This window comes from Neltuma alba, unplaced genomic scaffold (genome assembly GCF_004799145.2).
Source record: "Neltuma alba isolate B1F8T4 unplaced genomic scaffold, ASM479914v2 tig00001633_pilon, whole genome shotgun sequence".
Taxonomy (NCBI): domain Eukaryota; kingdom Viridiplantae; phylum Streptophyta; class Magnoliopsida; order Fabales; family Fabaceae; genus Neltuma; species Neltuma alba.
Window position 1 is genome coordinate 453,947 of NW_021632543.1, and position 72,089 is coordinate 526,035.

The 72,089-nt window shown below is 33.2% G+C and overlaps 2 protein-coding genes and 1 long non-coding RNA gene across 3 annotated transcripts; 1 reads left to right on the plus strand and 2 right to left on the minus strand.

Annotated features, from left to right (window-relative positions):
• The first annotated feature begins 13,030 nt into the window (after window positions 1-13,030).
• LOC114760117 (L10-interacting MYB domain-containing protein-like) lies at window positions 13,031-14,054 on the plus strand. Its single transcript, XM_028949380.1, has 2 exons — window positions 13,031-13,354; window positions 13,623-14,054. Exons 1-2 carry the CDS (start codon window positions 13,031-13,033, stop codon window positions 14,052-14,054), a joined length of 756 nt encoding a protein of 251 aa, XP_028805213.1.
• A 7,112-nt stretch (window positions 14,055-21,166) lies between these two features.
• Window positions 21,167-22,483, minus strand: LOC114760128 (UPF0481 protein At3g47200-like). The gene has a single exon (XM_028949392.1). The coding sequence runs from the start codon at window positions 22,481-22,483 to the stop codon at window positions 21,167-21,169; it is 1,317 nt and encodes a 438-aa protein (XP_028805225.1).
• A 14,032-nt stretch (window positions 22,484-36,515) lies between these two features.
• LOC114759987 (uncharacterized) lies at window positions 36,516-38,011 on the minus strand. Its single transcript, XR_003741998.1, has 3 exons — window positions 37,904-38,011; window positions 37,647-37,730; window positions 36,516-36,907 (listed from the first exon to the last, which is right to left on the minus strand). It is a non-coding gene; the product is annotated as an uncharacterized LOC114759987 (long non-coding RNA).
• Between the last annotated feature and the right edge of the window lie 34,078 nt (window positions 38,012-72,089).

Consider the following 72,089-nt stretch of genomic DNA (forward strand, 5'->3'; position numbering starts at 1 on the left):
GTTTTGTGTAAAAAGTTATGCTTATCCAAAATTAGGCATAAATTCTAAAAAATTAAAAAAATGATCAAACGAACAGTACACTTTTGCATGAAAACTAGGCACACATGAGATGGACTCATAATCTAAAATTTTTTCTTGAAGATCTCTCTTAAATCTTTAAATAGAACTTCAAATCACTTTATTTCGATTTTTCTAAAATTAGTTATGATGTTTCAAATTTGGTCAAATTTTAGGGTTATATGAATAATGACTCGAGAAAAAATGTGTTGAAATGTAAAATTTACCAACTTAAAGGCTTAACGAATGATTCCATTTGCTTATATTTGATATGAAAATGGTTTTGAGACCAAGGTGTTACAAGGGTTCCATATATACATATAAATCTTGGCAGGATTTCATGTTTGTTTATGACTCATGTGGTTTTGCTTATTTCTTACTGATTGACTATTTATTTAATATACGTCTTTCTATGCGATGATAGTTATAATCATCTGCTTTGTTTCGGTCACTTGTATCAAATAAAAGGAGGCAGTGGGACTCTGACGCTCACTGCAACATATCGTATGTGTTTTGTTGTATACATAGCATTGTCTCTAAAGTTTATGAGGAAAAATATTACCTCTTGTGCTTTGTGTTATCATTGGTGTATGTGTTTGGATTACTCCATCTCATCCTTATTATAAAAATATTCTAACTAATTCAAACGTATAAATAAAAACAGTTGAAATATTTAATTTGTCATAAAATTTAAGTGATTTTTAATATGACCTTTATTAATTAAACTAAAATTTGACATCATATTAATTTTTTTCTCTTACTATTCTCATTAAATATGAACATATATGAAACAAATTTAACGTTCATTGAAACTATCAAAGAGTCTTATAAAAAGAATAAAAACATTCCTTCTAAAAAAGACACACTACTATAAAAAAGAGTTTTCACGACATTAATTTACTGCAGTTATTAGAAAAAACATTGTAAAAAATATGACGGTAACATTTCTGTAATTATAGGCGTACTTTTAAAGGCGGTTATTTAAAAAATCGCTGTAAAAAATACTTTTAACAGCGGTTTTTTAAATAAACGCCGTAAAAAGTCTATTAAAATTTTAAAATTCATCGCGCGATAGTTTTCACTTTTCAGAGTCAAAGCTCATAATCCCCCATACCATCCTCACTCGATTTTCTCCCTCCTCTTACATTTGTTAGTGTTTATCTATTGCCTCTATCATTTCTGCCATGTTCTTCCATCACCATTGCTATCGTTGTTGCCGTCACCCTCGCCTCATCCTCTTAATTCTTATTTGTGAGTTTTTCACCTCCATTCTTTCTGTGGATTTCATAGTTTTTGTAGTTTTATATGATTATTTTCTTTGGTTAAAAATATGATGTTTAATTTGAGTGTAAAGAGGTCTGATTTTGAACAAATCTAAGTTTTTGATTTTATCAGATCTGAGTCTTTGATTTTATCTTTATTAAATCTCAGTAGCTTTGATCTGATGGCTGAAGGTGAAGCTAAGTGATGCTATTACAGCAGGAAAGAATCTATGGAGCTATGTTTGCTCCATCAGAATGCTTTTAACTGGTGAGAGACTTCCTTTGAGGCTTTGTTCTCCTGTTCCATCCTGATCAGTAGGGTGAAATGTAGACTAAATTTTTTTTTTCACAACGGTTATTTATATAACCGCCGTGAAAAGTCACATACCATGGTTGTTCTTAAACCGCCATGAAATCCTCTACGTTTTACATCGATGGCATAGACGTCGGTCTCAAAATTGTCGTAAAAAGCTCATTTTAACTGCCGTTAAATTTTTTTTTTTGTAGTAGTGACACCTATAATAAGGGTAAGAGGAAGTACTCCTCTAATTTTAAATATAAAACCTATTTTATAGTGTAAATATCTATTTAAAACCGCAAGGAGTATCGTTTTTTTTTTTTCAGGCTCTTGTCATAAGCTAAGCATTTGAAAGTACCATCAGCATGTAAGAGAGATATCTATGAAAAAGCTTGAAAATTAATTCAATAATAAACCCAGATTTCTAATTTCTCTGCCTTTAATAGTCACTGAAAAATGTTAATCCTTTTGAACTTTGATATTTCAGTTTCATTTCCAGATCTATGGTATCTCTGAAAGGAATGAGCATATAATTAATAATATTCCGATTTTTTTTTGGATTGAAAATAATAGCCCAAATTTACCCTAGTTACATCTTCTCCCATTGATGCACACAAATTGTGAATAACACAAGTGCCTGTGTCGATCAAGTAATAAAAAGTAAGTAAAGAGTATCATTCCCACAGAGAATTAGACAAAATAGTATTTAGACATTAAAGTTTCTATTTTTAATTAAGTTAAGCAAGTTGAATTATGAATGATAGGATAAAAAGAATAAAGACAGAAAGAATTCAATATTAAAGGCAACCTAGAGTTACTAATCCCTTACTAATTTTATAGACTTATGCTTTTATTTAACTAATTAGTCTCAATGTTAATTTAGTTAATTTAGAATATTTATAGCTAAAAGTGTTTTTCGATCCATTTATAACCATCTCCTAAGTAATAAGGTTATGTCTGACTCAAATACTTAAGAGGATAAATTAATTTCACTCTTCATCAATTATATGGGGCTCCTAGGTATATTTCTATCCTACTTGCAAATCAGATAAAAATCTAATCCCATATTATCCAATCCTAGAGCATAATTAAGATTTCCTTCTTCAAGGCTAACCTTAATACTTAAACTTGTATTTAATGGTGGCCAAACATTAAATAGATATATTAAACCAGGATTAAGTAACCAAAATTAACCTCAAGCATAATTAATTAAATGAAAACAAAGTCTAATTCATAAGTAAGTTCATACCTACTCTAGATTAAAGAAAAGAAATAGCCACACATGGCCAAAATAAAATCCATAACGTGAAAATAAAATTCCAAACCGAAAAGAACTAGAAAGAAAACAAATCTGTCGAGACTCCTCGCTGCTATTTCTGGAACCGATTTCTCGGCCTCTCATTGTCGCAACTCCAAGAGAAACAATCTCACTGCTCTCGCATGAAGATTCAGAAGTTAAGAGATCCACATTGCTCTCTACTCGCTGCTTTTCCCCTTTCGCTGTATCCTCCGTTCCTATTTATAATGGTTGTGCCTCCCTTAAATCCACCGCCTCTTATCCATATCCATATATCTTCAATATAATATAATATATTGGATGATTTGTCTTGGGTTACTGTTGCCACGGTTATCCTTTTATCTCCTTCCTTGGATTCAATCAATGTAATGTAATATAATATATTATATTATTGCAATTGCAATTGCAATTGAGTCGTTCCTTGAATCTGTATGCCTCACGCCTCATCATCCCTTTATATCCTTCATTATAATATATTATATTATATCATAATTGATTATCAGCTCCTTCAGTGAACTTCATGCCTCTTAGCAAATGTTGCTCTCCTTTTCTTTTATTTTTTATTTGTGATATTTCCTTCTCTTAATAATTTTATCTCTTGCATTAAAAATAATAAAAGATTTGAGTAGATTTTATACAACATCATCTTTTATTCTATAATTGATTTAAAAGAAGAAAATCTATAAAAGATAATTAAATAGGTATAAATTATCCACAGATTTTACTAAATATATTCAAAATCTATACCTATTTAGTTATAAAAATAATCATTATCACCCATCTTATTCAATACAAGCCGAGGCCGGCTGCAACGTAAGTTCCTTGTTCCTCCCCCCCCCCCTTCCATATGTAGGAAGACGAAAGAAAAGCGGGAAAAAAAAACACACACAACGTAAGTTCCTTTACGCTCTTAGAGAAGTTTATAAAATCATAAATACTTATTTTTGGGTTAAAGCAAATCCTATTAACTAACACTAATATTTAGAATGGGTAGAGTATTAATTAAATTACTCTGTCCAATCTTATAGTGTATAATACACAAATAAATATTAAAAAGTTGGTTAAAATTTATTGAAGGAAATAAATATGTAAAAAATATATTTTATTTTCCAAATATCCTATTTGTGGAGAGAGCGACCGAATCAGCAGAAAAAAGGGACGTAAGAAATGTAATTAATAGGGATTAAAATTTCCAAAATTCTCTAACTAGGTCATTTCAAAAATTATATATTACTAATCTGGTACTTCATGTAAGATGTGGTTGATTAATTTAGAAAGATTAAGGAAACAAGAAAATTACTTTAAAATACTTATATTTATTATTTTTCTTCAAACTAAATTGCCTAAGTTATTAACTAATATATAATTTAATGGTACCCATAAGTATTTCAAAAATTAAGATCATGTAATATATGCTATAACTAAGATATTTTTAACTTTTTTAATATTCTCAAATTAGGTAATTGGATCTTATATTAAGAACTGAGTTGGAGTGGTATAAGGATTGGGGGAAACATTGTATAGACAATGGCAACGTGGGATTGTAGATGTGGCAATGTGAGGCTATAGGCAGCAATGTGAGGTTTAGGGAAATTAAAAGAAAGAGGAAAAATGGGAGATTTTCTTGATCAATGATTTTTGAGCTACAAATGTATTTGACGTTAAAAACACGGTGGGTTGATTTTAGATTAGAAGTTTGGTTCTGAGTAATCAGTTAAGGAAACACAAGTTTCAATTTCGCAGTCAAAACATGGATTCAAAGTTTCGGTCACACACGAAATATTTCGTTTCATCAAACTAACACGGTTTTGTGTTAAACATTTTGAAAATAATAAATAAATTTGAAATTGTGTAGCCTTTTACCTAAAGGAAAATGCTCATATTATGTGTTTCACATAGTGGTTACGTATTAGTAACGCTAACTTAATTAATGAGGGTAAGACACAATATTTTCAATCAATGCACGGGACAATAGCCAGTTTTAAATATTTAAGCCAAAAAAAGATACACTGTTATATATCTCTTATGCAAAGAGGTCCTGATTCCCTGACATAGGAAACAGTATTTAAAAATAGGGTGCAAATATAGGGCGGGGTTGATCATGATGTGACCAATTCATGTGAATAATTGTACTGTTAATCAATTTTTTTTCTCATGGCTGAACTAATTAATTAACTAGAGAAAGGGGTATTTGGAGCTCATTATTACAGAGTTCATATTATAATTATGGTAGCTCTTCATTCTGGTTGATAAACCCCGCAAGAAATTAATACTGATTGAGTAATAAAATGATTCACCTAGAAAATGATGGTTCATAAAGATTATATTTATATATATTGGTCAATCTCAAACCTCATATTTTCAAGCTGGCCGCATCATGTGAGAAGACAATATTTATATTGAAGGTATATATAAAATTGTGACGCCCGCACAAAATATTAATTTATTAATTGAAAATGTAGATCGAGTTTATATATAGACTCAGATTTCAAGTATATCTATCCCTCAAGTTTTGTCAATGTTATAACCGAGGTGGTTGTTAAATGTTAACTATGAAAAAAAAAAAAAAACTAATCCTTTATTGAAATTTATAAACCATGCTACAAATGTCAACATTTAAATTCAAATATGGAGGCACAAGCAAAGCATGCATACCTACAAAGGACCACTATAAATAAGCTTCTTCATATTCATATATTCTTATCATCTTCTTCGATTTGAAAGAGAAGAGGCCAAAAAAAAAAATTGAACATTTTATACATTCTGCTTATTATTGTTATCTATAAGCAATGGGAAGCAGTTCTTGGAGGTGTTCTTTGTTGACTCTTTTCCAATTTGCTATAATGTTGGCTCCAACTTTGCCCTGTGCAGCTCAAATTCCAGAGCCCCCAGGTAACAAACCAATGTAGCTCACCTCCTTGATTAATTAATGTAATATATATAATAATATTCTCTGCTAATAATCATCCATATAATTCAATCTATCATGTTCTCTGTGAATCTTTTATATAACTTGGGGTGTATAACTTATCCTTATTTTGTTAAAGCTCATTTTGATAGACTGAATATTTTTTCGGGGCCAAATTAGTTCGCTTAAAACAAGATTGTGATTGATCTTCTTATTTGTTTGTGATATACAATAATCAAACTAAAGAATAATTATTTATTTCCATGGTTTACATTCAATTTTCAATTTTTGTTCGTGAACTAGTCTAAAGATTTATATTTATGCTGGTATGGATTACATTTTTCACTTAATTCTTCTTACTGCTAATCTTTTGCAAGTATACATTCTGTTAAATTCTACTAACTTAGTTCACTAATCATAAAGCATAATGCTTGTTCCATCTGTATCAATCATAAATAAAGAGTTCTGTCGCCTTTTGTGGTCTTATATATCCATTTCAATCCAAATTAAGCAGTTTGTAAAACTCCAGTTGTAGATAGGCAAGCTTAGAATAATTCAGGTGGTCCAGTGAAAAAAAAAAAAAAATTTAACCATATATACTACAGTAAATTAAAAATAAATCTATTACTAGGATTAAGAAAAGTAACTTAGCATTAAATTATAGGGAGAATTACAATAAGGTCCCAAGCAAGAAAGACAATTGACAAAAAGTCCCAGAGGTTGTGATTCTCACTATAGGACTTGTCATTATAGACTGTTGAAGTTGTTATTTTGACCTTTCAGTAATTATTTCTCTTCTGTGAAACTTGATTGTAATTCCTCCTAAATTATACATATAAGTGAATTGCTGAGTTATGATTGCGAATTAACTGTGGTGCAGGTACTAATGCAGGTGGGCCCTTTTGTCCTGCGTGTGTGTGTTGTGCTCCTCCTCCATCTCCAGGCGAATGCTGCCCTTGCTTTCCCCCCCCCCCGGGGGTTAGCCGCCCACTTACTAAGTTTTCAATGCGCGCGCACACACACATGATTATCATGTTTCATCTCATGTTATAGGTATATAATTAAATGTGTGTTCGACGTATAAGAATAAGGATGCCCATTAAATCATAAAAGAACATGCATGTGTGATGTCAAGGTTTATATAGTATGTACACAGATATAAATCTTGGCAGGATTAATTTCATGTTTATTTATGACTAATGTGGTTTATGCTTATGTATTGAATTTATTTAATATTTGTCTTTATATATCATGATAATAATAATCAGCTGCTTTGTTTCAGTCACTTGTATTCGATGAAAGGGGGCCGCGGGGGTCTGACTCCTAATTAACGTATCTTGGGTCACTTTGATCTCACTGGAGGCCCGACTTCAATAACAATAATAGTAATGAGCAGCATGTGGGACCCAGCCCGTGTTGCGGGCCAAAAAAAAAAGGACCCACGCAACGTGCTTTTGTTTTTTTCCCATTTGTTTTGTTTTTGATAACGAGGGCTAAGCCCAATACATAATAAAGTTCCAAATGGGCCACGCAGCGGTTCGAATAAACTTGAAGTGCAACCCTCCTACAAGCATACGTGCATGACAGCGAAATGCTTGTGCCAGTTAATATGAACTCTGACCAATCAAAATGTTACAACTCAAATAATTTTAATTGACATGTCAATTTAATCATTTTCATTAATTTTTTATTTCTTAAAATAAAAGTATCCCGAGTCTGATGATTTCTCTCCTTACCCTCTCTTCCCTTTTCCTTAATTCCTCCCACCTCCCCTCTCTCCCTTCATCTCCCCGCTTTCTTATCATTAGGCAGCGGCGGTGGAATCCCTATAGGCTAGATGTGAACCTATGGATAGGCTTTTTTCTTTCTCCTTCCTCGTTCATTTTTCAACACTGAATTTGAGCCTTTGTTTTCGACGTTTTCAAGGGTTTCCACCTGCAATTTCTAACACCAAACTCCGGGGAAATCCCAACTATTTTAGATGATGACGATGTAGAAGAGTCTGTTTCTTTCAGACTTTAATGATATAGAGGGTGGAAAATAAGGTCGAGAATGTCGACAGGAATAGTAAGAAAGAGGATGAAGAGGAAGATGAGAGCGGCGGCGGCGTTATATAGGGTCGAGGACGCAAGGTTGACTTGAGAAATTGAGGAAGGATGAGGAGGGAGCGCGTGTTGCTGTCGCCAGTGGGCAGACGTCTTGGCATTCTGGGAACGAATTCATTTTCAAAACTTATAATAATTTCTTACATATTATTCTCAATTTTTTTTTCTAATTGTCTGAGGCCTTCTTGTATTTTAAATAACTCAAAATCAGCTAATATTCATAATTAGTCAAAATCCTGATAATTTCATCACCTTAGTCCAGCAGTATTTTTATCACTTTTAGTCATATGGGCCTCAAAATCTCATTTCCAATGTTTCTGAAACTTTATAAAAGTTTTCTAAAATTTTCAGGTATATTTTCCATCGCTATTTTTTCTAACCTGAAACCTTTCAAAATTACAATTAGATCTCTGCTGTGGTTTAGCCTCAATAATCACTCTTTTATGGTTTCTAACATGACCTCTGGCCTATATTCATCCCCATTCCTCTTACTCTATCCTGAGACTCTATTGGAGTCTCTAATTTGTCTGTCTCATGGTATTAGAAAACTTTTACTTTGTGATTTAGTCCCTAGGGATCTCCTCTTCTTTTCAGGAAACTTATGGAATTCCTACCAAAAGTACCAAAAAAGGTCTAGTAGCCTGTCAATTTCAGGTTAGTTTTGGTACTTCTAGGTCCAAAATCTGAGATGTTACATCTTCATCTTTTTTATCTCAAGAAACTAACTCCCTTGAAAGGAAAAGAAGTTCTCTCTCCCCCCTTGTTTTCCCCCATAGGAAGCTTCTGCTTATCTTTTCTAATTCATTCATCAATTTCTTCAGGAGGAGATTTGTTTGCATGCAATACGAAGGAAGGCTCGTTAGCACTACTTTGATCAAAGTTGTATGTCCCGCCATGTTTAAGATTTTCTTCTTCCAACCTGATAATCTTTTCGGGACCTTATTGAATATAGGAGCAAAGGTATTGTAAAAGACATAGTCATGGAATAGGGTATTTCCAAATACTTTCCCAAATCTCTAGTTCGCCTGACGGCCATTCTATTCTATTACTCAAATCCATAGCTCTTGAAGAATGAATATTTCTTGAGAAGAAAATCTTTGTTTTACTTTTATTCACCCTCTGTCCTGAAGCTTCACAAAAAAATTCAAGCACTTTAACATGGTATCCACCTGTATCATGCTTCTCCAAATAAAATCAAGTCATCCGCACATAAGAGATAGGAGATCTTAGATCCTCTGGTGATCAATTTAGTTGGGGTCTATTACCTGCGTTTATTGTATCTTTAACTAATTGATTCAACCTTTCCATGCATGCATAGTGTGAATATGTATGGGGACATGGGGTTATCTTGGCAAATTCCCCTAGAAGACTCAAAGGTATATGTTCTATCTCCATTCTAAAAGATCTGGAAGGAAGAAGTACTAAGGCAAGCCACAATGTGATCACACATTTTCTTGTCAAAGCCCATATATCTAATTGTATCTTTAAAAAAATTCCATTCCAGTCTACCATAGAAATGTCCTTTTACTGCTAACCATCCTTCCATCCCTTTTTTTTTTCCCCCCATAGAGTGAATTACCCCTTACGCTATGTTGATATTATCATAGCTCTGATGCCCCGTAATGAAAGCTACATTGACGATTACCCACCATATATCCCATCATCACTTCTTTGAGACGCCTGCTAATTACTTTGTAAACAACTTCTGATAGTAATTTTTAGCTAGTAACTTGAGATCTTGTTGGTGATAAACCCATTTCCCTTTTGAATTCTGGAGACACCTATTCCTCCACCTATGTAACAACATAACTTCCAAACCTTTGAATTAATCAACATTAAAAAAGTTAATCATGATAGAAAAGAAACTTGGTAAAACCTTTGAAAGTGCTACCATAGTTATTAACAAAACCTAGATTACAAGAAAGGTCAACCATGACAGAAAAGAGCCAGTTTAGTTAATGAAGATATCTATCATAATTAAAAGAGCTCTTCTAAATTGACTATATGCAAATCAAGATTTACAAATATTTCACAGCATGGGCATTCTAAATCTCAGAATATCACATTCAACCGTAAGCTCAGAGCACCACATTCAATAATAATATGGACAATCACATGCAAAATCAACAGTATCTCAAAAGTCAATATGGATCCACAATTCACAATAACAAATCACATGCAAATACCTAGAGGCCTTCGGCTTTCTACCAGCACATAATATACTAAATTATTTATGTGACAGAATTTTCTCAAAATTCTCAAATTCTCAAGTCTGAAATTATTATATTTAAAATTCAAAAAAAATCTTATTTCAAGTTTAAATCTAAAAAATAAATCATTAAAAATTCAATAGTACCTCAAATATAGATAGATAAATAATTTAATCAAAAGTTTCATGGTATGAATATCATATCTTTCACAAATAAATAGTTGTTTCCTAAAGATAATTATTTTAAAATTTCAAGTCAACCTGATAGAAATGATCTACTAAGAATAGCTCTACAATATTATGGTCATCTATCGTTAAAACTCAACACTTGTTCCAAGTCTAAATCTAATTTTTTTTTCTAATTAGCATGAAATTACCACTATTAGATATAGTTAGATGAGTAAAATAAATTTCATGAAGAAATTTTATTTTTTAATTTTACTTATCAAAATGATCTGTAAAGTTTTGAAATCTCATAATGGAAAAAAAATGTAGAGCGATGCTAAAGAAAGAGGAGAAGATGCCAAAATTCTCTTACCCAATGGTAAAAAGAAAATTTTGAGTAAATTCAAGTTAAAGTTCCATATTAAAATAAGTAAAAATGACAGTTTAAACCCAATCTTTTTCAATTTTTATTATTTTCTTTCTTTTCTCCTCTTTTTTTTTATATTTGGTTTTATTATTATTATTATTATTATTATTTAAGAATTTCCTTTACTTTTAATTTCTTTTATTCTCATAAAGCCCATTTTAAGTACATTTTCTTTAGTTAATTAATTAGAAAATAAATCTCATTTAGCAAGCATTAATTTCTTCCTTAGACTATTTAAATACTAGGAATATAAACTATGATGTTATGGTCCACATATGATAGCAGAATTATGGAAAAAAGCACTTGTTTTTATCTCTCCATTTTAGCTAACTACATCGAGGTTTTTGATACCGCAAGAGTTCTTCCTAAGCCAAAACTTTATTGTAATCTTGCCACAATCTCTTCTGAGTCGAGCTTTTTCAACTCCTTCCAATCTTCTTAGTAGCTTTTTTTTTTTTTTTTTAGCGAATGTTCCTTACCCTGTTGGTATTCCATTCTTGGACAGTATTGGTGAAAGAGGCTACTTATCTTCCCAGGTCTCCTCCTTCCAACTTTTTTCCATAATTTCAGGGAACTCTTCTTCTAGGAACCAGCCCCTTATCATTTCCCGCTTCGTTTCAACGAAAAGAGGATGATGGTCAGACCTAAACTTTGCTCGATGATGAACTTTGGATAGTGGGGACAAATCAAACCACTTTAGGTTGGCGAGCCCCTGGTCAATTTTCTCTTTGATTGTATATTTCTTTCCCAGGCAAATGGATGCTCCAAGCCCTCTGCTCCTAACAATTGAGTAGTTTCTAAACAATCATTGAAGTCCCTCATCAATCTAATGTTCGGCTGGGAACCCCCTCTTATGTTTAATAGATAAGTACGAATTAAAATCACCAATCACAGCCAGGGCCCCTTAAATTGTTTTTGATATTTATTAAGTCCTCCCAAAGATTTTTTTTTCCTCAAGATATAATTTTGTTCAGCATAGACACAGGTAAGCCAGAAAGGTAGACCCTCTTTGATAGGATTATATTGAGCAGGGATAAATTAAGCTGAAGAAAATACATACCGGATTGCCACTTCATCATCTTGCCATAGAATCCATATACCACCCGCATACCCTGTTGCTTCTAAACGTAACCAACTGTTAAAACCCAGTCTTCTTACCATTCGATCTGCCTTGTTTCCACAGACTCTGGTTGCAACAAGAATTAGACAGCTTAGAGCCTGTTTGGTTAAGCAGTGGGATCTCAAATAAACCCGTTTAAATTCAAATAAGTGCTTATGAAGCATGGTTAGGGTGTTTGGATAATTTTTATAGAATCCCGATAAATCGTGATTTTAACCTCCCACAGCACTTTTAAGATAAGCAACAAAAGATAGCTTATGCGTTTGAAAAATCCCTATGAATCTTCAGTAGCTAAATTTTCTCCAATCTACCCCTCATTCTAATGGTAATTATTTTAATTTTTTTAAAAAAAAACATACAATATGAAACTGTTTTTCTTTTAATTTTATCTAAAAGACATTTTTAAAAAAAAAAGATACTGGATGACATATGATTGAAACAACGCAATCAAATATTCAGGTAATATTCTGATTCTAGGAGCATTGTTAAATTAAGAAAATAATGATGACAAATAATTTTTCAGCTTATTTTATATTTATTATTGTTATTTTATCTAAAATGATATCTCTCCATTTTCTCTTCCAAAAATCTCTCTTCAAATATTATCTCCACATATTTTGCCTACAATTTTTCAACCTAAACGGCTAAACCACTTCAAATTTTTTCTTAAAAGGCCGTCATCTCGTCTTCTTGGATCAATCAAGCAATCAAAAGGTATGTTTCTTCTTTATTTGTTCACTATCTTTATGCAGATCGGAATTCACTCATCTTATTCTCACAAATTTACAATCTCCAATCCTCACAATGCCTCTTCTGAATGACCGCCTTGAATACTTGTGATTGTTTCTTGATTCCTTTTTATTGCTTTTTCTTGAATAAGCGTGATTGTCTGTTTTGGTGTGTGTAAATATATATATATATATATATATATAGATATATTAGTTTGAACTGTGGCCGGAGACCATACCCATTTAATATATACCATCTTATTTCTTGATTCCTTTTGATTCCTTTTTATTGAATAATCGTGATTATATTTCTTCTTTTAAAATATATATTAGTTTGAACTATGACCAGATACCATACCCATTTTATTCTTCCCTTTTCTAATGTCTGATTTTAAATTTGGCACCAATTAGCTAAAGTCAATTTACCTATCTCAACACTACTTCAACTTGCAATATGAGCGGTGAATCCCAAAAGACCAAGGCTACGTGTGATCTTAAAACAACTGAATATTTTATCCAAGCATGTCTTACTCGAATTTACAAAGGGGAACGAAGTGGCACAACTCTTACAAAAAGAGGATGGAAAGCTGTAATTGCAGAATTTAATTGTCAAAGTGGCAGCAACTATGACAGGAGCCGATTGAAGAATAAGTGGGACTGCTTAAAAAAAGAATGGCAAGCATGGGATAAATTGTTTGCAAAAGAGACAGGGCTAGGGTGGGATAGTGAAAATAATACTGTGGATGCACCGAATGAATGGTGGGAGAGAAAAATATTGGTATGTGATTCATTAATGTGCATGGATATATTTTCCTGTAATTTGACTACGCACAAGCTAATTTCTTTTTTTTGTTATAAATATATAGGAAAATCCACAATATGCAAAGTTTAGGAGCAAAGGACTTCCATTTGTCCACCAATTAACAGTACTTTTCAAAGATGTGGCGGCAACTGGACAATATGGTTAGTCATCATCGTCAAGAATATTGCCGAGTCAGGCAAATGAACATGAGAATGTGGGAGATGACTTAGGTGTTTCTACACAGGAAGGATCTGGGGACAGTGAGAATGCAAGTGGTGAAGCCGCTGAAAAAATAGCAAACATTAATTTAAATGCATCCCAAGGATCCTCAAGCAAAGTATGTGGGGGGAAGAGAAATAATGATGTTGCGAGTGGGAAAACAAAGAAGGTCAAAGGCCTTGCCTCATCAAGAATAGCTGATGCTATAACTCTTATTGCAGAATCATGCCGTGCACGTGTTGATGGAGTTCCCGGTACTTCTATTGGTGAGGTGATGGCTGAGCTGCTCACTATTGAAGATGTTGCTAATGATCCTGAATTTCATGCAAAATGCTGTCAGCTAATGATGCTTAAGCCAGCCAGGGAGATGTTTATTGCCTTACGCGATGTAGCGGATAAAAGGTTAAATTGGCTGCAACATGCAGCATATAACCCATTGCCTTACGAGGACATATAATTGGGAAGGCTAACGGAAGGAAGATTTTTAGAAGTTTGCTGGTTGATTGAATAATGATGCTACATGTGTTTTTTAAGCTTATTTAACAATTTCCTTTTGTTTGGGTGCAATAATTTGCTGATGTATATGCTATTTATGCATATCCTTTATTTTTCATTCTTTGAATAATTAATGGAACAATATTTTTCATAATATTTTATCATTAATTATTTTTTAATTGGCGTGTTAAAGAACATGGAGCATTGGAATAATGACTTAGATAATAACTATGACGAAGACAATGTTTTAGATGAAGCGGTCATCGTGAGTGCATTGGTTAGTGAGTATGCAGTAGCATATTTATGTAAAGAGCCATGCAGAACAAGTTACCAAACTGGTCATGCATGGGTACAAGAAATATTGCGAGGCAATCCCACTCGGTGCCATGAGATGTTTCGAATGGAAAAACGTGTATTCCATTATCTTTGTGCTGAATTGTCTGAATATGGTCTAAAGGTCACTAAACATATGGGGGTCGAAGAAATGGTTGCAATGTTTTTAAATATGGTAGGTCATGGAATAGGTAATAGAATGATACAAGAAAGATTTCAACATTCAGAAGAGACTGTTAGTAGACGTTTTCATAAGGTTTTATGTGCTTGCTTGCAATTGTCCTTCAATTATATCAAGCCACAAGATCCTACCTTTCGTGAGTTCCCATCAAAAATTCAAAATGACCCACGATATCGGCCATTTTTTAAGAATGCTATAGGAGCAATAGATGGAACCCATGTTCGTTGTGTGGTTAGCTTGTTTGAACAACCAAAATTTATTGGAAGAAAAGGATATCCTACACAAAACATAATGGCTGCATGTGATTGGGACATGTGTTTTACTTTTACTTTAGCTAGATGGGAAGGCACTGCACATGATGCTCGTGATTTTTATAATGCTCTTACAACTTCTAGTATGAACTTCCTGCATCTGCCTCGAGGTTTGTTTTCTTCTTATATCTTGAAATTGATATGCTTGATACGAATTATATATATATTTATTAACATTATGATTCTTTATTAGGTAAGTATTATTTGGTGGATGCTGGTTACCCTGCACCAGCTGGGTACATTGGTCCGTATAAATGTGAACGTTATCATCTACCAGATTTCAGGCGTTCATCAGGATTTCAAAATGAGAATGAGATATTCAATTATTATCATTCAAGCTTGAGGTGTACTATAGAAAGGACTTTTGGGGTATGGAAGAATAGATTTGCAATTCTAGATCACATGCCTCTGTACAAAATCCAAACACAAGTTCAAATAGTCATTGCAACCATGGCTATCCACAATTTTATTAGAAGGCATACTGACACTGATTTTAAATTTAGTCAGTATGAAAATGAAAATATCCTCGAAGGTAATTATGATGATCATGTTGTTTCATATCCATCACCAAGTGCCAACATAGTTTCCTCATCAGAAATGGATCGTCTTCGAGACTCAATTCGAGATCAAATTCTGCAATGCAGGGAAAATAACTAGCTATCATTTTTATTAATTAGTTTTGTTATTTCAATTTTATTTCTTAGTTATAATTTTGATTGAACATTCAATTTCCTTATCTATGTTACTAAAATTGCTAATCAAATTTTTTTTTTATATTTTCGTTCATCTCTTATTTATATGGGGTCTTTTATTTAATATTTGTACTACACATAAATTTTGTAAGTGATTTTAAATAATAATAATTTTAAAATAAAAATAATATTTAAATATTCATGTCATTTATTAAATTATATTTAATAAAATTTATTATTAAATATAATAATTATGAAAATGTAAACAACTTTATTAACTTCATGTCCTTTTTAGTAATTATACACCCATAAGTGATTTTAATAAATAAAAACCAAACATAATCACAATTCTTAAAATCACTTATAAAAAAAATATCCAAACAGAAATCACGATTAACTAGTATCACTTATAGCCAGTATCACTTATAAAATTCACGATTATCTAAAATCACAGTTGTTCACCGCTAATCCAAATGGGCAATTACTTCATGTTCTTTTAGTAAATCTCGAATTCTACCTCGGAAAATTTTTGATGCCGCCCCACGGCAATTCTGACGAATGAAATTTATCATGGAAAAACGATAAGACTAACCAAAGGGGTTTAAAAAATATATAAACATCAAATAAGTAGATCAACAAGTTGGTTAAAAATAATAAATATGTTAAAGAAAAAAACAACTAACACCCTTATTTATGGAAAGGGTGACCAGAAAAAAGAATGATTGGAAAAAAATGAGAGTGAATAAATAAAAAAAGAAATAAGAGAGACATATAATTAATTAGGAGTAAAAATGAAAAAAAATGTATCAAATAATAAGACAAATCAATCCTAGACCATTTTAAAAAGATTAGAACTTATATTGTGAACCACAACAAGCTTTGGATATCATTTGTGTTGGGACGGTTCATCAATTCTTATTAATTCACACAAACCAATTAAAATAATTTAAAATGTTAACTTTATTATAAAATTCATGTAATTACCGATATTAACATTATTAATCATACTACAATCCAACATCATATTAATTAATACTCTTTCATTACCCTTATTAAGTATTTAACATATAAGAAAAAATAATCATCATTGAAAAATAGTGCGCTTTGAGTAAGATACCCTTTAAAAAAAGAAAATGATCAGAAAATAACTGTTGAAATTTGAAATGACAAAATGAACATGCAAATAACTAAAATCACCAAATGGGCCTGAGATATCAGTATGGAATTTTGATAATTCAGTAGAAAGACTAAAATGCCCCTGAACCTCTCTAAAGACATGAACTGAAAGAAAAACAGAAGAGAGAGAGTTGAGAAGACGAAGCTGGAGCAAGAGTTGAAATCTAGAAAGAGGAAAAAGGTAAGTAATTTTTCTGTTAAAATGCTAGTATCGTACTCCTCCAACTATCACTGTTCTGTAAACCTGATTTCTTAACTCGCTTTGTTGCTGCATGCTCGAATGGGGATGGATTTGTGAGTGTAGAGGGTTTAGATGAAGAATTTGACCAAGATGGATTGAGTTTTAAAGTTTGAAATGTTGAAGTTGGACTTAGAGTTTTGAACTTAGGTCGTGGGTTGTGATAAGATAATGTGGGAATTAACTTATAATTTAAAAGGGTATTTTAAAAAAAAATCAACACATATTTTTGGTAAATAATTAATTTAATTAATTTTCTTAATTCATTGAAATTAATTAAATAGATCTTATACAAAGACGTGCATAGTAATGCAACAAATAGATGAAAAATAAAAGATGGATGATACTCTTTATATGACTACATATATCTACATACATATAAAGTGTTTACTTACATATACAATGACATGAATGAGACAATGCGCATGTGGAGATTGAGGGTCAAAATCTTCCAGCTATATCATATAACAAAGACTTATATGTTGAGAATCGCATGAAAAATTTGAAGGGAAAAAACAAAGAAAGCAAGCTAGCTTGGCAACTTGCGATCGAGCTAATCTGTGGTGGAGCGGACCCAAAGGCGTACTTGCTGAATTAGCTCACACCTTGGCAGATTGGCATTTTGCTCGCTAAGTCCACGGGCCCAGCTCATATGACCAACTCTATCAACAAAATTTGATTAACCACAACATTGCTTTTAATCTCCTCTTGATTTCTCTTTTTCCCCTTTCCTTTTCATTGATAGAATAAAAAGTACTGAATGTCTATTTTGAGTTATATAAGTAATATAAGCTAAGAATATTAGAAGCACTAATTACTGCATGTATTTCTGCTTAAGAGCAATCATCTTCTCTAGCATATAATAATATATCTTATTCTTAATATAATACCTACTTAGCCAATTTGAGAAAATTATTTTAAAAATTTAGTTAAGTTTGTTATTTATAGATATGTATTGTTTTTCCTAAACTATAGCAAGAAACACGAATAATGTGATATGCCTTTTGATTCATCCAAAAGATCGGTCCATAATCTGTAGTTTTACTTTTTATTATATAATCCTTTCAAAATTAATCTTATAAATCTAAGGAGTTGCACCTTTTTATGAGTCATAAATAATGCTACTTAATTTCTTGGACACTCAACTATAAATGGGACCACGCTAGTTTTGACTAATTGAGCTCGAATACAAATTTAAAAATTAACTTTGAAACTGGTTAAGTTTGAAACTGGTTAAGTTTGGACTTATGCTCAAAAGCCACGCATTTCATTTTTAGCAATTTATATTCTACATATAATATAAAAAAGAAATTCTAAGAAGACATCATTTACAAGTCATGAACAAAGATACAACTCATGTCTCAGATTTCATGAAACTACATAAGTTTTGACCAATTAAACTCTACATCTAAATTCGAAAATGATCACACCGATTAGACTTGGCCCTGAAAGTTATATGTTTCTATTTAGGCAAATAAGGTGGAGTATATCCATTCATGGAGTTCGAAATTCCATTACTTGTTGCATTATATTACCCTCAAACTCGAGCTTTTCTAATAAGTTTAGGTTTGGACCCAAAAAAGAAGACATTCGTGTTTAGGCTTGGGATGCGTTTTATTTTTTTTTCCCCCCAAATGATCGACATGGAGACATAGAACTTGAGAAACAGATACTTGCTGTGCTATCAGTTGATTCTTATTCAAACTTTACAAAGAAAAGTTTAATTACAACCATATCATAGGCCGTGATTTTAAACTAATCAAGTAGTCACAAATACGTGTGTGTGTGTGTGTGTGTGTGTGTGTGAAAACTAAGGAGTAACCATACTTGAAAAATATGAAGCCAAGCGCGTGCTCTCGCAGAGTCACGCATCAAACAATGGCATAGTGATGCCCATAAATGACAAGAAAATTTTTTTTTTATCCTTTTTAATGCGTGAACGTAACTATACTTATGAATCTGATGGCGAAGAAAGAGTTATAGAATGAAACAAGAGGTAACACAAAATTTTAAAGTAGCATAAATAAGAAAAGAGATGGTACAAGAAGGAGATAACTAACCTGAAGGTTTGATTATATTGATTTTGTGTAAAATTAAAGAGAATATATCATTTCAGTTGTAAACTTGGGACCAAGTGCTTACGCCTTTACGCTATGGAATAAATCATACATTACATAGGAACCAAGTCAACCTCAAAGTGTTCACTTAACAGTGAATTAAAATGAGACGAGTGGTGCATCTTCAATAGCAGCATAGGATAAGATTTTAATTTGTCTTATTCAAGAGAAGAGCAGGTTGGCAAAAAAAAAAAAACAGAGAGAGAAATGCGGATACCACTCATTGGCCATCACAACCTGGCATGTCTTTTTCTGAGTTTTTTTTTTTGGGGAAAATTACATACATTAATTTTGCGCCCACTAATTCAATGCATTTATGTTTTTCCCCAAAAATTATTAAAATCATTTTAAATACATATTGCTATAAAATGTTAAATTAATGCAAATTAAATTATTAAAATTACATCTGAATTATTTTAAAACTACATGAGGAAAAATGGAGAGAAGTCATGCCATAGCCATAAAAAAGGGACCACGTCCAACCAGGAGATAGTTTTCACTACTAAGAGAATGTTTTCACTACTTAGAAAATGTTGTATAAGTATAGCGCATATTTTATAGTGTTTGTTGGACTAAATACTACAGCTAGTCATTAAATTATTTTATTAAAAAATAGACCAAAAAGAAAAAGAAATTTCCACGTCATATCCACACACTTGACACTGGCTTCTACAGAAAGCAGAGAATAGTCCCACAAATTGAAAATGAACTTTGAGAGTTGTACAAGGGTTTTGTAGCTACATCTTGTTTCTGAAATGAGGAAATGACAGAACATATTGTCTGAGTTGAGGTGAGGGATTGTAATAGAATGGCAGTAATGAAAGATGCTATCCTCCGAGAGGTCGACAAGTATTCGTGTCTAAGGATTGCTTTGTATTTGTTATAAGGGTTATCATAGAACTTGTTTAAATCATTATAGAGAGGGTTATACTCACTATTGTAGTTTGTTGACACAACATTTCTGCAGAGACGGTTAATCATGGAAGCCACTGCATTATTGTCACTCAGAAAGTTCTGTATGATTCCCCTCTTAACCAACAGGTCAACATCCTTCTTAGTTTTAATAAGATGATCCCAGAGCATTATATAATCAGTGACATAGCTTGAATTGTACGTGACGGAGACACTGCTCAAATGCAATCACATTTCTGATCATAGTCTCAGCCCAATCACGTACTAGGAAGCATGGTATTGTCAGCATTCCATTTGAATATTGCACCTTTGTTAGGTTGCTAATTTGTTCGCGAGCCTTAAATTTAATACCTCCTTCGCGTAACTGGCTTGCACTGCATATGGGCTTCAGAGCCTTGTGAACTTCTCTTTCTGGTAATTCAACTGGTAAGTAAAACTTCCTTAGCATATCAGTGAGGTGATAAGGATGAAGATCAGCAAAACAACGTTGACGAAAATCGACAGAGGTAAGATCCGACTTGCTTGGATCTGTATACGCAAGAACTCTTTCTCGAAAGAATTGAATGCAACCTCAACAAATGATGAGGAATGTTATTGAAGCCAGTGGAATTACAAGCTGGTTGGAATATGCTCTCGAGAACGGTAATTGATTGTCAAGTAAAGGCAAGTCGGCTTGCCTTTGATTCGTCCGGGGCATATGCTCATAATCTAAATTTGGTACTTATTATATGTTCTTTTGAAACATGATATAACAAAATTGAAAAACAAAATTTCAAAGATTTGTGGACGGAAAGAGTAATATTAAAATTGAAATTGAAAAACTAAAGTGTTAAATTTACAAAACAAGATGAGAACTTGAATTTAAACTAACATGATTTGTTTTATTTTTTAGTTTTCTTTTTAAATAAAAATAGTCAAATGTTGTGACCCCTTGTTTTGATCCCCCTCTGACTAGTGACTGCCGTTAATGCTAAAACAAAAGTGATTATTTAAAGTGTTCAAATCTTCATATTTAAGGTGTCAGCTAATAATTATTTAAACTGTCCTCATTAGAGGAAAGGAGTCTACACATTGATCTTATAATATACAAGAACACAATCTTTTCCAAGGTGACTTATTTCTTAAATAAGGGAATGACAGAACATATTGTCTGAATGAGAGTGAGAGAAAGTAGCAGAATTCCACCAAATAGAGATAATTTTTTCCAAGGAGTGCTCCAGTGTTCACGCACAAAAGTTGCCTTATTCTTGTAGTAGGGGTCATAAAACTTGTTCAGCATCTTATACACATGGCTGTAACGTAGGCTATTTCTTGCAGTAACATTATCGCAGAGTGTGTTAACCATGGCAGCCACTTTATCATTGTCACCGAAGTTATGTATAATTCCCTTGTCAACAAGAATCTCAACGTCCTTCTCAGTGTTGATAAGACAATCTAAAAGAAATATGTAATCAGTCACGTAATGACTAAAAGGATGGTGACATTGCTCAAATGCAACCACATTTCTCAGCATAATCTCAGTCCAACCAGTTATCTTAATACTTGGAATTTCCAGTCGTCTTCCTTCAAAACATTGCACCTCAATCATACTCCGATCATCAGTAGGTTGAAATTCAATTCCTGCATCCTTTAATTGACTTATACCATATGAACGCTTTATTTCCATGTCAACGTCTCTTTGCTCCTTGTCTAATACATATAAGGTCCTCAACAAATCACACATGTGTTGCACTTGTTGAATTTTACCCCAATGTAGTCTTCGTTTACTACAAAATATTTGCATGTCGGTGGGATACATATTTTTCAGGAAGCTGGACGCAAGACCATCGAACGTAATCTCAAGAAATGAAATCTTGCTGGTGGGTGAACATACTTTATACAGGTCTTCAAGAACGAAAAATGGTATTTGATTCTCAAGTAAAACCAAGTCTAGCATTAAATATGACGTTGTACCAGGTTTTGCAGTTGAAGGCTCTTCTGACTTTGATTCATAACTTGCACAAAGGAACTCAATAATGAAAGAAGCATCAAGCATAATCAGTTTTACGAAATCATTAGAACACATCTTTATGTGTTGTGAATAACAGCGTCGAATTTCATCTTCCTTCCCTTTTACGGCTTCAAGTAACTTGTCAACTGGTTTCTTGCTAGGGATCCTCTTCAAAAATTTCTTGAAGTACCAGAATTTTAACTCTTGCGTTGATTCTAATATACTGTCTCCATAGTGATAGGGGCCAATGGAAACCACACTAGGGGTATAGGCTAGTTGATTTACCCTTCGAAGTTGAGGTGGCACCTTGTAGATGGTACAGCTTGATTGCAAAGGAACATCATCCTCGTCTGAATTTTCTAATCTGGCTTCCAAGTCATCTGAAATTTCTAGCCTGGCTTCCAAGTCGTTTAACAGGAGAGGCTTATTTTGTTTTGCCATTATTTCGATCTTCTCATGGACTGTAACGCATCCAAATTCGAAGGACCAATTAGAAAAATGTGATAAATTATAAGAATTTGGCCATCTTCGACGTTCCCCGTTTCCTACTAACTACCAATCTTCTTCATGTTATTAATTAGCAAACTTAACCCAAAGTGATCAACGTCAGGTTAATTAAGGCTCGAAAAGAAAACAACTAGAAAAGACAAAAAATAAAAATAAAAAATTAGTTTCAAATAGAAAACAACTATACAATTAATTAACAATATAAGGTGAGTAAAGATAAAAAGAAAACATAATTTAAGGAAATTAACAAATATTTTACAATTTTAAAAAATATAAATTTAAAAAAATTGTAAGATTTGATGTTTATACAATGCTTGCATATTTTAAAATTTACAGTTTTATAATATATAAATATATTTCTTACCCATTTCATCACCGCTATTTCTTTTTCAATTCATATAATGTACGAATATGCATAAAATATAATTTAGAAATATGACCAATTTTTTTACAGGTTATAAAAAAAAAAATCTGATCGGTTCAAAACAGTTGGACACTCTTTCTATTTTTTTTTTAACTTTTTTTTGCAGTTCAACCTGTTTTAGATTGATTCGAAATAATTCTTGATTCTTCCCTCAATTTTGTATGGTCAATAAGTTGGTTCTTTATCCAACTCTGGCTGGTTCAGCTGAACTGATTTGACTTTTCTTTAACTGCAAAACGGAAGGATGAGAATCTGACCAATATAATTAAACTGCAAGCTCTCAAGCTGCACTAAATTTAAATCCCTGAACTTCTGTAATAAATTAAACAATATGTTTATTATCAGGAAATTCTTATATTTTAATCATAGTAGAGCTGTGATTTTCTTCAGTTTAGATGACCTATGGTTTTCATTCTTGCATTGAGGGGTTTTCCATGTTAGTAATGTTGGTGTATCTTGCGCTATTTAATTTCTACCATATACTTGTTTTGTTCTCAGAAATTCTTGCAAGTGGTGAGAAAATATTTTCACTATGTGTAACTTATAGATTTGAGTTGTGTTTTTCTTATCATAGTGACATGAGGACCACGTTCTCAAGTTGGCAGGTTGTTAATTTCCTTCTGTATTTTGTAAATCGCCTAAGTGTTGTTGTTAATCCCTTTGTGCAGACCTTGACATTTACATTTTTCTCTCAACATAACCTCAAGTCACTACAAAAAAAAAGACTCTAGGTGACGACTTTCGGCGACGACCCCAAAAGTCGCCTCTGAAACTAAGACTTTTAGCAGTGACCTTTTTTGTCGCCGCTGAAAGTGGACTTTGAGTAGCGACTTTTTGTGTTGCCGCTGAAAGTTCACCGCTGAAAAGTGGACTTTTAGCGGCGACTTTTTTTAGCAGCGACAGGACTTTCAGCGACGACTTTATAATGTCACCGCTGAAAGTGTAATATAATAATATATATTTTATTTTACAATATTAATAAACAAATTCAATCTGGCTCAGTGGCAAGAAGATTAGACACGAAAGGAGGTGGTCACGAGTTCGAACCTTGAAGAAGACACATTTGAAGTGAAAATATTTAGACGATGATGTGGCGGGAAGGAGTGCTATAGCCATGACGTGGAGGTGGCTAGTGATGATGTGGCGGCCGGCGATGATGACGTGGCGGCCGGCGGTAATGACGTGGCGTTGGTAAAGCTAATTCTTTTTAGGCATTATCACCGTTGAAAGCACTTTCGGTGGCGACAAGAATGTCGCCGTTGAAAGCACTTTCGGTGGCGACAAGAATGTCGCCGTTGAAAGTGTCTTTCAGCAGCAACATTCTTGTCGCCACTGAAAGTGTTTTTAGCAGTGACAAATGTTGCCGCCGAAAATGCTTTCAGCGACGACAAATGTGCCCACTGAAACTTCTAAAAGTCACCGCTGAAAGTGCTTTTTAGCAGTGACCTTTTTAGTCGCCACTAAAAGTTTTCAGCCATGGCTGCTACGGCAATGACTTTTTAGCGGCGACAAGTCGCCATTGAAAACTTTCAGTGACGACTTTTATACTTTCAGCGGCGACTTTTTGTCACCACTGAAAGTCAATTTTTTTGTAGTGAGTGGTTGTTACTTCTCTTATACTCATATAAATTGCCTAATTTTTATTTTTGATATTCCTATTTCACTTGTTCATTCATACATATACATTTGTATTCGTATTTGTTTTGTTACATATATCACTACCACAAAAAGGATTTCTTATATCAGTTAATAAGGGGACATAAAAGCTAATGACGTAGCTTCTTAACAATTCTACATCGGTTAAAAAAAAACAAAAAGTTCAAAGTCACATTCTATGTCATTTTTAATTAATAACTGATGTAGATTGTAGAATTTTTTTTTGAAAAAAAGCAAAACAAAACAGATATACGCAAGGGTAGTATTCAGACTCATCACAGCCATATTTAAACAATAACGTGGAGCTCAACAATGCTGGTGTGAATGAGAAAGGATGATCTCGTGGGCCTCAAGATAATGACGCCATAATAGTGAGTTTGAAGATGCTGGGTTAAGAGAATGAAGAAGATAAAGAAAACAGGAAATGATGAAGAGTCTCGGGAGAGTGACAGGTTAGATATATTTATGGGTAGGAGAAAATAGATCGTTCAATTAAAAATAACTAAGGATCATGATAGTGATCGTGTGTCCTAACAGATACAAGCAATTAATCTAATATATTAGGAAAGAAATAATGAAAAATAAATATAGAATAACATAAAATGAGATTATATCTCATATTCTAGCCTAAAAATTAAGAGATAATTATAATTAGTAAATAAAAACAATATGGTATAATAAAAAAATAAATAAAAATAATATTAACAATTATAATAATTGGGAACCATTATAGAAATAACCCACGTGGTTTCTCTTAAAAATTCAACTTTAATTTTCTTTCCTAAAAAACATGTCTTGCTGCATCCGTTCTTGTTTGATTTGAACCTTTATAGATTGTTTATTTTATGTCGGTCAAATTTTGAATCAATATAAAAAAATGTTAATTTTATTACAAAAATGCTAGTACATTTTTTACGTTGTTTTTTCATTTAACAAATGTAAATAGGCGCCATAAAATGTGTCTTTTTTTTTTTGTAGTACTGTATATTTCTTTATGCATTATATAATTAAATGAATTGGATTACTTGGTGCGAGAATTTTTGGGTGTGCTAGAATTTTTTGATGTGCTAAGAGACTACGGGTTCAAACCCTCGAGCTACCTTATTGGCAAAATATCTTTGGTAGTCGGCGCTCCAATGGCCAGAGCTCTAGGAACAGTTGATCATTTTTTTCAAAAAAATATAATGAAGTAAGGGCCCTAATGTTTTTTTTTTCATCCATAGAGTTTAATTTTATTTTAGTTCAAGGGAGTAGTGTAGTGAAAATGCAGAATCTTTTGGAGCTATTTGAAATTAAGGTGCTATAGTGGGGCCTATCTGAAATTTTCTCAATTCAGAAGTGCAAATTTTCAAAAATTAGTAAAACCTAAGACCTTAAGTTACGGGTACCACGTAAGAAAAAGAGATAATTAATTAACCTTCTTCGTCGAACTTCCTCGTTGCGAAACTGAAGTGTAGAGATAAACCTTAACCATCCATATAACAAAAAGGGACCTAATTGATTAACTCACCAACTTCATGTCACTTATAACATTGTTTTCGAATCTCCTCTTGATCTGTCTTTTTCATTGATAAAATAAAAAAGTACCGAATGATTATTTTGAGTTATTATAAGTTAATGATATTAAAAATACTGGTTACTGTGTGCATTTCTACTAAAGAAAAATCATCTTGTCTTCTTACAATATCATGTAAAATCTTTATAATTTTACTTTTTATTATTATATATTCGTTTCAAAAAAATAAAATATTAAAAATTTAAAAACTAAAACATTAAAAGAAAAGAAAGAAAATTCAAACCTTATGAGTAGGGAAAAAAAATTAGGCTGGTAGAACACGACGTTTAAATCTAAGTTGATACTACAAAATATCAAATATTAATTATATGAAAAGGGGTTTAGGGTTGATTAAATTTAAGTTGATGCTACAAAATATCAAATATTAATCGAAGCCTAAAATAATTCCGACTGATAGATATATGATTAGATGTCAGATATAATCGTTGGCGATACGATATATTCAGTTGTCTTATCTGGGAGTGTAAAAGCAGTCAAAATTATAATACAATTTGGGGAAAATAAGGAGCAACCATGCTTAAATATATGAAACCATGGCATAGTGATGCACAAAATTAAATCAAAATCATTAGAAAAAGTTTTATCCTGTTTAATGCCTGAACTAAACTCATGAATCTGATGCTGAAGGCAAAGTCATAGAATAGAATGGAATAAGAGGTAGCAAAAAATTTGAAGTAGCATATATCAGAAAAGAGATGGTAAAAGAAGATAACTAACCTGATGGTTTGATTGATGTTCAAGAGATTCGTGAGAATATAACTCAACTTCCCTTGTAAACTTGTCCACGAAGCGCTTCATGCCTTATGTACTATGCATCACATATATAAGGAGTCAAGTCAGCTTCAAGTCTTCCCTAATTATATTATAAAGGCCATTGCTCATGAAAATCTTTGTTTGTCTTATTGTTTTTGGGACTATAAATTACCAGATAGTTTATTGCATCGAGCTTTGATATGATGACAATGTTTATTTAAAAATTGGTGCGTCTGGTAAAATGTCGGCCCCTATTCCGCAATCAGAACGTGGGTTCATGTGACTATACCGACCACCTTGTCGGTAGGTAATTTCCACATCCCAAGTCGGGGGAAAAAAAAAAAATACCAAAAACACACTTTTGAAATTTGAGTTTCATTCATATTGACTAGATGGATTTTAATGGACAAATTTATTTGTTTTGTTCCGAGAGAAACTGATCCTCATATCCCTGTAATCCTCATAGTAAGAGCGTCTCCCCCTCGCCTTTTGCTTCTTGTATCACAGCTTGGATAAACAAATAAAAGTCCCAGATGAGAAAGGTGTCATTGTGGGGTAGCGGGGTTTTTAATTGTTTATACAATCTGTGATACCCGGAGCAGATGTCTAAGAAGGAGCTCTTATGGAGGTTCTTAGAAGAACCACTAGCCGCTTCTAAGTTTCTAATGTCGTTTGCTCCGAGTGGAAGTCCTCAAATCTGACGAAGTAATTTATAAGGAGGGCTTTTTTTTTTTTTGAAAAACAAAATATAACGATAGCGACTGATTACAAAACTTGATAAAACTGTAGGGAGTTGGGGATTTGTTTTCCACTTTTTCATATTATTTTAGAGTAATGGGCTAACATGGTCAAATCTCTCGTCTATACAATCCATGTCTTGCTTAGAGAAGTGTGTTGGCTGTTTAACCACACAAAAAAAAAAAAATATTCCCACCATTATTTATTGACGCACAAGCGGTAGTGAAATATTTAAAATGAATGATTGGCGCGGAAACAGCATATGGAACAAATTTTAGGAGAGATAAGGAGAGGAAACAGTGTACTTTCTCTCTTCTTTCAGGGGGGAAAAAACTCAATTTTAGAAGAAAAGGAGAGGGAGGGAGGAAGTATTGTCCAATCCTCACAAAATTAGTCCTGGCACTTGTTAAATGTTTTATCCTATGTTCAGTATGACCTAAATGGATAGAAGTGGAGAAAGAATTTAATGGCTTCGATTTAAAAAATTGAAGGAGAGAGAGTTTATTTTAATTAAAATTGTATAACCCCACTTCTTTAATGTCTCAAACTGAACCCATTAAAATTTTTACGTCCTTCCCTTTTCCTCCGGTCCCTCCTACCAAGCACACACTAAGTGTTACCCTTCGGTTTTTCTTCGCTCGGTTCCCTTGATCCTGACCATTCACGACACCTCCTAGAGCCGCAGGCCTCATCACCGTCAATCCAAATCTCCAAGACTCATCAAACAAGTTTGCGCAATTAGGATCCACACCAAGAGAGAAATTATCGTCGAATCCCTTGTTGTAGATGTGGTTGTAGATCTCCTTCTGGCTCAATAAGAATAGACAATCGCTGCTACTGTTGTCTTCTTGTCCTTTTTCTACCTTCATTTGCGGGCCATTTCTTACACCCATAAAGCTGTAACAATCTCCGGTTCATATCAGAACAGAGAACCTTCCCACCGCCGGGATTGATTTCCGCAAGCTTACCACCTCTAGTGACGATAGCTGGAATAAAGAACAATGGTTTTTTCTTTCTGAACTTGGATAAATAAAGTAATTTATAAATTTATATAAAAATTTGGAAAATTAATCTGACAATTCTTATAATTTCACCAAATAATAATTTAGACTAATTTAAGGGGGTGTTTGGATGTAACCAAACTATGGTTTGGAGAATAGCTTCTGGAAAATAGATTATGGGGAGAATAGATTTTTTGAAAAATAAATTTTGTGAAAAAGTGATTCTGAGAAGTAAGAGTGTTTGGATAGTTGTTACCAGAAGCACTTTTTACATATACAAATTACTAAAAAGGGCATAAGTTAATATGATAATTATATAAAAGATAGATTTTATAATATATTTTAATTTGAAAGGATAAAATTGTTAACAAAATAATTTTTACTAACATAATTAATAATATATAAGATAATATAATTAATAATTAATTAATATGTGTATATATATTTATAAATTATGAGATTAAAAAATTTTTTGTAAAAAATGAATAATTTTTACCAACAGAAAAATATTATTTCATTCTAAAAACAACAAGATATATATCCCATAAGCTCTTCCACTCTTTCTTTTTCCTCCAAAAGTAGAAAATTTCTGCTTTTGCCAAAACAATGGTTTCTGAGTCAAAACCATGGTTTTGGTTTTTCCTATGGTGTTTAGGTAATTTTTTCTCAAATTATGGTTTGGGTTTGGGTTTGGGTAATCACGCAAACACCTCTTAAGACTTTATGTATTAACCCTCATTTTATTCATATAATTGATTTTTCATTCAAAAAAATTCACCAAATTTTGAATCAATTCCTATAGATTTTCTCGTTTTTTTACTCAATCCTTATTAGTTGATTTGGTTAAAAAAAAAAAATCCCTATTGCTTGCACTATAAGATCTGCCTAAGCACGTCGTGTTCCTCAGTTGCACCACGAACACCATTATCTCTCTCACACAGTTCATTTACTCTCTTTCTCCTCCAACATCATCGTCTTTATCTCTTCCTGCACAAGCTTCATTCTATTTCAGATTTATCAAATCATACCCAAAATAAATTCAGACAGAAAAAAACGACCCAAAAAATAATAAAGAAATAAATGCCTTTTTTTTGGTTTTCAGCCATCCGGTTGGAGCTGACCTTTCTTAACACAAAGAACTTTGTTAAATCTGAATTGTTTCAAAAACGTTGGACTACTCGTCAATTCGATCTGCAACTAACTTTTTTTTCCCCTTTAAATGGATTAGTGCTGTAAATCGGGGAGGCGAAGGGCTTTTTGAGAAAAAGAAAATTCGGACTCGAACCACATTCAAAATTCAGAAGTAATGGAAGTTATCCTAATCCAGAATTTGGGGCACTAGTCCAGAATTCATTTTGAATCATTACTGTCGTTTCAAGTACATCTAGCCTCTTCTAATCCCAAAGGAACTTTGATTGTGACCAAAATGTTTATCATCCAAGGCGGAAATAACCTCATCCACTCCTAAACATCCCTCTGCCTATTTGCCCCCACAAAAGATCAGACAATTGCTTTTGGATCAATCAAGTGAATGTTATTCTCCACACAATGAATTAAAGACTCTTCCAAAGGCGTCCAAGAATTTCACCAAAAGTTTGTCATGAACCCACTCTTAACTTGTCCACCCGTATTCTAAATAAACTACTCTTAGCTTCACCAAGTCGCGAAGGAGTTACTTCATCTCATAAGTTTCACTCCTACAATCACACTTAGGGGATGTTTGGGTGATTGTCCAAACCATGGTTTGGGAAAAAATTACCCAAACACCTATCAATTTTTCAAAACCATAGTTTTATGATAAAACCATGGTTTGCCTATCAAAACCAAGGTTTTGTAAAAAGGTAAAAAATTTTGCTTTTTGAGTGGTTCTCCCCCCACCCCCTACGTATGGTTTTTTCTTTTTTGGTTGAAAATAATTATTTAGTTTTCTAAAAACATAATCTTATATTTTATAATTATATATACACATATCAACAATTACCACATCTTGTTTTTAATATAAGATCTCATTTGATTTGTATTTGGTCCTAAATATAAAACCTCAATCTACTTTATTTCTCATATTTGTCTATCGTTTTTCAAGTTATAACCAATAAACTTGATTAATAGGGATATTGTAGGAAAGACAACACCTGTTTATTACAAATAACTAACTTAACTTATTTTTTTAATTTACTCAAATTAGTCAACTAACTCTTACATTTACAACTGGATATAGTAATTAATATATGTTTTTATACATTGTTTATTATGTTGGCAAAAAAAATTAATAAATTTATTATTTGGGTATTTAATGTAGGACCTAATTGGAGATTTAATATTGGTTTTAAATGTAAGATTATTGTTTCGGTCATTAATGTAAAACCTAATTAAAGAGTTAATATATAGACAAGGTCTTAATACCTTCATCAATAGAATTTTCGTTTCACATGGCTCGGCTTTGTGACTCCATAAGAGATCAAATTATTCACTATATACAAAAATAATCATGTCCCTTTTATTTCCTTTTTTCTTTTCAGATAATGTAATGTGTTGTTAAAAAAAACTATTTGGAGAAATATATTTTGTTGCAACCTCTATTATTAAGACAATTAATATGAAATTTTTTTGTGTGGTTATTTAATTTTGTGAAAAAAAATATGGGATTTCATCTTTAAAATTTTTAAGAAATAATAATATTTTTTTGGCAAAAGTAAATCATTTTCCTAAAAACATATTTAATTATTTTATTAATATATACACTTTAATTTTTTATTAATTATATTATTTATGTCTTATTTATTATGTGGCCAAATTATATATTATTAACAAATTTATTACTTCAAATAAACATATATAATGAAATATATCTTACATGTAATTATCATTTAAACTTATGTCCCTTTTAGTAATTTCCACGTATCAAAAAGCACTTCTGACAACAATTATCCAAACACTCGCACTTTATTAGAATCACTTTTTCAGAAAATCTATTCTTTCAGAATCTATTCTCCAAACCATAGTTTTGCCTAATCCAAACACCCCCTTAGTTTTCAAACATTGCACCCCTAAGGCTAAAGGTTAAATGAGCATGCCCTTACATAGTTTCATTGTGAAAGTAATATTTTTCCTTCTTAGATCCTTAATCTCTAAGCCTCTATTTGCTCTGTCTTGCTTAATTGTATCCAATGAGATTAAATGTATATTTCTGCTGGATTGTTGTTAAATTCCAAAGGAATGTCTCATTCCTTTAGCCCGTTTTGGAATGAGCATCGTTTGCATCAAATGACCGGCATTGCTGAGAGAACTGATTTTATCAAGATGGTTCTACCACCCATGGTTAACAGCATGCTTTTCCACCTAGCTAACTTCTGTTGTGTTCTTAGAATTAGAGGAAGGAAAACCTCTTTGGTCATCTTATGCAGAAGGGGAACTCCAAGATACTTCCCAAGATCAATTGTAATTCCAATTCTTAACTATTGACATAGTTCAGTAGCTCTGTTAAAATTCATATTTCTGGAAAAGAAAGCCTTAGATTTTGCTAAGTTGATTCGAGCCTATCATCACTTCTCTTATTACTTCAATTTGCTCAAAGCCTTAGATTTTGCCAAGTTGATTCGAGCCTATCATCACTTCTCTTATTACTTCAATTTGCTCCGAAGTGGCCTCCCCAAGTAAAACAGATCATCTGCCAAAAAAAAAAAAAAAGAGGATAAGAAATAGAAGGCCCTGATTAGCTGAATTTAATCCCTTTCCATCTGCCAGCTTGAACTTCCTTGCAGAGCTGATGTCCCAGCCTTTCCATACATAAGACAAACAAGTTGCAGCTCAGGTGATCTCCCTTGTCTAAGCCCACGGGATGGGTGAAAGGTGTTTGAACTATCACCATTCCATAAAACTTGTGTAGATGTCGAGGTTATGCATTCCATGATTAGGTTAAAACTTCAAGTAAATCAAACTTTAGCCGATGCCACTTTTGTGTTCATCTCTACTAGCTGACTACATATGTATCACTCCCTTCATCCTGTATAAAAGTTGTCATTATGTTTACAAGCTAACAATAACCACAAGAGTATTATACACACACACAACAAATATAATGATTAAGTTGGTAGCCATTCATACATGAGCTTTGACCTATTTCTCTATGGTTTGGATGAAAGTGAGCAAGAGCAGCAAAGTTGCAGCAATCACAGATGCAATTTTCCAAGGAGTGCTCCAGGCACTTTATAGATGCAACCACTTGATGCTAAGGGAAGCTTTCTAGACTCTGCAATTTTCAACTTGGCTTGGATATCTTTTTATCTGGCTCTAAATAAAATTGCCTCACTAACGAGGATTGGGTTTAGTGCAAGAAATTAGTCCCTTACAATGTGACGAACTAAAGTTCGAATTTTTACTAAGAAAAATACCAACATTTAGTATCCAAAAATATTTCAAATAAGATTATTTGTAATAGGAGGATACCTACCCATAGCCAAAATAAATAAATAAATAAAATTGTCTTTATATAAAAATAAAAATCATTCTATACTACTAAATGAAAGACTTTTGCATCGGTTTTTTAAAACAAGTAATAATTTTCAACATTCTAGATTGGTTAGAAAATATTTTTTAGGTTAGTTCTAACCACAGCTGATTTGGAAAGTGAACCTTTTAGATTGGTTAAAGACAAAAGGATTTTTGTTTTTAAATCCTCGTTCTAAATTCTAATAAGTTGTAGACGGGATAGTGACGTTAAAAACGTAAAAGTTAGATTTCTTCTTCCAAAAAGAAAAACAATAGAAATGTTTTTCTGAATTACCCACATTCCATATAAATACCTCTGTTTTGGGAGAATAACCGACAAGAAAGATGGGAAGAAATTAATTATTTTAAAGGATCATGAATTAAAAAATGACATAAAATTAAAGGCCAACATTTTAAGAGAAGTAAATAGACAAAAATGCCCTTACACAGTTGACACATATTTGGCTACAAATCCCATAACATTAGTTGCAAATCACGGAAGCTCAGTCAAGCAAATCAAAGAAAATCAATAGCAAATGAGTTATAAATTATGAAAAATCTGGAAATACTTGAAAATATTAAAATATTAATTGTAAACGGAAAAAAAATGATACCACATTCCATCCTTATCAAAAGGATGAGTACGAATTATGCTCATTGTAGACCATTATATTGATTTTGAATGGATTAGATTTAATATAATTTTTTTTGGCTCAAACAAAATATAAAATTTTTTAGTTTATAAACAATTTTTTCTAAAATAGCACATAGCATCCTCATCTTATTTCCCAAGTACACATAGCACCCTAATCTTTTAAGTGTTGCAATTTTACCTATAATTTTTTTTTAAAATTTGATGCAATCTTACCCTTTCTATTCATTTAAAATTACTCTTTTCTTTTTATTCATCTTAACAGTTGAAATTAATAATTATGGTTTCTTTTATAAATTATTAACAACTTTCATAGCAAGCAACCAAATTATAATAATGTAAAAAAAAAAAGCTAAAAACAATAGGTGAAATTATACCATATTTAGATCATGGATAAAATTGCATACTAAAAAAATTAAGGTGTTGATGCACCTAAAGAAGATCAAGGTGTTGAATGTAATTTCACCCGAAAATTAATATTAAGAATTTCAAATGCAAGCCATCTAGATCAAATTCTGAATATGGTTCACATTTCATCACAGTGATAAATACTGAATACAGAAAAAATTAGTTGTATATGAATTATAAATCGTGAGTCAATCTAGACACTTAAAGAATTTAGCCAATTGATCCTCCAACTTTAAGAATGGATGAATCCTTTGGTTTTTATGATCAAGCTTTTGAGATTTACAAAACTATCACAATGATTTGCAGCCAATCTTCTGCTTTTTATATATATATATATATATATATTTCAAGCAGGACATCCATAATTTACATACAATTTCTACATTTTATAACTTGCTTTTCAACTGACTTCTCAAGATTTGCAGCTAAATCTGCAGCTCATCTTTTATAATTTGCTACTGAGTTAGTTCCATATTAATTGCATAAGGGCATTTTTGTCCATTTGTTTCTTTTTCAAAGCTAGGTTCTTTTAGATAATTTTAAAATTTATATGCTCTTTAAAATAATCAGTCTGCTTACATGGTCCTTATATTTCATTCTCCCCTCTATTTTTTTTCCTATTATTGTATAAATCCTAATAAATTTCATGAGTTCAAAAATATTTACAACATTCAGAATCTAATGAATTTCATGATAAAAAAGAAGTTCAATTAATAAATCAACAAATAAATTTCTCCCCCTCAATTTGCAATGCAGAAATTAATAATAATAAAAAGAAATAGTTGGATTACATTAACCAGCCCTCCTATTTCTTAAGAAGCAAAAACTGACATTCTCTTTGCTATCCAATTTAACAAAGGAAAATTAGGTTAACACAAAACTCTTATTACTCAAGATGATTGTCATATGTGTGTGAGAGAGAGTGTTAAACATAAATGGATTTTGCAGCATTTCCAAAGATACGCTTGCAGCACCAGAAAGTAAATTAATGACAAAGGACAAAACACGAAAAACAGAAAAATAAAAACCTAGCAGTTAAATATTAACAATATCAACGTCATTATTATCTTTATTTTCATCTTCATCTTCATCAGTATCATCAAGATCAGCAATATTTGATTGTTCTTTACTACAAGTGAACTCTTCTTCAGTGATAAAAATATTAAGGTTTTTGTTTTCATTTACCTTATCTAAAAGAAAACTATGCAGTAATTATAAGTACAAATAAGAACCTGAACATTTGTTCGAATAAGAAAAGTTTTGCACTTTGTTAAAATATGTAAACAGATGGTAAATGGAGATCTACTAGCTATTATGGTGATTAAAATGTTAAGAATATCAGCTACCATTCTTGAAATAATTGAAAATTGATTTTAATTGTTCTTCCACAAGTCCAAGACATCTAATTCTTTTCAATTATCTAGCTTGAGTATTGATTCTTCTAAGTATTTTTCTAATTTAACCTTATTCATAAAAGACTAATCTATAACTTTATAAATATATATAAAAAATAAGCAGGCTTAAAAGGGCTAGCCCTTGGCCCTAAAGGGTTGGCCCTTCTATTTTTGAGTCCTATAAGGTTAGTCTTTTTAAGTCTAATTTCTTTTTAAACCACCTAAAATACAAGCCCGGCCCTCAACTTAAAAGGGCTTAAAAGGGCTGGTCTGATGGGCTTTGCCTGTTTTGACAGCTCTATCCTTAGTATAAGACTTAATTGTTGAGTTGATCTTGTTTCTAAACATAAGATATATTTTTCATATTTACGAGCTTTTTCTAAATTATCCCTATTGACACTCTATCAATCATAATCAAACAGGAGAGGGAGGAAGAATATTAAGAAAGATAATTATAGTGTTTTAAAAAAACATATCATATTTTTATGATTAACTTTCCAAACTTTCTTAATCTGATCAAAATAGATTTTATATTAAGGATTGAAAAAGTAACGTGTAAATGTAACAAAAGCAAATCAAACAGTAATATTTGAGAACTAATTTGCAAAAACCTCAGCATTCAATGAGATGTAAGAGGTACTAGGTCATTGACATGGTTCAAGACCTCAAAAAAATTTACAGATTTTAAACAAAAATGGATTTTGCAGCATTTCCAAGTTGTGCTAAACCAAGAATGGAGTGCTGGCATAAAATTACCGTTGAATTAAGTGCTTAATTCTAACAAAAGACATGATATCTCTAAAAAGACATGGCGTTTCTAAAATGCCCTTGTTTAACATTAGATTGTATATTATTACCTCCAGTTCGTCATATTAAGAAAATTATATAAGATAGTTATTTGTAACAAATATATGTTAGTTTTTTTTAAACTATCATCTTTAATTATATGCATGGAAATAAATTTTTAGTAAAAACCTCTAAGCATGCACAAATAAATAGATATTTTGGAGGAAAAATTATAAACTTAGAGATAAAATCCAAATCCAAACTTTCAAGTAATCTTAAATTAAGGATGAGAGGTGGTAGTTAAGTTGCTGAACATTTTCAATTGAGCAGAGAAAATCTTACCAATTGTGATGCCTTCGACATGATATTAACACATGTTGAAAGAAGAATCAAAATCAATGATCAAAATATATATCTTCCAAGGCTTTCCCTGCTTGCACCTCTCAGCAAGTTTCTGTTCGTGTTGATAAGTCTGAGCTTCCCTGAGCATGTGTCAGCAGTTTAAGAATTACATATGGTGGATGGATGTCATGATAGCCAGGTTTCTGACGTGAAAGATCTAAATCAATAAAATATTTACCCCTTACATAAATTACAAGCGCTATTTTAAGTGTACGATGAACACCTATCGAAAAAGTAGTCATATTTATGTGCAAGCAAGTGAAGCTTGTTTGGAAAACCATCATAGGTTAGGTGTAACCAGTTTTGGTGTTCATCTATTTGATGAGCACTAGAAGCTAATCAGATCTGAACCATCTATATCTTATTTGGATGGTTTAGATTTGATTTTTTTTTATTTATTTAAAATAATTATTTTAAAATGTATAGAATCTAAAATAGTGATGATCTCTTAACTATCATTCTTTCAAAAAATAGTTTTTTCTATTTAAAAATAATTAATTAAAAATTTTAAATCTGGATTGTTAAAATGAGATATAGACAGTTCAGATCTAATGATACTCATCAAAGAGATGAGCACCGAAACTGGTTACTAGGTTAACGTGCTTTCAATGCACAAAATCACTTAACAACTACCCATCAGTAAGCAACATTTCTGAACAATTACTTTCCGATCAGAGTACACTTTCAATTGTCCCCTCCATTTAATATTCCACGCCGAAGATAAGTCATCTCAAATTGATTTAAACTAATCTCATAGGAAGCTATTTCCTGAAAAATCCAATTCACTCTCCGCAAGAAAAGAAGAAACTAAAATCTAACCTTGCTCTTTCTGTTCTTCTGAGACCAGACCTGCACCTGTCGAGGTCACAGACCTAGCTGCTTCGCCAGTGCCAACTTTTGCTCCTGCAACACAAGATCTCTACGATTAGAGTAACTTTAAGTTATCGTACATAACAATTTGGATCCCGACATGTTTGGTTGGTGAGAAAATCAAGAAATACTTTCTCATGGACACCAACGGAACAATGAGGCGATCCAGATCTGGAAGCAGATAGGATAAACAGTTTATTACTTACGGGATGCTCCCCAAGAATAGCAGACTGATCTTTGGAGTTTAGCTTCTTCCTGGAAGTTTGCTTTTCTTCTTCGCTGATTCCTTGAGAAAGCTCCGTCCAGGTCGCATGTTCTTCTAAATACGACACCGTATGACAGGCGGGCGAAACGGCGGGCGGACGGACGGACCAGCTAATGTGCTTGTCCGCCAACAGGTTCAGTATCCCGTGTTGTTTTTGAAAAATGTTTAATAGAATAACAGGGGAAATTGCAAAAAATAGACTCTGAAATTTAAAAAATATAAATAAAAACACATAACAACTTTATGAGTTTTGACAAAGCCATAATGAAGTTGCTATGGATTTCTATGCGTATTTTTCAAATTTCAAGTATTTAATTGTGAATTTTCCAAAATAATACCAACTAAAAATAAAGGGAAAATTGCAAATAAATACCCCAAAATATGTAAAATTACGATTTGAGACTCTTAATTGGGAAAAGAACAAGGACCTAGTCTCATTTTTACAAATATAAAATCGTGGTGAAATATCCGAAATGTCCCTTAGCCAAATGACAAATTGACTATGAGAAATGACAAGTTCACTTCAACTAATATCAATTTCAGTAGACCAAATCACAATTTGGCTAACAGTATGCTAAATGATGAGTTGACTGTGAGAAATGACAAGTTCACTTTAACAAATGATAATTTCAGTAGATTAAATCACAATTTGGCCAAGGAGCATTTTAGATATTTTACCCATATTTCATATTTACAAAAATAGAACCGGGTCCTTATTTGCTATTTTTTAAATTTAGAGTCTCAGATCATAATTTTACATATTTGGGGGTCTTTATTTGCATTTTTTTTAAAAAACAATTACCAAATAACTAGCATGCCGTGTTGCTTTTAAAAAATGTTCAAGAAAATATTTTGAAAATATATTATCTTTATAAATTTTTATAGAAATAATTACAAGATTTACTTTTGTTTAATAGAGTCCTTTAAGGTTAGTTTTAGGGAAAAAGATAAATAAAATAACCTGAAAAATGTTAAATGACAAATCAGATTATAAAAATGTGTTGTCATTTTTCTTTTAAGTATAATCAATTGTTATCAAAATATAGTAAGCAAGACTTATTTAAAAGGGAAAATGACAAATAAAGACTCCTGAATTATCAAAATTACATATAGGTCACTTGAATAAGCAAAATTATCATAAAGGACCCAATCCCATATTGTAAATATGAAATCTTGACGAAATATCTGAAATGCCCCTAAGTCAAGTTGTGATTTGGTCTGCTAAAATCTTTATTTGCTAAAGTAAAATTGTTATTTCCCATAGTCAACTTATGATTTGGCATATCTTTAACCAAATTGTGATTTGATATACTGAAATTGTCATTCATTAAAGTGAACTTGTCATTTCTTGTAGTCAACTTGTTAATTGACTGAGGGGTATTTCAGACATTTCACCAAAATTTTATATTTATAATATGAAACTGGGTCGTTTATGGTAATTTTACTTATTCATGTGACCTTTGTATAATTTTGGTAATTCAGGGGTCTTTATTTATGATTTTCCCTATTTAAAGTTTTGAAATCCCAAAAACAGTTTTTTGGGGATTTTCCCTTAGTTTTATCTCAATCACGGTTCTAGAAAATTTTCGAAGTTTCATTTTCTCTTTATCTAATATAGATACAAGAATTTGATCTTAAGAAACATTCCAAATATGAATTTGGAGAAAGCTGATTCTATAAAAATTGAGTTGCTTGGGTTAAAATTTAGAATTGTCTTGCAAATAAGTCAAAATTATAATAACTAAAATATTAATTTTTTTTCACAAAAATACTCCTTCTATCCTAAACATAAAACCCATTTTTTAGTGTAAATTACACTACAAAATACTTAGAAATAGAAGACTGACATCTTATACCAAAAGCTGTTAATTGTAATAAAACCTTTGTCAATGAAGTTATTGACAAAAGAATAAGTTAATCGTTTTACTCATGTAAATTATCATTAAATTTCATATAAAGTTGTTAATTTGCTATAACATCAGTCTTATATATAAGAAATGTACAATTTTAATTTTTCATGGACATACAATGCCATAAAAAATTTTATTACAAAAGTACACATGTAATTTTCAAAATGACGCAAAAATATCCTGGCCATTAGGTCAACCAGTACTGATCATTTAGTAAACATGGTAGTAAAGAAAATAATACAAAATATATATTTACTTTTCAAAACTATACAAAAATTTCATGATTGTTAAGTCAACAATGTTGACTATTTCATACGCAGCCCCCACACACATATTGCATGACATTTTTACTCCCAGTTGCCCTGTTTATCACTGTGGGGAGATTCTCTACAAAATGCAATGATTGCACCTCCTTGGTGCTGGACCTATTTCACCCACCATCTTTTTATTTGCCTTATTATTTGTCCGTGGTTTTGCCTTGGAGCTAACAAGTTGCAGATTAGGGTCATTGTTGTTATAAATTAGTTAGATATTGGAAGGAGATGAAAAAGGTGGATGACAAAGAGGAGGTTGAGGATGAATAGTCTCACTAAAAAAAACCTATATTTGCGGTGGTTAATTTGTAGTGGTTACTAAAAACCAATACGAAATATGAAATTTGTAGCTGTTTTCAGCTAAATCATGATAAATTTGCATCAGTTCAACCAAAAAGAAGTTTGTGTCATGCTTAATAGCAATTTGGCACTTAAGGAACCGTTACAACTTTGGCACTAAGGTGGCACCATATGGCGTGCACTTGGCACCACGTTTGTAACGATTAGTTAGTAGCATTTCTGTGGATTAAATTGCTACAAAGTTGATGTCATCTTTGTAGGAGTTATTTGCTGAAAACCACCATAGAAGTTCAATCGTCCATAAATGGTTCTAAGTAAACCGCTATAATTGTGGAGCTTTCTGTGTAATTTTATAGCGATTGTGTTGTAAACCACTACAAAGTTTTGTGTTATTCGATGTATATCAGCATTCCTTACTAAAATATCAATAAAAATTTATTGTTATTTGCAAATTTAGTGTTGTTACCAAACTTAATTTGGAATTTAGTAATTCTTAACTTTTTTTTTTGTCATTCTCCCTAAAGAAAAAGTATCGGAAGAATTATAATCAGGTTCCAAGAAATATATTTAATTATTCTAAAGTTGATAACTGAAAAGCATGCAATGATAAGTTTTATAATAAAAAATAACAATAGGTTCAGGCTCATTATTTGTTATTGATATTTCTTGATAATTAAATTTTTTTATTAGAATCTTATAGTGATTTTTCCAAAAGTATTTGAGCAACTTGCGTGGCACGTATTGCTTATGTCATGCATCAGTTGGTCCTGTGATAGGCATCCTTGCGGATGCTCAGCAGCCAATTCCAAGTTTCCCCATTTCACGTGACAATAATGAGATATATGTTTGTGCGTGTTTTTTATTTGAATTGCAGACTTCTGCTTCCCAAGCTACACCAATTCTTGATGTCCCATGACAATATTGAGATGGGCTAACCGTCGGCCTGGTTGCAAAGCCCAATATTATGGTAAAATATTTAATCAAGACTCGAGAGTCATACAAACTTTTTTACCATAAAAATTTAATCAAGACTTGAGAGTCATACAAAAGCATATATAACTAACAGGAGTTATGTCTAACAGAAAGAATTAGTCTCTCGTAACGTGACGATCTAAGGTTCGAGTCCTCATTAGGAGAGGTGCTCATATTTAGTGTCCAACAGTGTCTCGAATAGGATTGTTTCCAATAGGAGCAGGAAAAAAAAAAGCATATATATGACTTAGCAACTTTTTTTCTGCGCACAAAGGTTGCCATATATGCATACTCACCCCCGCATAATTGTGATATGGGTTATTTTCATAAAACCTGTTCAGATTTTCAAGCAGAGAGATCTGATTTGAATCAGGTAAAAAGAAAAAAAAGAAAAAGATATAGTTTGTATAGATAGTCATTTCAATAAATTTATTGAAACTATCTCTGCGATTCCCTTTTCACAAGAATTTGGGCATCTTTTCCATTGTTGAAAAGATGATTCAAGAGGAACAAAGTTTTACCACCAGTCAATCCAATTGTTGTTGTCTCAAAACTCTCTAAAATTTTCAGCTCAAATATGATTTTATCTTTGTCAACTTGGAATCCTATTCCTATCTCATCGAGTTGACTTTATATGGTGTGTGTAACGCTGCTGTACCAGGGCTGGAATAGAAGAAGAATAACGCTTTTTACCACCCGCGAATGAGAGGAAGAAGAATTTTGAAAAAAAAAAATATTCGTTTCTAAATATAAGACCTATTTTGTAATGTACATTATATTACAAAATAAGTTTTATATTTATTACCAGAGGAGTATTAAAATATCACTAATTTTATGTAGAATTTAATAATCAATAAAAAAAAAAGAAAATTGCATTTGGGAGCTTGAGATATTATAGGGAAAATCAGAGAGCAGGACATTAGAGGCTCTTTGCCTAGAGTTGGGTCTGCCCGAGGACATGCATTGGGGTGGACATGAACCAAATTACCATGTTCAAGAGAAAAAGCTCAAATCTAAGAAACACTTGATTCATTCTGTAGGAACATTTTTCTGGAGTGCGTCCCCGTCTAATGCAAACTTGGACAGAAAACGTGAGGCCAATAATATAGTCTTCAGGGATCTTTTGGGTGGAATTTCTTGGGCCCACCAACAGTGGTTCTACTTACAATAAGGGGCCTTCTAAACAGTCAACAAGGTTACCAATTCATCAAGTCTTCGAATATGATATATATAAAAAAGGTTAAAGTGTAAAGTTGACTTGCAACTTTAAAATCATAGTAATACTAATACCGCTCTTACTATTAAAAATATTAATAGTCTGCTACGACATTAAACTTCTACGGGACAAATTTTAAACTTTGGTCTAAAGGAGCGAACCTCTTTGTAATTTTGGTCCAAGAATATGTTTATTTTCATCATTACTATAAATAGTAGCGGAATATATGTATGTGTATTTCAGGCAAATATATCTGTGGGTGTGCATGATTTGGTCCTTATATAAGGTGCATAACTTATCTAGTTCTTTCCCCTATTAATTTGTATCTCATTGGGCAACAAAGTTGATGTTATTTTTGCATGGGCTAAAACACTGAGCATTCTATGTTCTCATAACATGCCATTGAAAATATAAGATCTACTGTTCCGTCTTTCTCCAATGCCCCCGCCAAAATTATTTGTTACAATGTGCGTATGTGCGTTTGTGTAACATAAAAGCACCTGCAACTATGATATCAACTTGTGTAACATAAAAGCACCTGCAACTATGATATCAACTTTAAAGAGTAAAAATAATGGCACCAAAAAAAAAAGGGCATTGGGCTCGAGATGATCACTTTCCCGGTAAGCTTAGCAAATGAAAGCTCACCATTGAAGCCACTTGGAAAAGCTAGGCCGAATAGGGAAGTAAGAAGAAAAAATGGAAGTTGATTTTCAAGCAAAATCAAGTCGAATTGAATGTCAAATTTTGGCCATATTTGTTTAACCGAAGGGTCTTCTAGCTCTAGGCCTACACAAGCAAGAAAGTGCTTGATGATGAAGCAAGAATCGGAAAAAATCATTCTCACAAATTCATTGCTCTTCATGTGTATGGTCTCTGAATAACAATGTCAAATCATATTTTTCAGATCTTTTATTAGGGCTTTCAAATAATCCTCTAATGATTTCTCTAGGTTCCTCCCGAAAGATCTCTTGACATGCCACCCTTTTAATTCTTACATTAATTCTATCATATATTACATCTTTGAATATATTATATATAATACAATTTTTTTATATTAATTTATATAACAAAGTTATTAATATTCTTATCATATTTGTTTAATTATTATTAATGATCAAGATGAATTGACTTTAATGAAACATAAAACAAGTTTTCTAAGAAATTGTATTTTTGTCTTAGTAATTATCTAACAATGAGATGAATTGTTGAAGAATTGACTTTAATGAATTGTTTTCTATATTGACACCAACTCAATAAATCTATCAATTTATTTTGCATTTGAAAATATATTCAAATTATCATATTATTAATTTTGTTATTATATAAATTTTTATAGAATTATAATATAAAATAATGAAATTTGAATTAGCGACAGAATAGACTTGACGTGGAATTAGTGACGAAAATTTCTATAAGAAACAATTTAGTTATAGAATTAGCAATGGGAATTAATGACAAAATTTTTTTGTTGCTAAAAAATTTATAACAAAAAGTAGTTGACGAAAATTCTCAACAAAAAATTCTATTGCTAAAATTTGCTGACGAATTAGTGACGGAATGAAAATTCCATGCTAATTTGTTGCTAATAATTTTGTCGCTAATTCATTACTAAATTTAGCAACGGACTTTCCATTGATAATTCATCAGAAATTAGTAACGGAATAATTTTTCATCTCTAATTCTGTAAGTAATGAGCTATTATGGACAATTAAGAATTCAGTATGTTCATTTTCCTATATTTCCCTACTAACAACCAATCTTTTGATGTTATTAACTTGTTTTATTAGTCCTAAAATAAGTCAAGCTAAGGTTGGAATCTGATCTTAGATTCTTTAACTCATCATTAAACGACTATTCATAATCAAATGTATATAGTTTGAACTAATTAAACTCAATCTTAGATTTTAAAATCAATATCAATATATTTGCTCTGGTTATTTAGAGATGACATTTTCTACACATGGTAGGCCACAACTTAAAATAAATGATCGTTTCATGAAGTTAATTGAAGTGGTGTTTTAGGCAATGTTTTAAAAGCCGAGCCGGGGATTGAATCAAAAAGAGCATCGGATCACGGTTTTTATGATTGAACCGTCGGTCAAACTAGTAATTTAATAATTAAATAAAAATATTATATGTAAGTAATGATATACTAAACTGAAATAAAATAAATACTAACACACAAAATAAACATGATATATTTACAAAAAAAAATACACAAACAATATTAAATAATCCAACCAAGCCCTTTTTTCTTCTCTTCTTCCTTATAATTATTGTCATTACTTTTGGATCTGTTTCTGACTCTTCAATCTCACCCTCCAGCTATATTTCTTAATCGTTTCATCAAAAAAATTATTTCATAATCCTTTTCTTTAAATATTACTATGTATATATCAATTAGTTAAAATAAGATAACAGCATGGCAAAATCAAAACATGGCGTGGAGTTTGCTCATCTCCTTCCCGATATGACATTTACAATTCACTTGCTCCTGTCTTGAATATCAATACTTTCTTGACTATTAGACACCCACCTTTTTTGCCTGGGCATTAAAATTCGACTTCTTCTATTTTCCTCTTCTGCATTAGCGTTCTTTTCTTTATGAGCCCCTGTCGCCAGTATTCATCTTCTTTCATCTCTCCTATCTCTTGTCTTCTCCTTCATCTTCTAACTTTTTGCTCTCCTTTCTTGTTTTCTTCTTCTTCTTCCTCCTCTTCTTCTCGAAGAATGGCAACGAGCTTACAGAGGCCGAAGGGCTAAGATGCGACATTGCTTGATATTGAATGAAGAAGGATTTAGATCGAGGGGTTTTCTTGGGTTAGATGGTAAATAAGAGCCTTAAAGTTCAACTCGTCTGGTTATTCAAAAACTGTTCCGATTTTCGGCTCAAATTCGGTTTTCAACTCAATTGTCGGTTTATAACGGCTCATGCGATCCAACATAGAAGACGGTCCAAAGCATTAGAACGAGCTGTGTTAGCATCCGAGTGACAGTCTGACCGGTTCAGCGATCCAGTCTAGTCCAAGTCTCTAAACATTGGTTTTAGGGCTATTTGGAATCCTCATATATATATTTTTGCACCCAAAATTTGTTTATGGTACCTAGTGCTCCTTTTCGATATTATAAGAGGTAAATGTTCCATTATTTCCTAAAAGTAATAAAGATTTTCTTTAGTTGACAATATGAGATGTTTCTAACTTATTCATGTGTACCAACAAAAATAGTGAAAAGCATTAAATTTTTAATAAAATTCAAGTGATTTTCAATATTAATTTTATGAGAAAACCACTTTGCAAGTACTTATAGTTTTCCTCCTCAATTTTTAACTTGGTACCTTTACTTTTTTTTTCTTTTTTGAAATCCTTCAACTTTTCTCCATCAGCACTGTTACCCCCTCTAGTTTAGAAAATCCTCTCCAGGGCTAACAAAATATTAAACGATGTTAAAATAGGGAAACCTTCATCGATCATTTGCAGAGGAATTTTCTTCAAGGGCCAAGGTGATTTGCTTCCACGGAGTCCATGGATTTTTGTGACTGAGGGTCTGAGGGAGGATGAATCTTCTTATTTGTTTCGAGGGAATCAACTTCTACCATTCAATTTACTTCTCTGGCAGCCACATATCTTCTCCAACTTGTTTGTTCCCCATCAAAAAGTGCTTTCTATTGGAAGAGGTGAGCTAATGTAGGTGCAATTTGGACTTCAATTCCAAAGTCTATATACCTTTGTTTACTTCTTTTGTTTTCGGTTTACCTACTGATGATTTTTTGTAATATTAGTTTAATTTTATTTTCTTCATCCTCCATCTTAGACATTTGAAGTCTGAGCCGATTTTAGTAATTGTGGGTCATTCTATTTCTTTCTAGCATCCTAGCTTTTTCTTCCATTATATTGTAGCTATACTGAGGTTTGTTGTCACCATAATGCCTTTTCCCGTGATTGTAGCTAGGTTATAGTTTTTTATTAAACATGTGATGTATAGTCAAAGATTTCATGTGTGATTTGTGAATGTTTCTTTAGAGCATAAAACTATGGAAATAGCATGCTTGTCAAGTTTCAAGTGTTTTCTAAAAGAATGGTGGAACGGTCATTAAATCAGCCATTATAGCAGTTTTTTACATCTCTAATACTTGCCACTATAGACTGATCGAACTCAAAATCCTTGCTTAATCCTGGAAGAGAATGTGTTGTGCTTGCTTGCAATACTCACAAAATAGAGAAGAAGACGTTGTTGCAGAACTAGTCGTGCATTTGTGTCTCTAAGGCCGTTTAATATTCCGTTGGCCCTTGAGAGGATTTCATGAACTAGAGGGGGTAACGATGCTAATGGAGAAAAGTTGAAGGAATTTAAAAAAGAAAAAAAAAGTAGAGGTACGGAAAACTATAAGTACCTACAAAATGGTTTTCCCTTAATTTTATTAACCAAGGTTTTCTTTTGGGTGGGGCCTTCCTGTCCTTCTCCACAACTACCTCATTTCTGGTATTTTTGATCAGGTTGCCATCTCGTATGACCATGACGTCTAATCTTGAGCTTTATCCGCATAGCCACTTTAGTTGGCTTCTTTATATACTACCTTATGTCCTTAATATAAAAGTAAGTTGACTGATTTGAGTAAATTTAAGAAATTAGTTAAATTAGTTATTTGTAATAAATACATATTGTCTTTCTTAAAATACCTTTGCTAATCATCTGTATTAGCTACAACTACCATTTGATAGCACCTTTAACATGTGTAACTACTATAATGACTACCTTAAAAAAATGGATAAATATGAAAGACAAAGTGAATTGGTGTCTTATATTTAAAGCCAAATTGAATGTCAAACTAGCTCTTATATTAAAACTGGAGGTGGTACTACTAAATAAAATATTATTTGCACCCTTGTGCATGATGTCTGGTGGTTTAATTTGCATGAGTTTTCTTTTATCTACTATTGCTTCTTGTTGTTGCTAGTGTGTTTGTTATGGGATTTTTTTAATAACAAAAGGAAAGCCAAACTAATCCCTGTCTCAGTTAATAAGTCCAATTTGGCGATCTTGCCAAATATACTCCTGTAGCTCATGTGTAACTTGGTTCACAGTGTAGAACCCCTGATGTGTATTCGGTCCAAGCTTGGCAAGGTAGTCCACCACTTGGTTGTGTTCTCTCCCACATACAAACTCAGACATCCCATTCTCTATTTAATAGCCGTTTAATCTCATGGATGATTCGGTAGTCCACATGAGCCATTATCTCCTCGGATTGAATAAGCTCAATGGCTATCATTGAGTCTATTTCCAGAATGACTTTCCTATGCCCTTCATCCCAAGCTAGCTTAAGGCCATGTAGGCAACCCCAAAGTTTAACAAATAACACATCACCATGGCTAATATGGAAGGTGAAGCCTTTAAGGGTGGTGTCCTCTGAATTCTAAAGAAGTCCTCCATAAGCAGCCACCTGCCACAAGTGGGAGAAAGCTCTGTTAGTGTTTATGTTAATCCATTCTTCTTGAGGTGCTCACCATCCTATGAATCGGTCCTATCATTGCTCCTAAAGCTATGCTTCCTACTATGTGAGTCCTTAAACTGTTTAAGGTAGATGCCAAGACTCTAGCTCTGTGTAACATTGTGTCATTAAAAACCTATTTTTGTTTAAAGACCAAAAGGTTCCACCTTCTCCAGATCCTCCAGCACACTATGGAAAATTGGGTACTCCACTAGTTATCATTGACATACTTATTGCCTCAGTTTTACTTGAGCCAATCTCAAGTGTCTAACAAGCAAAACTTATGCTAATCCCCTTGTTCATGATACGTCTCCACAACGCCTTCATACATCAATAATCATGTAGAACATGAATGATATCCTTAACTCCCATACCACATACCTGATAGATGTTTGTGATGTGTTGTATTGGTTAGGAGGCTCTTAAGCGTAGCAAGCCACAGTTACATTTTGCAATACTATGGCATGTGAAGTCTCCATATTCTCTAGCATCCTGGGTTAGGGCCTTCATTTATGAGAGCAAGCCTCTTATATGTAGACTTCACCATAAATTACCTATATTTCTTCCACTTTCACTTTGCCAGCCTCTCTTTTTCACTCAACTCAATTTCTTCATGCTCTTTATTCCATGTCTCTTAATGCGAATGCACACATTCAACCCATGCTTATTGAAGTCAATCTGTGGTATTAAGTCACCCCCATATTTATACTTATCTTGAACAACATGCACCCATAAGCTCTCTTGATTATAGGCCAGATTCTACCCTAGCTTGGTGAGTAACGAATAGTTTGTAGTTTTGCATGCCTTAATCCAGGACCCTTGCGGCTTTTGGCTTGATCAACTTCTTTCTTAGAAATCAATAGTATCTTTCTCTATGTCTCCATGCTACCCTCCAAGGTCTCCCATATGTTTATAGGTAGCAAGTTTGTCTGCATTACATGGTTAAGGATAGCTGACAAGACCAAAGCTATGAGCATCATCTGTCCAGCTAGTAAAATATTACTTGCTTTCCAGCTTTGCAATCTCTGTTTGACCTTATCCACTCCTCTAATAGGAATGTGGTATTGTTGACTTTTTGGTGCAATAAGGGTACACTTAAATATTTACCCAAATGCACAGCTTGAGTGAACCTGAGGACTCTACTAATTTTACTACACCGGTTGCTATTCATATTCGTAGAAAAGTGAACCTGAGTTTTGGAATCAGTAACCTTGAGCTCTGATAAAGAGCAAAACTTATTCAAGCATTGTTTAATCATGTTCACCTATCTCAGACTAGTTTCAACAAAGAGAATAATGTCATCAATGAAAAACAAGTGGTTGATGGTGGTCTATTTCTCATGAGACAGATTAGTCTCCATTCTTATCGCTTAACCTTTGCTTGAATTAAGTGGGCTAGCTTTTCCATGCATATCACAAACAGGTATGGAGACATAAGGTCTCTTTACCTGTCACCATGGGAAGAGGTGAAACTATTAGGTTTGCTCCTATTCCATGTGAGCTAAAAACTAGCTGTGCTAATATAAGATGAAACAACATCCACAGGCTATGGAGGTAAATTAAGCTCAAGTAAGCTGTAACATCACAATTTTAAGCCTAAGAGTGCAAGAAATAACTGAATTGAGCAGGCTATTAAACTTCTAGAAGCAAGAGTCCCAGAAATTTCTTAAAAAGATATAATGATTCTTACAGACTAAATTGTAAAATAAAAGTTTTCTAGGACCTAGGGACAAAGGAAGTTAGAGACACCAGTAAAGTCTCAAAGTTGAGCATGAGTAATGAAGCTGGATTATGGGCCAAAGATTATGATAGAGACCTCGATGAGATTATTCTTGAGGTTAGGCTCAAGCTGAGGTAAAATATGATTTTAAAAAATTTCAGGCCACAAAAATCATTATGAAAAATATGCCAAAAAATCCCAAAAAATTTCTGGAAAATAGAAAATGGTATCTTAAAACCCATTTATGGTTTAAAATGATGAAAATATATCAAAAAGCGAATTTATGATTTTTTAGAATTCTAGCTAATTAAATGATATTTAATTAAATCCAGTTATTTAAAATATAAGGAGGCCTCAAATAATTATATAAAAACAGCCATTAAGTATTTGGTGAATTATTTGAGATTATAGAAATGATTACAACCCCAAAATATAGACAGGTTGGCTTTAAAAGAATTTAAAGCGTAAGTATGCCAATTAGGGGCATTATCTAGGAAATTGAAATAGAAATACCAATAAGAGCAGTTTTGGCTTAAGCAAAATTAAAGAATTTTTCTATGATTAAAGAGATTTTATGAATTAGATAGAGAAATTTTCAAAGTAAGGAAATATCAAAAAGTATTTGCTGGGATGAAAATATTACCTTATGGTTGAGAAAGACAAATTCAATATGAACTCATCTACTTCTTAAATTAATGTGCCATTAATGCACTAAGTAAAGGTCATTATGAGGAGAGAGGATGTATTAGAATAAGAAAAAGTTCACATGATAATTATTCCAGTCTTTTAGGTAATCAAAATCAAGAAAATGCACTCAATAAAGTAGAATTTTGTATTAAATTCTAGAAGCTTGCTGGAGAAGCTATTTCTTTCTCTTTTTCTTCCTCTAAATGGCCATGTATTTCTTTCTCATTGGTTAGAATTTTCAAAATGGCATGTTCAAGTAATTAAATAATATTATGGAATCCAAATCACTTTCCAATTTGATTATAGATTCCAAATCACATTCCAATATAATTAATAGCTCATGGGAGCATGATACAGTGACACATAGCCCTTATAATTTCTATCAACTTTAAGGGCAAAGATTCAAGGGGTAAATGGTAAATCTAAAGGATGGATTGGAAATCACATTTCAATATAGTTTAATTTTTAAGTTCCACAAATACCCTTCCTTTCCCATTCTGAGGAGATTTTTGGCCAAATCAAGAGAGAGTAGAGGGAGCTTGAAATTTCCAAGAGAAGAGGGAGGGAAGAAGAAGAAGGAAATGAAGGAAAGGAACCTCAAGCAAATCAAGCATCAATTTAAGGTAAGATGTGATTCTAGTTGTTGTTAATATTGTTACTTGAGTAGTTAAGTTTGTTTATGAATTTTAATCAGTTTTGGAAGCTTAAATCCTAAGAGAATGTGCTATCCAAATTTATAAAAGGCCTTAAAATAATGATTATAAGTTAAATTTAGGATTAAGAGTAAGTAAATAGTAATAATCAAGTGCTTTCCCTTTGTTATACTTAATTTTGGCCATGGATAGTGTTTGGGTTAGAAATGGAATTTGTTGAATTTGATGCTTCCAATGATTTTAGAATGAAATCTTATGTGGGGTATAAGTAAGAAAGTAAGTTTAGAAGCATTAGTATTGAAAATGAAATTTTTGCCCTAAAACACTAATGTTTTGGCCAAGACTAGCGCAAGGGGAAGGAGTTAGATTTTTTTTAAAATTTGAGTTTATAAATGGATTCTACATGTAAAACTATATGTGAATAGCACATGGAAATAATTTTGAGAAGTTTGAATTAAGAAACCAAAAATTAGAATTAAAATGTTAAGCTTGAGATCAAGAGAGCAATTTATAATGGTTACTTGCGACCAAGGCTCTAACAAGAGTATTGAATGATGTGATTATGTATTTAGAGCCATGAGATGTCAAAAAAGATGAATGAAAAGGCTGAGCAAGCAACCTTAATGGCTAGGGGCAAAAGGAGCGAGAGAAAAATTGAAAGGTTACAATGTTGCAAACTTTATCTTACTCTTATGTGCTTGATATTTGCTTGTATGAATGACATGTTTGTTATGTTTATGTGACCATATGAAATCATGTATTATGCATGTGATTATGTTTAAAACATGTCATAGGCCTACGTGTTTTATGTTTGATGCATGATGGTTTTTAAACATGTGAATATGTTATGGAAATAATAAGTTTGCAAGCATATTGTGTAATGTCAAGCTATGCCTTGTATGTTTAAGTGGTATCTTTGCTGCTGAATTCTCTTGAATCTCATTCTCTATTAACTAACCATAATAGTTATTATAAGCATGGAAGAAAAATGCAAGATTTGGATTCAGAGAATAAAGGAGAGAATTAAGGAAATATTTCTTATGTTATGTTATGCAATATTCTCTCTATATGTTGATGTATGATTAGACATGCCAAATAATGTTATGCAATGATTAATGATTGATCTGAAGATGTGAAAAAGAAAAGAAAACTATTATGAGCTTTGCAAACCTAGTCACGAAGGCATCACTGGTTCTTTTATTTTCTAACTAATTACCGTCCTTCTGTTTGCCCCTTAGGCATACATTTATACCTGAAAAGAGCAGCCTTATAAATTAAATAAACAAATAAAAATAATGTTCAGGTGAGAGACTTGCACCTATGACTTCAAGAGATATCCATTGATATCCTGTATGACTCATTCATTATCAACTTTCGGCAACCTCCTCTGAACATGATACCCACATTGCGCAACTAAGTCCTCACGTGCATGCATCTCCACATAGCAAGCTATTTTACGTGGCTTGGTGGTGTAAAGATCCTCGTGGATCATGGGTCCCTCTTCAACAAAGGAACCAACTCTTGTGAGTCCTTAAAATTGTAGGTGAGGAAATCGGGCTTTCCCGGCCTCTCTTGTAAACCACTTTGCGACACTTGGTCATTTACCTTTTTCTCCTACTTGAAAGGACTCTCTCCTTCCATATCGAGTGGTAGTTGTCTTCTTTTCCAAGATGACATCTTCAGTTAACAGCGTCTCCCGTTGATAGAGTAAGTCTTCTATGGAGGGCAATGTTTTATTGTGCTCCTCATCGATCATGGATGGCTCAAAGAGCTTAAGATACTCAACATTAACAACTGAATAGATATCTATGTACGGGGGAATCTCAAGTTTGCAAGCATTATCTCCAATTTTCTGCAACACTTTAAAAGGACCATAACAGATGGGTTTCAACTTTTTCCCTTCACCTTTAAGTTTTTCTTTGCCTAGCTGAAGCCAAACAAGGTCCCCTTCTTGAAAATCAGCTTTAACGCTGTAGTGATCATGTCGCATCTTATATTTTAGTTGAGCCTTTTTCAAGTTGTTTTCCACCTCTTTATGTAGACGTTGTATGCCCTCCAGAAATTGTTGTCCTTCTCCTGCTCTTTCTCCTCTTTGTTATTTTGAAGTGATGTTTAAACAGTGAACTCCAAGTAAAATGGGCTTGAAGGTTGGAAACCCAAACAAACTTCAAAAGGAGACTTCCCAGTAGAGCTGTGCGTAGCCCAGTTAAAGGCAAACTACAAGTATGGAATGCTCTCATCCCATGTTTTGGGTGCCATGAGTTGTAGCCCCTCAGTAAATGAACAACAGTACAGTTGACCACTTTGGTTTGGCCGTCCGTTTGAGGGTGGAAAGCAGTGCTCCGTTTGAGTTTTGTGTCCATCATTGACCATAAGGATCGCCAAAAGTGACCGAGAAAACAGCTATCTCGATTAGACATAATAGAGTTGGGTATCCCAAATTACACCTACACGTGTTGGAAAAATTTGCGTGCCACTTTTTCACCCGTGATTGTCTTCTTACATGGTATGAGTAGCACCATTTTTGAAAACCGATCAACAACAACAAACAAGTAGTCGTTACCTTACCGCGTCTTTGGGAGACCCCCAAGGAAGTCCATCAGTATGCTTTACCAAGGACAAGAGGGCACCGGCAAGGAGGTGTATAAACCCAACTTCCGATTTGAAGGCTTTGAGGTACTACACAAAACACAACCCCTCACAAACCAAGCTACATCCTACTGTATGCGAGGCCAAAAGACGTAATATTGGAGATTTTGAAGTGTTTTTACTACTCCAAAGCGTCCTACTACCTTCGAAGTATGTGCCTCACGTATATAACGTACCCGTTCTGCTTCCCTTGGAACACATAGAAGTTTGCCTTTATACACAGTCCGTTTTGCCAAAGAAATTCTGTTGGCTTCCCTATTTTAAGTTCAGCTAACACTTCCCGAAAATGAGGATCCTTTGTGTACCATCCTGTATATTCTTCATGCATCGAAGGTTCAATTTGCATGAATAGAGATAAACAAATGGAGGCAACTGGGGGACGTGATAGCATGTCAGTAAGTTTGTTATGAACACCCTTTTTATATTTGATCACAAGTTGAATTGCTGCAGGTAAGTCATCCATTTCCTATGACGTGATTGCTGCAATTTAGATTGAACCTGCAAGTATTGGAGAGGGCGAGGGTCCATGTGCAGAATGGTCTCCTTGCCTAGGAGGTAAACTCGCCAATGCTTCACAGCTTGATGCAAGGCAAGAAGTTTTTTGTCATATGTTAGGTAATTCTTTTGGGATCCCTGAAACAACTCTAAATGATATGCTATAAGATGGCCTTCTTGTAATAAGACAGCATCCATAGCATACCCTAAAGCATCTGTCTCTAGTTCAAATAGCCTTTGCAAATTAGGCAAGGCTAAAACAAGCGCCTCGCATATCTTCCTCTTCAACAAGAGAAACGTGTCCTCATGTTTTAAGGTCCATTCAAACTTCTAGTTAACCTTCGTTAGTGCATGTAATGAAGAAGCCAAAACAGAAAAATGACGGATGAACTTACGAAGGTATTGGCAAGCACCCATGAAACTTCGAACCTCAGAGACGGATATCGGTATTGGCCTTTCTGTTATGACTTTGACTTTATTCAGGGTCAATTCGTAGCTCAACCCTACCAACAATGTAACCTAAGTACAGTAAGGTTTGCTTACCGAACTCACACTTCTTTTGGTTAAAATAAAGTTGGTGTTGCTACAATGTCTCAAACACCTTCTATATATGCACCAAGTGCTCTTCCCAAGACCTACTATAGATTAAGATATCATCAAGATAAACAATTACAAAATCATCAATAAAAGGTCATAAGACATCATTCATAAGTCGCATAAAAGTGGCTGGGGCATTGCAAAGTCCAAAAGGCATCACTAGCCATTTGAATAACCCTTGACGTGTTTTAAATGTTGGCTTCCAAGTATCTTCCTCATGTACACAAACTTGGTGATAACTAGATCTCAAATCCAATTTTGGTGAAGATGGTTGCATGGTGCAATTGATTTAACAGGTCATCTATGCATGGAAGTGGGTAGCGGTTCTTCACGATAATCTTATTTAGTGCACAGTAAACAATGCACATACACCAACTTCCATCTTTCTTAAGAACAAGAACAACTGGGGACCCACATGGGGAACTACTTGGCTTAAAAACGCCATGCTCAAGTAGTTTATTGATTTGTCGTTTGATCTCTTCATTCTCCAACACTGAATTTTGGTACAAATCAAGGTTGGGTAGGGGCGAATCTAACACAAGATGGATTTCACGCTCCACCGGTCGCCTTGGTGGTAGGTCACGGCTCTCTTCCAAGAGGCTAGTATATTCCTCTAATAGATTTATCAATTCTTTATTATTTTCCCTATAGAACAAGATTAGTGTAGGCAAACAAGAAACATCTAAACATACTGGTCAAATTATTACTAACATATATTTTTGGGAGGTGTTATGACACGTTTTGCCTGGCTCACTGTGAACAAATCGATTATCTGTGCAGGTTTCTCACTAGTAAGGATGAATTTCTTGCCACCCTTAGTTAATTCGTATTCTTGTTCTCTTCAGTGGTAATGAGCATCACGATCATAGAAGAAGGGGTTACAAAAATTATTTGGCATATATCAAGTGGTACCACATCACATTATACCTCATCAATGTAGCTGGACAATATTGCAAAACGTACTGTGCAATGTGAGTTAATTTGTTGGTTCATATCATTGGTAATCCACCCTAGCGAGTACGGTAGAGGATGTGGGGTTGTCGTCAAGCCGAGTCTCTAAACAAGCTTTACTGAGATGAGATTTTTCTGACTGCTGAGATCAAATATTGCAAATATAACTTCCTTCTTCACTTGAGTATTAATGATGAATAATTCTTCTGCTGGATTTTGAACACCTGTTGGACTCGAACCTATCTCCTTTGACATTGCCATCAAAGATAGGGTCGGGTCCACTTGGTGAACTAAACTCAACCGCTCAGGTTCGTCTTTTAGAGAGTTTGACGTGGCTGTTATAACACTTTGACGATGGTTATCCTTCTTCCATTTTTTAGGAAAAAGCTCTGGATGAAGTTTTCGACACTTCCCTTTATCATGTCCTGTGACCTTGCAATGCTCACCAAACTTGTCAGAGGATGTAGAAGGGGTTGAGGATTTACCTTTAGCAGAATTTTTCAGGTTCTTCAGTTTTGGTCTGCTGTCTCTAGTACTCTTCTCACTTCGAGGCTTATTTTTCTGTTCTATTGCCATGGCCGTTGTACATGCACTCGTAATATCATGAACATGGAACAATTTCAGCTCTGCATTAATGGTATGATGTAATCCTGCAATATATTTTAAGTACGTCTGCGAGTTCGTTAGTGAGATGCCAAGAGCCATTGCTTGTCATCAAAACTTGGTGGTATAATCTTGAATAGATTGGTCACGTCCTTGTCATAGTCGATGCCACCGATCCTACCTTTCTTGAGTGTACCCCATCGAGTAGAACTCTTGTCGAAGTAGTTGTTTGAACTTACTCCATGTTAGACCCTCAGCTTCACCACTTGCGATATGGGCCTTCCACCACGTTTTTGCATGATCAGTCATCTTAAGTAGTGCAAACATAACTCTTTGGCCATCACGATATCCCCGTATAGTGAAGTATGTCTCAAGCTGATTGATCCAAGAATCTAGCTTGTCGGCATCGATCGACCCATCAAAGTTTGGTATATTGATCTTGGCTTCTATCTTAAAAGGCTCCCTATTGCTTTCTACATCATTGCCAGCTTCTATGGATTCTTCATCGTCCTCTCTATCCAAGTTAGTGGTGCATTTGAACTTGGCTTTTAGCTTTGCCTCCTTTGACTTCGGGGTGGCTATCTTCTCTTGGTCATCATGAGAAGTGGTAGCTTGCTGTTTGATCCAATCTAGGATCGTGGCCATGTCCGAGGAGAGCCTATCAACTTGGTCCGTCAAGGTGGGTTGAGGGTTGTGTTTATTACCTTCCATAGCTACTGATGTTTCTGGTGCAATAAGGGTTGAACAATGTACCCCTCAAAAAGTTGAGAGTTGTCGCAAATCTTCTCCACTAGTGCTATAACCAAAGTAGGTCTTTAGCATCCACAGTCAGGAATGGTGCTCTGATACCTAACTTGATTCGAAGATGTGAAAAAGAAAAGGAAACTGTTATGAGCTTCACAAACCCAGTCACGAAGGTGTCACTGGTTTTTTTATTTTCTGACTAATTACCGTCCTTTTGTTTGCCTCTTAGGCATACATTTATACCCGAAAAGAGCAGCCTTATAAATTAAATAAACAAATAAAAATAACGTTTAAGTGAGAGACTTACGCCTATGACTTCGAGAGATATTCGTTGATATCTCCTATGACTCGTTCATCATCAACTTTCGGCAACCTACTCCAAACATGGTACCCTCATTGTGCAACTAAGTCCTTACATGCATGCATCTCCACATGGTAAGCTATTTTACGTGGCTTGGTAGCATAAAGATCCTCTTCGATCGATGATAATAATGGCATGTAAGAATAAGTTTGATAATGCAAGAGAATCATTTATGAAATGTTGCAATGGTTGTATGTATGTTGAGGTATGTTTATGACTTATCATATTCAAGTAAGGGGATAAACCTTCCAATGTCAAGCTATAAATTTGAGTAGAATAAAAGTAAAGCAAATGAACAAATGTACCCATAATATTTTATGAGTACATCCTGAGCTTTAAAGCAAGAGGTAAATCATTTCAAATGAATGTGTATGCTAATAGTTATAATTACTCAAAATTAGCGCAAAAAAAGTATAAAGCATTATTTGACCATATAAACAATATTACTTCTCGTATTTTTCTTGAATGAATAAACAAGTAAATGTTCCTATCAGTATTTTTTTCTTATAGAGAATTCAAACATATTTAAATAAAGATTCAAATCACCTCTATATAATATTTTTACATCTAGTTATGAATTTTCAAAGTGACCATAAAATTGAGATTACCAAATGAACAGTAACCTGAGGCTTAAGATACAAGATTTTAATGTATTGGCTTTCTTGTTACTTTCTCTTATTTGATCTCCACCTCTAATCAATTCCAGAGGATGAGCTCTTCTCTTTGTAAGCCACGTATAGGTATATGTATATATTTAACCATGTATCTTCCCTTTTTTCAGCCTATATATTTAGCGCCAATCGTTCTCCTCCCACCCTTCAACATTCACTCCATCATTTTTCGTTAATATACACATAGATCATTGCCTCTTCCACCTTCTCAATCATGCCACATCTCCTATTCATGTTCCAAGTTTAAATTTAGGAGGTCAAAAGAATGCCATTTAGCAAATACCTTGGTTTGAGACTTTGAAAACTTTGGAGTAACATTTTGTGATTATATTAAGCTGCGGTGTAATAGGTAACTTTGGAGATTCTTCCATATACATGTAAACTATGCGAATTGTGATGTTGTTGACTATTTGTTAATTTTAATTATGCAATGATTAAATCATGATTTAAATAATTAATTAAAATAATAACCACTAATGTTAATATTAAATAAACTTCTTGATGGATATATTAATTATATTTCAATAATATTATGATAATTTGCGCTGCTAATATTGAATCTTTATACATGTATGCATGAGTTGGATTAAAAATGTGTATAATGTGCATTATTTAAAACATTGTTCAATCCTTTTAGGCTCATTGGTATGTATGGCATGAATTATTGAATAACTTATTTTTTTTCAAGCGTGTTTGTGTATGTAATGATGTATGATTCAAATGGGAACTATTTTATGTCACTATGATCTAAAATGATATCACCTTATGCTCTATCATTTTTTTGTCATTGCATTTGCATTCACGATGATGGGTTGAGATTAAAAGGAGTTTTGATGTATGGTTAATTTTTTTACCGTGTGGTATGCCACTACTCGGTGCACAATGGATGGCACTTTTTAGGGCCCATTGTTTCATGTTTTTCTTTAGTCAAGATTATATTAGAGCAGCAAGACATGTGACATCCCCTTAGTATTGTTCTTTTAAGGAGAGGAGCCCTAGTCCAAACTTGAGCTATGTGCCTTTGGATAAAACCAAACTATGATTTAGAGAATAGATTTTGGAAGAATAGATTTTATGAACAATAGATTTTGTGAAAAAGCGATTCTGATAAAGTGAGAGTGTTTGGATAATTGTTGTGAGAAGCACTTTTTATATGTGCAAATTACTAAAAAGGACATAAGTTAATATGATAATTATATAAAATATATATTTTATAATATCTTTTAATTTGAAGGAATAAAATTGTTAATAATATATTTTTTACCAACATAATTAATAATATATAAGATAATATAATTAATAAATAATTAATATGTGTAAATATATTTATAAAATATAAGATTAAATATGTTTATGAGGGGCGTTAAAGTCATATTACCATTGAAATCTACTTTGACAGGCATAATCATACTCTTAAATTTAAACCAAAAGCAAAATGGATTTACTTCTTTTGAAACTATGGTTTTGGCCCAAAACCATGGCTTGTTGATTTTTCTCCTTGTTTGGCAAATTTTTAACCCAAACCATAAAACCATGGTTTCAGATATTTGCCAAATAGGCCCTAAGTTTCAACTCAGCTTTCTGACTTTGGTACATAGCAATGTTACCACTTTCAAATGAATAATTGTTCCCCTTCAATTTGAGCCAGAAAAATAAATTGAGCCTGTTAGGCCTGTTGTAACATCCTAATTTTCATATATCTAATATTTAAACAAATTTTTATAGAATAAGTAGAGGTTAAATATACATATAGTAATTAAAATAATTCTGATTTTATGTGTGTGTATGAGAAAATGAATAAAATAACGATGTTAAGAAGTCCCACATTGATTAAATGATAGGAAGTGGATAAAATAGCAATGTTAAGAAGTCCCACACCGACTAATCTTTAGAGTGAAGGAGTTTGAAGAGCCTATATATAGGAGATAGTGAGTGGAGCTTGAAGTGAGTAAATAATTTTCGCACAAATCTGAGGTAGTCTTAGAAAAGTACTAGTTTTGAGTTTATTAACCGTTGGATCGGACTGAAATTTGGTCAGCCCATTTGGGACATCCAAATCGTTAATTTTAATGGTTGGATCATCATTTTGATCTCTGAGTTACAATTTATTAGGTACGTTTTTAGCTTATATCTTTTGGATTTAGCAAATAGAGTCATGAATAGTAAATTAGCATTTTAAAGTTCATTCACTGTTAGATTGAGCTATAATTTGGAGGATAGTATCATGATAGATAGAAAATTAAATTCAACGGTTAGATTAAGGGTTTAACTTCTATAGTGAGAATAACCTGGTTCATACTAAGTCTATTTGTCTAAATCCTTCGAAGATGGAATATAAGTTATAAATTTATAGTTTGTCTATTTGCATTATGAATTTGATGATTCTAATAATATAATCTAATAATTAAAGGATATTTAAGTAAGGGAAAATTTAGGAATCGAGTCTAAATCATATATATATGTGTGTGTGTTCTCATTCCAAACCTTAGAGAAATGTCTTTTAGGCTAGAGTTCTGAGTAAAATTAAAGCTTTTAGAGGAGGAGTTAGAGGCTAGAATTTTGTGAGTAGCCTACTCTAATACTATAGAGATAATATTTTTTTTTTTTTGTAGATATAAACTCTATTGTGGCCTTTTCGAGGTTGGATTCTGGTTGTAGTTGACTGTTAGCTAGGAGACCAAGTAACTAAATTTCTATCTGTTGCATGCTCTAGTATGAAGTTGGTGAGAGGCTTTATAACTAATTCTATAAAAGTATATTATGTTTTGTATGAATTGTCTTGTGGGATGTTATTTTAAAAAGGATTGACATAGTTTGTATTGCAAGAAATTGGTGATCATGATTATGATATGTTATTATGAAATTCTGTTGATTATGCATATAAATGTGTCATTTTGAACCCTGTGCATCTATTTTGGGTGGGGAAAGGAGGTAATTGGAGTTATTGAGATTCATATACTTGCCACGTGTTATTAGCCTCCATACGGAACTCTATGGTTGGCTGCTATTATTATCCCACTAGTTCTTCGAGGGACTACGACACCCCACTAGTTCTTCGAGGGGGGACCCATGGTCCACCGAGTGCTCTGTGGTCTTTGGCCGGTCCACATCATTCGTGTGGTGAGCTTGTCAGAGTTGCCAGTCAAATGGAAAGAACTTAGCCCATGGGTCCAGTCGGCGGAAATAAAGAGGATATAAGGATGGATTTGGGTTTAGGAATTGCATATGACATGGGATATTCATTGATATTTATATCTTTTAAATAAATGACAAGTATGTTATCTCTTTTGAAATGTATCAATTGCATGAGAGTGGTGGAAATATTTGTCTTATATGATTATTGTGAGTTTAAATGTTAAATAAATGTTTATCAATTATTATTAACTCTGTGTATCTCACTTGACACCTCGCTAGCCCATGCTAGGGTGTGTGATAGGTAGGGATTTAGTTACTGGGACGTTGTCTCATCCCTATTTAAAAATTTTCAGGTGAAAGCTTTAAAGGAGGGATGTCAGGGAAGGCTCAGGAGGAGTAAAGTTACATTAGTAACTTGTAGCGTCTCCTCGATTTATGAGCTATGTTGTATCCTGTATATTGCCACCTTAGGATAAATTGGTTTTAATTGTTTCATGCATTATTATTTCTTATGTCCTTTGAGTGTACTATTATGGTATGTGTGCTGATAGGTGGCCAGAGGCCTAGGATCGCATATTCGCATGTGATTTATTTATTTATGAATTTATTATAAAGTATGAATTAAGATTTAATTTTTAATATTTTGATTTATGAGGTATATTATATGTTGTTTTATAACCATATTAGATAAGATTGATCCTTTCTTATATAGTTTGTATTTAAATGAGTTAAGAAAAGTTCTTTTATCCGTGATAGGATGTATGATTGGGTGCTGCTCTTTTCTATCACGGATAACAATATTATATAATTAGTTAGTGTAGATGATTGTGATATAATTTGAGTTTATATTTAGCATGGTTTGGTTATAAAAAGTTATTTCTTAAAGTTACTATTAAAAAAAAATAGGTTTATCTGTTTATTTAGGAAGGTTATTTCACCTGCTGTTTAAGTTCGTTTAAATTGAGACACAGGCTTATAATTTGAGCTCTTTAAAAGGAACTTGGATTTAAAGGAGCTAGCCTTGTAATGCTGAAAAATAAACAATTCGGCCTTTGTAGGGCTAGCCTCTTTAAACCCACCAACATTAATTTTCTTAATTTTTTTTTTTTCTTGACTTTAACCCAAGTTCCTAACATTTTACACACTCTCCCTCTTTAAGTTTCACTTTTAGTCTTTCATTCACTCTCAACTCACACCTTAGTCTCTAATGATATTAAAATAAATAAAAATATATTCTCCATATCCTAAATTAGATTTCAAATTTGTGTTTATTTGAATCAACAGTTATATATTAAAATAAACAAAATATATCCCCCTGTATTAAAAAAAAATTAATGACTAAACTAATAGATACGTATCAATTTATATATATGTTATAAAATTTTAATAAATAAATTAACATTTTTCTATAGTGACTATATCAAAATTTTTACTCTATATTTAAATAGAGTTAGACAAGTGAGGTAGACAAAACCAAAGAAGATCTTCTTGAACAAAAGCAAAAAGAGGATAACATAGTTAGCTTATTAAAAGTATACTATGGATCAATCCAAAGTGCTAAGATATTTCAGACTTCTCATGAGACTATGCAGCAAAGTGATTTTCACAATTAAAGCCTGAAAATAAAAAAAAAAATACCTCCAGTCCTAATTACAAGACCTCATTTGTAGACTACAAATGATGTCTTATAATTTGGATCGGAGGTAGTAACTAGACAACACAGAATCAATCTCCAATGGTTGCTAAGTTGAAACCTCTAAAACAAACTTAACATTGATACTTTTAAATAAACTTACTAGTGGGCAAAAAAAAGACGGATGAAAACATATTAGACTTGAGAATAGCTAAATAGTATTAAGAAGAAATCATTGATATTTTTAGAAGTTAAGAAGAGCCTATTACTAGTGAAGCTTGATGATAGTGACTATAGTGTTTGTCCACTTTTTCTTTTTTTTTAGTGAAAGCATTTGTCTACTTTAATTGAACTTTTAGATGTTAATGTTATTGACTTGTTATGTCTAATGGATGTTTTAAATTTTTTGTATATTGATGGACATTTAAATATGATGATATTTTGTATTTGTGATTAAATTTTATTCATATTTATGTCTTTTACTAGTAATTTTATTAGTTTTTTTTAATTTTTTGATAAAAACATGTGAGAAATATAAAAAATAATTTTTTTTTAAAATGGGCCAAGAGCCTGCGGCCCGACCTTGAACTTGTCTGCTTAAGGATCAGGCCTAACAAATTGAGACATTTTTAAAATTTTGGCTTTGTAGAGCCGGCCCTTTCAAGCCTGCCAGCCTTGCAAGACCAGTCCGTTTTCTCATCTCTACCTTTAATCATTAAGGTACCCCGACTTCTGCTCTCCTTTATGATTTTTTAATAATGCTAAAATATAACACTTAGTACCATATGCTCTTCTCCTAAACTAGTCTTATTTATAAAATAAATAGAGAATATTTTTTTATCTTATTTATAAGTCATTTTATTTAATTTTTAGTATAAATTTGCTATTTTATTATTCATTTATTATAATATAGGTTAATCCTTTTAAATATGTATATATATTAAATAGAGATAAAATTGAAAAATTGCTATATTTTATGAAAGAGATAACGCAATTTAAAATTTTTCCCGATCCCTATAAATAGGACTAGAGTAGGATGTATTACTAATTTTATTTATTTGTATTTTATGATATATGAATTGTTTCAAATTTATACTCCCTCCAAATTTGAAAATAACTTTCAATTTTTTTTTTCTTTTGAATAAGAACATTGAACTTGTATAAAACTTATTTGATATTTATCATTTAATTATTATATTTTTACGGGCTCATATAAAAATTAAATAATAATTAAATAGTTGAATAAAAATAATTAACAAGTTGCTCCAGTGACTATAACTCCCATCATAACTGAATAAGATTTTAAACTCGAGTTTGGTGTTTCTGTATCCTTGTGCTTGAAAAAGGGATTTGAATTGAGAAAAATAATGTTTCAAAACACTCATATGGTTTATAAGTCTTTTCAATATATGTTATATAGATCAAGAAAAAACTTAAAAATTTGTTAACTCTCATTCAAATTTTAGTAACTTTCTAATTTTATCCTTGTTAAATACACATCATCAATATATATATATAAGTAGAGTAGTCAGCAATCCTTCTATCGTCACGTGTCCAATCACACAACTAACAATTTGTTCCATTAAAATAATAAAAATTAGGGATACTAGATTTTTTTTTTCAATTATCAGTCTATTTATCTCTCTCCACGTGAGAGCTTCTCTCTCTCCCTGTGAGAGTTAGTTACGGCAGTTACTTGCCGCCTTTCGTTGTGTGATCTCCGCCGCCCACTGCGACGGAGCAAAGAGAGTTCCGAGTTAGAGTTCACTGCTCTATCTTGGAGTGTGAGGTTCTTAGTGCTGGAGCGTTATGGAGGACTCGGTGGATAGACCGGAGATTGGTAAGCCGAGAGGAAGAAAACTGGAAGTGAAGCTAGTATGGAAATCTCCAAAACAGAGGAAGTTCTATAGTGGAGCATTGGCTGGCAAGCTGATGTCGATCAAGAATCTGAATAAAATGATGGTTATTCAGATTATCAGAAAGGGCTGGAATCTTCCTAAAGCTGAGGATCTGGAAATTATTGAGGTTGAGCAGAATTCTTACATCTTCGAATTTTGTCATAAAGAAGATAGGTTGAGGATTTTGAGAGGACGACCTTGGTCAATTCAAGGTCAGCTGTTGAATGTTCAGGTTTGGCAAGAATTTATGATATTTAGTGAAGTCGACTTCTATAAATGCCCGTTTTGGATTCAATTCCATGATCTTCCTTCAGGAGCCATGGACATTGAGAATGTTAGAATTCTTGATTCGATGATTGGTGATGTAATGATGATAGAGAATCCGAGGAGAGATAATCTGCTAGTTAGAGGTTTTTTAAGAGCAAGAGTTAAAGTGAATTTGCGTAAGCCTCTAATTACTGGTATGTGGGCGCCAAGACCAGGATTGGATCCAGTGTGGATTAAAATTAGATATGAGAGGTTACAGCAATTCTGCTATTGCTGTGGTCGGATTGGCCATGATCAGAAGAACTGTTCCTTTAACTCTGATGAGGTTGAAGATACTGAAAGAAGATTTGGCAGTTGGTTGAGTACTCAGGTACCACGGCCTATTGAAGATATTGTAGTTTGTGAAATGAAAGACTGGGAAGAATATGAAGCAGGAGGTAAGAAACAGACTAGTAGTAGTAAAGAGGAATTCCTATCAGAAGATGAAGGAAAAGGGAAAGCTGCCCTGGTAATAAAAAAGAAGAATGACAGTGACCAAGGAATGAATGGCAAGAAGATTGAAATTCCTACAAAGATAACGCCTATGAAAAATGATGAATTAAAGGGTCAACAAACAGAAATAGCTGTTGCTGAGGTTTCAAGTGGTGATTTGGAAAATGAGACTTCAGTGATCAACAAGAAAATTGTAGATGATACCACCGAGGGATGGAACAAGGCAATAAATACAGATTCTCCTGACATGGTTCCAGTTGATATGTCTAAGGCAATAGTGGTTTATGGTGCTGTGTCGCCTATGTCTGAAGTTACAGTAGGATTGAGAAGGGTGATTCTGAAGAGAGGATTGGAAACTGAGGAAGATGAATTAAACCTAAAAAGGAGAAGGCTGTATTTTGATGATTCCCCAGGAAATATGGAAATAGAGATGAAAAAAGAGACTATTATTCCCATAAGAAGAAGTGTGGGGGCCGTAAAGAGACATATCAGAAGGAATGGTAAGGACAAAGGGAAGTCTATGAAGTGTGTGCGAAGTGTGGAATCAAGCTTTAAAGATGATGAAGGTCTTGGTGGCTGGCCTCAAACAGCCACCAAGGAGCCATGAGATTCATATCTTGGAACTGTTAAGGTTTGGGAAGAGCCTTGATAGCCAAAAAACTGAGGGAGGAGTGCCTTAAGTATAAACCCTCAATGATCTTCCTAATGGAAACAAGAAATAAGAAAGAAAAGTTGAAGAAATTAAGAATTCAGTGTCATATGGAGGAAGAATTCTATGTGGAACCTAAAGGAAGGGGAGGTGGTCTGGCTCTTTGGTGGACTCGAGAGGTGATGATCAATGTTTGGTCGCATTCAGCAAACATCATTCATGTTAGTATGTCCTCTAACACTTTGAGGATCCCAGATTACGTTACCTTTGTTTATGGTTCTCCAACAGACGAAGGTAAGCTTGTAGTTTGGAATAAAATGAGAAGTTTTGCAACAAACATCTCCGGTTCCTGGATTTGCATGGGTGATTTTAATGATGTCATTTCTAGTGATGAAAAATGTGGGCGACTACCTATCGACATGAGGAGGGCTCTGAATTTTCAGTGCATGTTGGCTGACTGTCAACTACTTGACTTGGGCTTTCAGGGTCCAAAATTCACATGGTGCAATGGTAGAATGGGTATTAATCATGTAAAGGAAAGACTGGATAGAGCTGTAGCCAATATTGAATTCTGTGATATCTTTGCCAATGCAGTTGTTTCTCATGTGGAACCAGTAGGATCTGATCATCATTTGCTTGTAGTTGACTGTGAGTTCAAGCATTCAAAAGTCCCCAGTTTGTTTAGGTTTGAAGCAATGTGGGCCGAGCATGAAGAATTCCTTCCTACTGTAAGTAAAAGTTGGGAAAAAAACAGTATATGATTGTGATAATAAAGTGCAGGAAATTGTTAAGAGGCTAGAGAATTGCAGAAAAGCTTTGATTAGATGGGGGAGGATTAACTTCCCTAATGCACGCAAATTGATAGGGGAGCTCACTGTTAAGTTAGAAATTTGTAGAAGAGGGGAAATGTCAGTAGAAAGCAAAAATGAAGCTGAAAATCTGATAAAGAAGATTGAAGAAGCTTGGGAATGGGAGGAAAAATATTGGCGGCAGAGGTCTCAAATAAACTGGCTAATGAGTGGAGATAAAAATACTAAGTTCTTTCATACCAGTACAATATGAAGAAGGGCTAGAAATAAGGTGGTTAGGCTGTTGACAAGTGATGGAAGATGGATTGATGATGAAAATGAGATTAGTAATGCTTTTACTAATTTCTACAATGAGTTGTTTGCTTCCAAGAGTTGTAGGAATTTGGAGGTGGCTCTTCAGTTTGTTGAGAAAAAAGTGACAGAAGCAGATAATATGTTGCTAGAAAGAAGAGTCTCCACAGCAGAAATCAGAAATGCCGTTTTCCAACTAAATGGTAATAAGGCCCCTAGACCTGATGGTTTCTCGGGTTTGTTTTATCAAATAGCTTGGGGAATTGTGAATGAAGAACTGATATTGATGGTGAGGGAATTTTTTGAAAACAATATTAGTTTGAAGCTAGTTAATAGTACTAATATTGTTTTGATTCCTAAAGTTGAAAATGCAATGGCTGTGGGACAATTCAGACCAATTGGTCTATGCAATTTTGTGTATAAAGTCATTTCCAAGATCCTGGCTAATAGGTTGAGGAATTTGATGATAAGAATAATTTCTGAATTTCAGAGAGCCTTTGTAGCTGACAGGTTGATTCAAGATAATATCCTCTTAGCTCATGAGGCTTTTCATTATTTGAAAAACAGAAAGAAAGGAAATAAGGTAGAAATGGCTGTGAAGATTGACATGAATAAAGGCTATGATAGGCTTGAATGGAGATTTATTGAGGAGGTGATGAGGAAAATGGGATTTGGAGAGAAGTGGATTGCTTGGGTGATGGAATGTATCTCTTCAGCTAGCCTTAGCTTAATGGTAGCGGGGAAAAAAGTGTTTGATCTGAATATGGAGAGGGGTATTAGGCAGGGAGATCCATTGTCTCCTTATATTTTTATCTTGGCGGCAGAAGTTCTCTCCTTAATGACTCAATGGTTTGTCAACAGAGGAAGGCTTAAAGGAATTAAGTTAGCTGGTACTTGTCCCATCTTATCTCATTGTTTTTTTGCTGATGATGCATTATTCTTTATCAATGCTGAAAAAAAGAATTGTGAGTTGTTGAAGAGTATACTGAACTGCTACTGTGAGGCTTCTGGACAGTCCATTAACTTTAATAAGTCTTGCATTTTTTTCTATAAAAATGCAAGTATGGATCAGAAGCGAACTGTGTATGAGGTGTTGGGGATTGAAGCCTGTGATATTCCAGGAAAGTATCTTGGTATGCCAATGATTTGGGGAAGGTCAAGGTGTGAAGCTTTGTCCTTTGTCAAATGCAAGATGAATCTGAAACTTCAGGGGTGGAAGCAGAAACTTCTAACTTTTGGAGGAAGGGAGGTACTAATCAAATCAGTGGCAAATGCAATACCGGTTTTTCCTATGTCCTGCTTTAAATTCCCCAAGAAGACATGTGCTGAATTGGATGCAATGGTATCCAACTTTTGGTGGGGACAGAAAAATCAGGAGGGTCGAGTGCACTGGAGGTCCTGGAACTGGCTAAGTAAGACTAAAGGGGAGGGTGGCATGGGATTCCGTGAATTGGAAGCTTTCAACACTGCATTGTTGGCAAAAACCGCATGGAGACTTATTCAGAATATGGATGATCATTGGGCAAGGAGTATGAAGGGTCTACATTTTCCAAAAAGCAGTTTTTTAAAAGCAAAAAAAGGTAGCAAGGCTTCATGGGAATGGTCTACCATTCTGGAAGGCCGAGAACTTCTAGTTCAGGACTTATGTTGGACGGTTGGAAGGGGGGAGTGTATTAAGGTTTTTAAAGATAAATGGCTCCCTGATATAGTTGATTCAAAATCGAGCACCAGGGATCTAGATGAGAAGATGAAGAATCTAACAGTGTGCAATATAATAAGGGATGGTGAATGGTGGTTCAATGGGGTAGGCGATTGCTTAATTGAAGAAGATAAAGCATGCGTTAGAAAAGTCAGAATTCCTCTGGTAGATATGAGAGACAAACTGATTTGGTTAAAAAGTAGAAATGGTGAGTATGTGGTCAAACTTGGGTATAAAGCGGCTTTACAGAAGAAGACGACAAAGAATATGGATAAACCCAGCAGCTCATATTCTCCTTCAAAGAATTTATGGAATGGTATATGGAATATCAAGATGCCCCGTAAAGTTCTTCATTTTATCTGGAGAGTGGTTAATGGAGCCGTGGCTACTAAGGAAGCTCTATTCCATAAGAGAAGTGCTCCTGATTCTGTTTGCCCAATCTGTAGAACTGAGGTTGAAACTATTGAGCATTTACTCTTTCTCTGCCCTTGGACGAAGAGATGCTGGTTTGGATCACTGTTGGCTTTAAGATTTGATAGGATTGGGAATTTCAGAGTTGACAGGTGGTTGGAGAATTGGTTAATGAGCTCAGATGTCATTAAGGAACAGGATATTGCACTTTTTGCTGGTATCTGTTGGGGCATTTGGAAGAGCAGATGCAATTTTGTATTCGAAGGAAGGGAACTGGATGATTGTGGTTGTGTAGCTGCTGCAATGAGACTTGTCAGAGATTTTGAGTAGGCTAATACAAGAAAGGCAAAGAGAGAGTCTCATGGTGTGAAAGTAACATCAAGCCAGACATGGATGAAGCCGCAAGAAGGGGAAATTAAAGTAAATATTGATGCTGGCTTTAATAATAGTTTAAGGCTTGCTGCAGCAGGTGTTGTCTGTAGAGATGAGTCTGGTTGTTTTATAGGAGGGTTAGGCATGAAAATTTCGGCCTCCTCTCCTTTTATGGCTGAAAGCGTGGCTCTTCTATCTTCCTTTGAAGCTGTCTCAGGGAAGGATTGGAGGAGGGCAGTATTTGAGACAGATTGTAGTGAGCTTTACAACCTAATGTGCAGAAAGAACTTGAAGGGAGGTGAATGGTGTTGTGTTGATATTTTCCAAAAATGTTGGGAGTTCTTGTCTTTGAACAGCAACTGGGAGATGGCTTTGGTAAGTAGAAAGGGTAATAAGGCTGTGCATTGGTTGGCAGCTGAGGCATTGAGGGGTATGGTACCTGAGGGATGGCTTTCTAAGCCACCATCCCCTCTATTTGCTATTTTGCTCTCTGACTGTCAGTTTGCTCATGGTTATGCGGTTTCTGATGTTGGTGATCGAACTGGTATTGGTTAGATTCCTCGGTTGTGTTGTTTGCTTTGTTTACTGCTTCTTGTTTGCTTTGGTTTGTTTGTTTTTCTTTTTTGTTTTTTTGTGTTTGTTTAGTTGGTGTGGTAGGTTGTATTGTTAGGCTTTTCTGAGTGTTTTTTTTTTGGGCCTTAAGTGGCTATTGGTGTTTGTATCTCTCTTTTTGGTAGTAATAAATATATCTGTTTTGCTCAAAAAACAAATTATCAGTCTATTTGTATCATAAAAATTAAGCTTTCCTCTATGAACACGTTCCCGTAAAAGGAAAGTAGCCAACAGCCCTTCTTTCAACACATGTCCAGCCACTCAACAAACGGTTTCTCCCAATAAAATATCAGAAATTAAATTATTACTAGATTATATTGTTATTAGGCTATTTATATCACGCAATTAAATTTTCTTCCAGGAACACATGGCCAATAGCAGCTTCCAAAAATTTCGCAATATCATAGCAGATTCTTTCCTGGTTATTTTTTTTGCCAAGTTTAATGATCACTATATATCATATTGATTAGATCATATAATTTTCTAATTGAGAAAACAAAGAAGTAAAATAAAAAACTGTATCATATAGTTTTCTAATTGAGAGCACTAATTATTGTCACTTTTCACCGTCAGGCTTACGCTACGGATTGTGATGCCGTGCATTGTTTGGGTCTCATGCGGTTTTTACTTAATTAACTATGCATTGAAATTATGGTTTAGGACTTTGTAATTCAGAATTCAAAATTTTCAAAAATAAAATCATGTTTAATATCATACTTGTTATAAATAAAGATGAAATAGAGAAGAATAATAGAGAAGAAGAGAGAATCAACAAGAGAGAGTATTTCTCATTCTATTTAAGAATTGCTCAATACATTATACATAGCCTCTATTTATAGGCATAGCTTTACATCTTTGATAGAATCTACATATTACATAATAATAGGAGATAATTGTGGGATATAGAAATAATGGGAGATATTCATTAAAAACCTTACTAAGAAAACCCAGTGGGACAAAATCATATATAAGAAAAAGGGAGTACATCATGTATCAACTCCCCCTCTTGGCAACATCAACTGACATCTTCAAATCTGCAAAGTCTAATATAACGAATAAGCTTTCCAAATATTCTAATGAAATAAAAACGTCAAATATGAATTTCATAATCTTCTGAAAATCATGAGACAAATAGTCCTTTTATAGTTTATCTACACATGGATCATACTGTGATCTCTCAACATGAGGATCAAACGAAAATACTTTATCTATACAGCCAATAAGATCAATCGTGGGTACTTTCAGATATCCACAATGTCACATCCCGAGAAATTTCACTTGGACATAAGAAGTTAAAAATTGAAATAAGGGCCAATGTAGAAATTAGACGGGAAGACAAAATAACTTTTGAGGTAAAACCCCAATAAGGTATGGGCTGGCATTTGCGTAATTATCGGTTTAAGAATGGCAAAATAGGAAATTTGGAGAAAAAGTATAGAAATTCCCAAAAAATGGTAAAAGTATAGGGACGTTCTTATCCAACAATGATCCCAACTTACTTTTAATATCTATCTATGTGCATTATT

Bases quoted from the DNA above. Each gene is read 5' to 3' on its own strand.
- LOC114760128 (XM_028949392.1), bottom strand. From the start codon at position 22,483: ATGGCAAAACAAAATAAGCCTCTCCTGTTAAACGACTTGGAAGCCAGG.
- LOC114760117 (XM_028949380.1), top strand. From the start codon at position 13,031: ATGAGCGGTGAATCCCAAAAGACCAAGGCTACGTGTGATCTTAAAACA. The intron at 13,355-13,622 runs GTATGTGATTCA...GTTTCTACACAG, and splicing joins GGTGGGAGAGAAAAATATTG to GAAGGATCTGGGGACAGTGA.